Source organism: Rutidosis leptorrhynchoides, unplaced genomic scaffold (genome assembly GCF_046630445.1).
Source record: "Rutidosis leptorrhynchoides isolate AG116_Rl617_1_P2 unplaced genomic scaffold, CSIRO_AGI_Rlap_v1 contig584, whole genome shotgun sequence".
NCBI classification, from domain to species: Eukaryota; Viridiplantae; Streptophyta; class Magnoliopsida; order Asterales; family Asteraceae; genus Rutidosis; species Rutidosis leptorrhynchoides.
This window is the reverse complement of record NW_027266804.1, coordinates 1-54,425: the sequence shown is the minus strand read 5'-3', so window position 1 is coordinate 54,425 and position 54,425 is coordinate 1. Positions and strand designations below refer to the sequence as shown.

The following is a 54,425-nucleotide window of genomic DNA, read 5'->3' as shown; positions in this document are numbered from 1 at the left end:
TTAGCAGAAATTAAAAAGTGTGTAAAGTTACCTGAATTCTGACGTAATCATTACGGTTCCAACAAAAAGCGTTTTCCTAGCATTTGGTCAACCGTTTCAGAGACGCCGTCAAGGACAATGTCAACGACGGACGACGTGGAGCACTCGCCGTTATAACGGATTTTCTTGTTTCCGCTCAACAACGGGCCATTACCTAAAGACAGAACTAACAGATCCTCAACGCCGTTAACAGACGGGAAGTCTCGTTTGTTGTTCAGCACGTGAGTAACAGCCGCCGCCGCCGGATTGTTCATGACCAGACCACCGTCCACGGCCGTGCACTGCGTCTTTCCGTCAACCGACGTCAATGGAAACGGCTTGAACGAGCTCGGCGTCGCTGACGTGGCACGGCACACTTTCCAAAGCTCGAAGTCGAAACTCGGTGAGTCACACGCGTCGGGTTGGAAAATACGAACGGAGCAGAGGTTTTCAAGTCAAAGCAAGGGACAAGGAGAGGCTTACACGTGTCAGTCAAAGTCAAATCCTTTCCATCATCTTTTCTCTTAAACACTCCTTTCAACACCTTATCCATACTCCCACCGGAAAACTTCCGACGCCGGCGAAACACTCCGGCAGACTTCTCCTTAAAAATCTCACCATTCCGTTCATTAAGAAACCCCACCGCCTCTCTCGCGGTGAACAAAGGCCTGCCGGATGAATCAGCGGCGGAGATCATAGCGGCGAGGATTGCTCCGATTCCGGTACCGGCAATGATATCGAAGAAATCGACGATGTGAGAATGTGGGTCACCGGTTTGGATTCGGATCTGGTCTTCGAGTTGATTAGAGATGCGCCGGCGACAATGGCGGTGGTTCCACCACCGTCAATGGAGAGGACACGTGTCTTCTTAGAAGAAACCTCATCTTCACAATGGGAAAGCCAATTCTGTTCTAGCTTGGTGAAAATCTCTAGTGTTACTTTACTTAGCTCCATTTTTGATTATACTCTGTTTTGAGAAAGACGACTGTTAGTTTTCTCTGAGTTAAAACTTGTAGTGGAAGAGAGAGAGAGAGGGGAATATAGTATAGTGGTTAACAAAGCTTCTTTGTGCTTGGCTTTCATGGTGGAATTATATTTATATAGAGACGCACACAGTCACAAGACATTGTATTTTTTTCTTTTTATGATTTACTTCTCCGATCCACTCCCGTCGTTTTTAAATTATTTATACATATTTGAGATTTTTTTTGGATTTTATCTTTATATTAATTTTAATAAATATCCGATTTTAAATAAATAATTATAATTTTTATATATAAATTTTAATAAATATTTAATTTTAAATAAATAATTATAATTTTTATATAATAAATAATTGATAAATATGTAAGTTTTATTATGGTTAATTATTTTGTTCAGATTCGCGTTTGTAGTGTAGTGGATTGGATGGAGTATGAGAGAGAGGGTCTTACGTGTTTTTGGACTGTAGTTGCACGTGCAACTATGCGCGTGTAGATATCGGTCCCGGGAAGCGAGAACATTGGCTTATATGTCGGCTCGGCTCACGCTGAGCTTTGTTTTTCCTCAGTCGTCGACGTACTTGTAAGTCAGAATCAGTACTGTAGGAAAAAGAGTGGAAGCACACTGGACTCAAGTGATGAACTAAATTTATGTTGAAAGAATGTACTATTGAATGGTTTTAAAACATGGAAATGGTGATGTGATGATGGATGAGGTAAAAAACGATATTTTCTAGAACTTGAAATGGCATTCGAGGAGTTATGTATGGGTTTTATTGAATGATTTAAGGCCGTCAAAAAACATTTAACAATCTCGACAACTTTCTCTTTAAATATTTATTTTTGTCTAAGAGTATGAGGATAAGGTAGTAAAAAATGAATTCCTCTCAAATATAAATAAATGGTAATGTGGTGCTGAACACGACAGAAATGTGAAAGAACTGAACTGACGTTCTTTTTTAAGGACCGAAAAAAATATTGAAATATATAGAGATTAAAATAGAAACATCTACGAGAACCAACTCATAATTTATTTTTAATAAAGACCAACTTATCTTTTTTAAAAATATTGAAAGATGGTAGTGTCGCACCTACCGCACTCACCCCTATATTCCAACTAGTAGAAATTGATGTGCTCCATCCTGTTGACGCTTGCATCTGACTAGTGACTACCATGTATGAAGAGTTCCCTTCCAACTTTCAAGTATCATTCTAATATACAGTACTATAGTTAACAATATATACTAGCCTAATTGTTTTGAAAAAAGAAGTAATTGCCTTCTTTTTAATGAATTTTCCTCTTTTTTTTTGATGAATAATTTTCCCTTCTTCTTAAAGTCGGGCAGTCAAATGAATTGATCTTCTAAATTTTGTTTCCTAGAATTAGGTTGCACTGGTGTGAAATAATAGTAAGGGTAAGAATTCGACGACCATATAACATGAATGCCATTAATTAGCTTGAATCTTGAATGGTTACACCAATTCCACAATTATTACCAGTCAAAATGAAACATGAAATAAAATTTCTTAATATGGTTTACCTGATTTTCTGACTTTCAAGATTTCACATTTTTAGACTCTACCTATACAAATTGTGCCCTATACAATATGGTCCATGGTTTTATTAATGTAGGAACATCAGACCTAGCTAGCTTAATTATACTAAATAGTATTGATTATTTGAATCGAAAAAAAAAAAATAGTATTGATTATGTTGAGACCCGCACGATAGATCAAGGAAGCCAACAAATTTTTTCTATATTTCTTTCTTATGGAATAGGTTATAAAATTGCTTTTTAGCTTTGTTAGGTTCTATATTAGTCAATGTAAACAACAAATTATAAAACATTAAAATTTGGGATTAATTAAATTAAATACTGATCTCTACCCTCTGCCCTAAAACAACAAGAAGGCCGAACCACAGCCTGTCTCTTCACAGGGTATCTATGACTTTTGTCATTAATCTCCATATACCCTTATAAACTCTACCTTATCCTTTATACCAGCTCATACACAACTCAAACTCATGGTAAAATCTAAAAAAAATAAAAATACTCCTTCCGTTTATTAATACATGTTTTTTTAATTTTTTTAATATATTTAAAAAGAAATATATATATTTATTGATATTAACTAAATATATATTTTTTTAAATATATGAAAAAAAATTAAAAAATCTTATATTAACATACAAAAGAAATAACAATATAATTCTCGTTGAAAATCTAGATCAATCTTTCTTATATATTTTAGTTTTTTTTAGAGTACGTGATTTTTTCTCCCAATAAATATCTTCTCCTCATCTCGTTTTTTTTATAGTTTCCATCGTGCAATAATTTGTTATTTGCATTGAATTCTCATTACTTAAGGACTTTAATTTTTTTTTTAAATCTACTTAAGGACTGTTATAATTAAGAAGCAAAAATCCAGCCAATTAATATAAACATAGATACATATTTTAAAAGCAGACAAAACAAAATAAATTACTTAACTTAATATTATTAAAATAGACATACCCTTATAAATTCAATCTTATCCTTTATAACAGCTCACACACATCATGGTAAAAAAAATACAATTTCCATCTCAAAATAAATATAAATTTTTTAATACAAATTATATATAAAAATTTGCATTATTTTGAGACGGAAATAATAAAAATGTAATTTTCATTGAGAGTTTACGACCAATCTTTCCTATTATAGTTTAGTCAAGCGATTGTTTCTCTCAACAAATATCGTCCGTTCTTATCGTTTATATTGCGCAATAATTTGTTATTTGTATTGTATGCTCATGTACTTAAGGACTGTTATTATAAGAAGAAAAAATCCAGCCAATTAATATAAAAAATAGATATATATTTTAACAGCAGACAAAACAAAATAAATTACTTAAACTTAATTATGTAATATCTTTTAAAGGACATGCACGGATGTACCCCTCTTGAATAAGACACCTCCCTCTCCAATATTTAATGCTGGCAAATAATTAAATACCTCTTCTCTCGATTTTTCATTTTTATTCTTTATTCTTTATTTTTTTATGACAATGGAGCTCACCTAATATTTCTGCCAACATCGATCCATGGTAAGGACATTACATAATTTGACATTAAAACTTCCCGGGGCCACCCTCAATTTTTCAACTATCTGCCAGCTAAATTGATCATTAATTTCGATCTAACAGCTTCGTTGTTAGTATATACTCCATAATTCAACTTGATTTTGGACAATAACCATTTAAGATCAAGATTAATTGTTTTTTCTAAACCATTGATTTGGAAAATATCGTGATATGGAAATATATTTCAGAAATGACGTAGCCCGATCGACCTCAATCGGTTAAGCCAAGAGAGCCCGACTGAAAGGAAGTCCGATAGGACATTGATCGGAACTTGTCCAAACCGCCTTACTCGAAAGTAATTAGGTCATTTCGGCATAACCCTTGACTTTTATTATAAGTTCCTCATAAATGCATAAAAATCCTGTTATATTCATATTACATTGTTCTCAATACATCCAAATTAAAACCTTACTTCTCTAGTTAGTTAATCCGATCCGATGATACGTCCTTAATCTACGCATCTCGAGGCGAGCCTTTCTAGATCAGTCTCAGATTGTAGCCGCTCAAATTATCGCTGACCTTCCTTCCTTCTCAAATTCCGACAAGACTTTCAACAACCTCTCGTGCTCTCCACTCTCACTCGTTTTTTCGGACGAAACATATATGAAGTTCCTTAATTCAATTGAGCCGGAATGACCCAATAATTAAGTATTTTTCTCAATGACCTTCTCAAAGTAATTTTTCTCCATTCACAAAATAGAACTCGATTATTGATTGTAATTAAATTACTCCCCTTTTTTATTTATTTATTTATCATAAATCAGATATAAACAGCTTATTCAATTCCAGTTCGTACTTTTTTTTTCCCTAATGATTTCATAATAATTAGACAATAAATCATGTGAAATGCGTGTGTGAAATTGACTATCAAATTTTCCTTTGATATATAGCTATCAATCCTATTCTATTTTATTGGGAGGCAGATATTTGTGTCCAATGTGGATGTTACATAGCAAATCTGTTGGAAATGGGTCCACAAATCTCATCAACTTAGTTTGGGTCTTCTGATTGTAAATTGGGCCATTTATGGGCCCTCTAACCTTCTGCCGACTTCTAAACCTCAGGCCCACTTTCAATTGATCATCATAAAATCGTGTAGCGACCAAACCTAATTCAAGCTACCTTTTTGTTTATTTTATTTATAAATAAAATAAAAATTTAAGAATACGTAATTTTATTTTGAGATAAGAATCAGCGAATTTATACTTGGTAAAATATTAAAATCGTATTTCATAATTAATAAATTAATCGTATCAATAATTATTAATTTATATTAAAAATATTTAAGTTTATAGAGGTCATCGCATCAGAGAAGGCGAAGAAGAGTGGCTCAGATCGAATCAGACTATTAATTAAAAGAGAATAAAATAATTTTTTTGATAAATTTCTAATACAACCTACCCATAAAATCTGTTGAAAACATATAATAAATTAAATATGATTAATTTGAAATTATAAAAATATAATTTTATTAGAATATAATTTTTATTTTTTATTTAAAAATTAATAAATACATATTAAAGTTTAATTCGAGAATAAAATCTATAATTATAACAAATTAATTTTATTTTCTTACTCTCTATAATATATATTTGTTCCTAATTGATGTGTAAACTCTCTAAAACAACAAGGAACGCAATAATGAAAGTTGATGTGGAGGTTAATGGAAGTTGGAGGTTTACTGGGTTCTACGGACACCCTCAACCTGCTCAACGAGACCTTTCTTGGAACCTGATGAAGACACTGTTTCGATCGAGCTCTCTCCCTTAGGTTATTGGCGGTGACTTCAATGAAATACTTGCACAGTCAGAAAAGATTGGTGGGGAGGATAGACCAATTATGCAGATGTAGAACTGTAGAGAAGCGGTGGAGATGTGTGAACTGAGAGAGATTGACTTTCGAGGTCTGGAACATACTTGGTGTAATCGGCAGTACGATGGAGAATTGATCTTTGAAAAACTTGACAGAGTATTTGCATCTCAATCCTGGATAGATAGGTTTGTGGATTTCCAAGTGACCCATTTGATTTCATCTTTTTCTGATCATGTGCCGTTGTTGCTTAGTAATACGGATGAAGTTAGGCGTTACTTTGGTGAAAGGAGATTTCGTTACGAGAATTTCTGGTCCAAATCGGCAAACCGTGGATCGGTGGTGGCTTGTAATTGGACATGAAATGAATCGGTAGCAATTAAGCTTCATCATATGGGAGAGGCTTTGACAGAATTGAGTTCCCAAGAATTTGGGAGCATTCGGAAGAGGATAAGACAGCTGGAAACTCATTTGAATGGATGCGGGAACAAATAATTTCGTTCGTTTCAAAGTCCAGATTCGTGATACAGAAAGAGAAATCAATTATCTTTTGGATAATGAAGCTTTATTATGGAAACAAAGAAGCAAAGTGGCTTGACATATTGACGGAGAACGGAACACATCGTACTATCACGCTTATGCTACTCAGAGGAAGAGAAGAAACATGATTGTGAGGCTTCTTAATGATCGGGATGAATGGGTTTCTTCTCAAGATTACATAGCTGAGTCACTTAACTCTTACTTTGCTGAAATTTATGCAACATCTAATCCATTGGAGGAGGATATTCGACTGGTTACAGATAAATTGCTTCCAAAGGTTTCACCAGATATGTTTGTTGAGCTCTCCAAGCCTTTCAATAAGGAAGATGTTGAATTTGCGCTGAATCATATGAATCCATCAAAAGCTCTTGGGCCTGATGGATTTAATGCCGGTTTCTTTCAAGTTCATTGGCAGGTGATTGGTCCACAGATAACGTCGACAGTTTTGGATGTTCTCAACCATGGAGGATCTTTGTCGGACTTCAATCATACTCATCTTGTTCTTATACCAAAGGTACAAAACCCTAATACTCCTACAGATTTCAGACCAATTGGTCTTTGTAATGTTTTGTACAAATTGGTAGCAAAATGCCTTGTCAATCGCTTGCGTTTGTGTTTACCGTCATTGATTTCTGAAAATCAAAGCAGCTTCATCTCTGGTCGCTCTATCCTGGATAATATAGCGGTAGCTTTCGACCTGATTCATTCGATGCATATCAAGAAAGGAGGAAAGTTGGGTTCTATGGAGGTAAAACTGGACATTAAGAAAGCATACGACATACTAGAATGGCCTTTTATTCGGTTATGTCTTGTAAAGCTGGATTTGCCAGTTTCTCTAATCAATCTTTTCATGAGATGTATTACGATTGTAGCCTATTCTCTTTTGATAAATGGGTTGAGCAGTCGATGTTTGTACCAACTAGAGGCTTACGACAGGGGGATCCTCTATCACCTGTTATCTATGTGCTTTGTACTGAAGTTTTGACAAGGTTAATAGAAGATAGAGTGGAGAATAATGCCTTGCATCCAGTGGGAGTTTCTTGAACAGGGGTCAAAGTCTCACATTTGCTGTTCGCAGACGACAGCCTGGCTTTCTTTCGAGCTTCAGCAGAAGATTGTTTAGCTTTCTTGGAGATATTGGAGATGTACAAATGTGCGGTTGGCCAGGAAGTTAATTTCAGCAAATCGAGTATTTTCTTCAGTGGCAATATCAATTCTGAGTTACAGGAGGAGTTGAAATCAATTTTAGGCATTTCTCAATGTTTATCTAACAATAAATATTTAGGAATGCCTATAATAGTGGGGAGAAGTAAGAGAGCTTCATTTGAGTTCCTTCGAGATCGTATCAAAATTAAGTTGGAAGGATGGAAAGGGCGTTATTTATCAGCAGCTGGTAAGGAGGTGCTCATCAAGTCTGTGCTCCAGTCCATTCCAACTTATGTGATGAGTTTGTTCAAGATTCCTTCCGAATTTTGTGAGGAGCTAGAGATGTACTGTTCAAAATTTCTCTAGGGTTCTGAATTAGGCTCTCGGAAAATCCACTGGGTGGGTTGGAAAGGTTTGTGTGAAAATAAAAAGGATGGTGGCTTAAGCTTTGAGTTTCTTGAAGCCCATAACTTAGCTTTACTAGCTATGCAAGCATGGCGGTTGACTACTAAACCTACTTCTCTTCTGGCTCGGATGTTTAAGAACAAATACTACATGATATCTTCATTCAGGAAAGCTGGGTTGGGATCAAATCCTTCTGCAATATGGAGAGCAGTACTAGAAGCTAGAGAAATTTTAGAGCAGGGAGGTCGGTGGAGAATAGGCAATGGTGTTGAGATTGAGGTTTTCAAAGACCGTTGGGTTAAGAACATTCCAGGACCTCTTCTAATTCCAAGAAGAGATGACGTTAACCCCTTCATTTCAGTTTCAACCTTGATTAATTCCCTGGATTTTACCTGGAATCGAGAGCTCATATCATACATGTTTTCTCCTGATCAGGCTAGAGCAATATGTGCTACACCTTTATTCTCTCCATCTGATTCAGATAGGTTTATTTGGTACAATAGGTCTGATGGTATTTATTCTGTCAAAACTGGTTATCATTTAGCTAAAGACATTCTGTTTCGAAGGAAAGAATGGACATCAGTGGTTAGCTCTTTTCGTTACTGGCATTGTCTCTGGGATTTAAAATTACCGCCCCAACGTTCGTTCTTTCTACTAGCGTCTCTGTAAAGGTGTATTAGCTACAAAAGATAACTTGAGTAAGCATGGTATGCCTGTGCCTCAATTATGTTCTGTCTGTGAAGTGGAAGACGAATCTATGCTTCATCTTTTCCGAGATTGTACATGGTCTCAACATATATGGAAGTCACTGAAGCTTGACAATATGGCATCTGATCTCTCAAACAATCTATTTGATTGGTTGAACACAGTTTTCAATACACTGTCCAATGATTTTCTGTGCTTATTTATTTTATCTGCTTCCTGGATTTGGTCTAATCGTAACAAAGCTGTGTTTGAATATGTTTGTTCTCATCCTGGTATGAGTGTGTTTGGTATTTGTCAATGGCTTGCTAACTTGCGTTCAATGGATCAGCAAAATGCAAGGATGTCAAATCCAAGGGAAGAGCAGCATTGGAGTCCTCCATTCATGGATGCTATCAAGATCAATTTTGATGCTGCCTTTATATTTGGATCTGATATGAATCAGTTTGGATTGGTGGCTAGAGATCATTCTGGTAAGATAATAAAGGCTGTGGCAGGGATAATTGGTGAAGTGGAGGATGCTTTCCATGCTGAATGAATTGCTGCATATCGAGCTATGGAATTTATTTCAAGTTTGCCTGGAGACAAATTTGTGCTGGAAGGTGACTATCAGTTCTTGATGCATGATTTGCATAAGCCTGATTCAAGTAATACTAGTTGTGGTTTGTTGATTAATGATATTAAGGCAGAAGATAGATCTATCGGTAACATTCTTTAGTTTTGTTGCTCATGTTTGTAATAAAGTGGCCGACTGTTTGGCGCACCACCCTTTATTAGGTTCTATCGTTTCCTTTTCTTGTAATGATCCTCATGAGATCTGCACTTTAGTCCGTCAGGACTCTGCTTTTTAATCAATATATCGTAGTTACTATCAAAAAAAGAAACGCAATAACCACCGATCGATTGTAAATATCACCGACATGAAAGCTTTTGCTCGAAGCCTACTTTTCATAGTCAAAGCCCATTGCGAGTCGCCAACATTATGAACAATATAAAGTGTAGCTTCAAAACTGTTTTTTATTGGTCGTGGACTATATAATGGGGCAGTCCTCCCCGCATCCATGGAGAGGATCGATTTCATAATTTTCAAGATGAAACCACACTCGAATAAACACTTGGCCAATGGGGTATTGGTTAGCTTCGGAAGTGTTGACAACTACGATAGAAGGCAATGATACTTTCTTACCCAAACCCATGATCGATCGATGGCCGAAAAAAACATATGCGGAAAGGGTAAAGAATAGAAGAATGAGGAACTGTAAAAGCTAAAGTTACTACTGTAATTAATAATTAATGGGGTTTATTAACAAAAATGTGAGATTTATTTAGTGTAGCCTTGTATTTTAGAGTTGCAGCTGCTGTTTTTCCATTCTCGAGCATTGTTTTTTCTCCACAACGACAATTTAGATTAGATGCTTGTATCTGAAATTATAGATGTTTTTTTCATAATAGACTCGACTAGCGCTGAGTAGTTAATGTGAATGACGTTCACCTTATCATATACGATTCTTTTGAACTTAGAAGGCTAAAGATTTTACGTGGGAGATTGGAGTCGATCGATACATCTCAACTCAACCCCATTATAATAAAATTATCTTTAAAAAAATAAAAAAATAGAGCATAAGAGGATTCGGCAACCAGATATTTTCTTTTGATAATACAAATCCAAATTTTTAAGTACAAATAGCTATTTCATTAAGCTAAAACACACTCTAAATGGACGAAATTATCCACATGAAGTGGTATATTATTATGATCAAAATAAACTAACAAAACAAATTCTCCATAGTTTTTATAAAAACTACGAGCAACTTTATTTTTCATCCCTCCTTACGAAATCAATTCTGTTAAGAGTTCAGAGTTAAAGACTGTCACTCAATTATAGAAAAACTAGTTACTTGAACTACAAGAAATTAGTTCTTATGGTGAAAATTAAAGTTGGTCAATCCAATTTTGAAAGCCCATCTAGTGGCAACAATAGGACTTTTAACAACATATTTACCTCCATTACCAACCCACTTAAAATAACCATGAACCAAATCCTCTTTCATTAGTCTCCGATCTTCAATCAACAATTTGTAACTCTTCTTCTCATTCTTCTTTTCGAACTCCAACTTGTCCGGGACTACGGTTACTTTAAACCCTCTCATAGGCTTTACGTAGGATGTATAACCCGACAAGTCATCTCCTACATCCATCACAGTCCGATGAAACTCCTTCACCGTAGTCAAATTGCTTTCGAATCATTACCATTAAAAAAGGCGATAAATGAATGGTAATTTATTTGGCTTTTCGTGTAGTTCAAGCCACAAAGTAGATTGCTATAATCATGAGCCGAAGCATTGTAAATAAGACCAGGGTGTAAAGCCTTGTTTGGATCCATATGATCACCTCCAAATGCTAAAGGACTTGCAGGTTGTAAGTCGTCATCGATTGTTCCTAAATCTGTGAAAGGATTGTTTGTATTATCATTTGTATACGATGTGGTAATCATTGCCGACCGAATGGCAGCCGGACTCCAATCCGGATGTACAGATTTTAAAAGTGCCGCTGCTCCAGCCGCCTGGGGGCAAGACATAGATGTTCCGGATAACAAATTGAATTTGCTATAAATAGCTTTTCGAGGAAGGGCAGGGAGACTTGGAGGCCAAGCTGCTAAAATTAAGGAACCAGGAGCCATAATGTCGGGTTTTAAAACATAAGGGCATGCTACCGATGGACCTCTCGAGCTATAACTTGTAACCATCGGTGCCGGTTTGGTACCAAAAACGGTGACTTTAAATTTCATGCTTGCTTTCGGCGTTTTCGCAGCCTTGATGTAATTTTTGATTATTTTACCATCATATGGATTTATGAATATTGCTGGAAATGAGGTCTGTATGAAGAATTCTAATTCCGTATAATTCGTTACAAAAATACCTCCAACAACTGTTGCATTTCGGACATTCTTTACTTTACCATATAGGGTGTCGGTTGGATCACACACGACGATCTTCTTTCTCCCGATTTTGTTTAATTTTTCAAGATTATCGCATTCTCCCATATAAACAACTAGGGCAAGGCCCGCGACAGAGTCGCGGGCTTATAATGCTAAAAGCCCAATTTATTATCGATGGCCTAATTTTCGCTAAAAACCGTCGCGAGTGTGTGTAATATGTTGCGATTGGATTTGTCGAATATTGTTACGGGTTTACTAAAAAAATGATAGGTGCTCGAGCAATTTTGAATAAGAAATATAAATATACACAATTTTTATTGGAAGAGAACATAATATTTATGTGGGATTGAAAAATTTTCCTACAAATGTAGCTCTATATACACATGATATTCGCGACAAATGCCCGCGAGATGAACATCGTGTTGTCGTCGGATTTTTCAAATTTCGAACCGTTTGCCGTAGATCGAAGTGTAAAATAAACTTTGAGGATTGTTCGGTACTTAAGGAGAAAGTTGCGGCAATGGTAGTGCCGCCGTCGGTGGTCGCCGGATTCCTTTTTTTTTTTATATGGCCGAACTTGTTTCGACGAGATGAACGTCATGTCGTTGTTGGATTTTTCAAATTTGAAACCGTTCGGCTTGAGTCTAAGCTTAAAGGTGTGGTCTAATTAGAAGACAAACTTTGAGGACCGTTCGGAACTTGAGGAGAAATTTGTGGGAATGGTAGTGCCGTTGTCAGTGGTCCCGATATTTCGGGATTTTATTACATGGCCGGTGTCGTCTCGATGAGATGGACGTCCTAACGTTGTCAGATTTTTTAAATTTCAAACCGTTTGGCGTAGATCTAAGCTTAAAGTTGTCGCCTAATTAGAAGAAAACTTTGAGGGCCGTTCGGAACTTTAGAAGAAAGTTGTGGGAAAATCTGATTTTTATTCAAAATTCGCTCAGATTTTTCAAAAGTTCATAAAATATTCATACGAAGTCGAAAAAATATGAAACGACTCTCATTTGATTGTAAAAATACGTATCTTTATTATGTATTAGATATCGATAGCGTAAATCGTGTCCAATTTGGCTTATAATGCTAAAAGCCCAATTTATTATCGATGGCCTAATTTTCGCTAAAAAACCGTCGCGAGCGTGTGTAATATGTTGCGATTGGATTTGTCGAATATCATTACGGGTTTACGAAAAAAATGATAGGTGCTCGAGCAATTTTGAATAAGAAATATAAATGTACACAATTTTATTGGAAGAGAATATAATATTTATGCGAGATCGGAAATTTTTTTATTATATGGCCGGTGTGGTCTCGACGAGATGAACGTCATATCGTTGTTGGATTTTTCAAATTTCAAACCGTTTGGCTTAAATCTAAGCTTAAAGTTGTCGCCTAATTAGAAGATAAACTTTGAGGGTCGTTCGAAACTTTAGGAGAAAGTTGAGGGTAAATCTGATTTTAATTAAAAATTTGTTCAGTTTTTTCAAAAATTCATAAAATATTCATACGACGTCGGAAAAATATGAAACGATTCTCATTTGATTGTAAAAATGCGTGTCTATATTTTTGTATTAGATATCAATATCATAAATCGGCTCCAATTTGTAGATATGGGGCTTCAAAGTTTCGAATTTATTTTGGAGGAGAGAGGGAGTGATTACCACGTGGCAAGCTCTGATTCGTTCTGGCTGAAGGCAAAGCTGCGGCATAAGAGAGGGTAAAAAAGTAACTCCGCATTTATTTTACGTTTTTGACCCCAAGCCCATTCTCTCAGATTCGTAAAAGCGAGGGTAAAAAGGTAATTTCGCATTTCTTTTGGCTGTTTTCGGCCGAAAATTGACGGTTCGATTCGTTTTTGGGCCAATTTCGACCGAATCCAACGGACGAAATCGATGAACAGTATTTTAATAGTAAACTGAGTATGTTTGGGCCAAAAAATGTGTTTTTGGCCACCCTCTCCTATATTACTTCTTACTAAATAGGAAATCGAGTCGAAGCATGGAAATCTCCGGGATATAGAGCAGAGCCGGTTATTGTTTTCCTGTCCCCGAGTTTTAAATTTGCGCTAAATTGTCGGTCCATGGTCCCTGCTGCGACCGTTAAAACCCACGGGGTACCATTATGGACATAATTATCAAATGGGCCAGCATTCCCCGTTGACGTGGCAACAAATTTACCCTTTTCCATAGCGGTGAAAGTGGCTATCGCAACCGGGTCGTCGTACATGGCGCCAATGTCAATCCCAATCGAAAGCGACAGAACATCCACGTCGTCGATGATCGCTTGATCGATAGCCGCAATCATGTAGGAAGCTAAATAGCCTTCGTCCCAAAATGCCTTGTACATTGCCACACGCCCACGTGGTGCTATACCACTCGCCGTACCCGGAGCATAACCGAAGTAGGAAGCCTGGTCGACAAAATTCCCCGCCGCCGTGCTCGAAGTGTGGGTCCTGTGCCCTTCCGTGTCGCGAGGGGAGTTCATGGCTATCGTCACGTTCTTGGGCAAATGTGCAATTAGGCCTTTGTTGAAGGACCTAGCTTCGATCAACTTCTTATTACACAACTACAAATTGAACTGCGTTCCACTCTCACACGCTCCCTTCCATCTTGAGGGGATTTCGTCCATTCCTTCGTCGTTAAAGCTTTCACTCTCCGGCCACACCCCGGTATCAACGACTCCGATGATTACGTCATGCCGTAACCTGGATTCTTTCCAGGCATTGGTCGGCTGATTATGACTATTAACAAGTTTAAGAAATCTAGGAGAATGAGTTGTATCCTTTGTAACTTGCCTATCCTTAATGAAAATAAAGATATCCCGGATAGCTTTTCAGGGAATTAAGCTCGTCGGGCGAGAGATTAGCACAAAAACCAGTAATAGCATGAGTATAAGTATAGATAAGTCTCTAGGACGAGGAGGATGACGACATCGTAGCAGCATCAATATGAGAGGTGGTCGTTTCCGACAAAGAGGATAGAGCGGCTGAGTACCAAGTTTCATGGCCGGAGAAGGCTTTTGGTATTGCCGATAAGTCCATATGGACTATATAATTCTCAGCTATTACTACTGATAGAATAAACCTCAAAAGTAAGATGGAGATAAGAGAAAAGATTCGTGAAGCCATAGCCATTTGTGATAATTTAGGATAGAAGAGAGAAATGATTAATTTTCAATCTATTTTTACGAGATAATAATAATTACATAGAGATAATTTAAATGGAATTCTTCACTAGCTAGCATTATTTAAAAGAATAAAATATTTCTGTTACGTTTTTCATAGGGTATGATTAAATCATTTCATTTCATTTGTGTCTGTCATTCGGTGCGTTTGGTATGCTGAGTCAACAATTAAACATTGTTAATGGGACTCGTTGGGTTTTCTTTTTATTAAATCATATTACAAACTATCATCTAAAATCCGCACCTTTCTGTATATAGAACTCATATTATTTTGATGGAGAAAAATTTAATCCATCGGATCACATCTCATTTGGCGGACTCATTGCTTAATTAGTTGGAAAGTCGTCAAAATCGAATTCTTAAATAAGTATAGACCATATGTGAAACGAAAAATGATAAGAATGTTAAGTTTTGAAAGTTTTTGACATCTTTTTTTTATATTAAATATATATTGACAAATAGAGACTTAAAAAAATATTAAAAAAAATTAACAGATTAAATATAAAAATGCTAAAACTTAACAACCATAAGATGAAAACGATGGAAAGCGGTTCTTACCGATCCTATGTTTCATAACTAAGTTCCGCCACTTTTATTGATCCATTCCAAAAGGCGAGATAACTCGTACGCCGGCCTGTGTCAAAACGTAGGATCGATCGATATTACTTTGGGGATCACGTCTCGACTACCATGATTAGCTGTGCTTCTCTCGGTTAATTAATTAATTAATTATGTTGTCTTCTTCTGCCCCTCATATCTCTATAACGTGATCAATCTAGTACTTAAGTATTTTGTTTGGATCATATTATTCTATTAATATCTAAAATTCATTGTTTAACTTCAATTTTCCTATTTTTTATTTCCCATTATCTTTTGCATAGGATACGTATTTGAAATATCTGACCATGCTGTTGCTCGATCCGTAAGACGACACTTTTAAAATAGTTTATCTCTTCAGTCGTCCCCAATACAATTTCGATCATTCCTCTGGCTGTATGTGTATTTTGTTACATAAATTTTCTGTGTGAAAATAGTTGGCAGCTAGCTAGACAACAAATTGATTAAGATTAACAGCTATTACTCACTTAATATTACAAAATTAGTTATTATTATATTTGTTTAGCTATTTTAATTATAGAGAAATCAGTAATAAGTTAAAATGATATGAATATCAACCCATTTTTCTCGTGCAAAAGATCTTACCATTTCCGATAGAATGGAGTTATATCTTTTTTCCATTCATGAGTTCTTATGTTTTTCCACGCTCCTTTTGAGGCCAGATTGTAGGAAGTAGGCGATACGCTTTTGTATTTCTATGAGAAGCTCTATGGACTAGGCACCCACGATTCCCGGCCAGTGGTGAGTCATTGGCATGTCCCGCGTAACAAATCCATATTAAGTAATGAGATTTTAAGGGGGCAGTCTTACGGGCTACCCGTGCGTCTCTCCGACCTGATAAGACCTATAAAATAAGTGTATGTAACCAAACACCCCAACTTTCTGGAAGACATGTTGTGACCATGATGGTGTAAGTGATAGATCAGAGTGCATTTCCTAGGTCGAATACACATAAAGTATGATTTAAGACTTCAATAATCACTTTTTCATTGTAATGTTTAGCAAGAGTGGTCTGTTATCAGAACATTAATAATCAATATTATACCATTAATTAGGAAAGTTTTCTTTACATTTGTTTTTCCTTTACATTAACGTTTACCTAATTAACTTTAATATATAGTAGTAGGGTTCGGTTCTTGCATTATTTTTTGCAACAGTTAATCACGTTCTAATTTTATTTTTTTTGGGTTTTTGGATAGAAATTAGCTTTAATTTGTGTTTTGCAGAGTAAAAAAAGTAGAAACTTTCCCTTTCATAGTTTTGGCCTCTTTGACTTTTGTATGATGCATTATCATACCGCGCTACGATAGACAATAACACGGTCCAGTTTATCACTACAAACAAAGTGACATATGCCGACAATTCAAAAGCGTTGGCATAGTTATCAAATATTGTAAGTATATGTACAAAAGGGATATGGCTACGGTTTTTGATACTGTTAAGTCAATTTTTCAAGCGTGCTTAGTGAACTTATCGTAGATACTCTGAGACAACAGTTTCAGTGTCGGTATAAATGGGTCTCTGCTTACAGTTTTACGACTGGCACTACATATGCTCTATACCCACACTTTTAAAACGTCATAATATTTCTTTCATCAGACATAAGGAATGTTCTTTACCAACAACTTTTCTATTCAAATATTGTAGCTAAAGAACTAAACAACGAGTGCTAAAAAACTGTTGGTAATATATGTGTGACACCCCCCTCGCGATTTTCCTCTAAGGACGGGAGATCACTCGAGGGGCGTCAAGGGTTTCGTTTTTCATACTTATCAATTTAACAAATACATCTTTATTTGAGTTTTATATCCTCCATAATATATTAAAACATAATTAAGTATTTCAGTTTCATATAAGTTTATAATAATAATAACAACCAGGTTAAGTCTAAGACACACTTCGGCACAAGTGCTGCCCAAATAGGTTAATTAATGAAGATAAATACTATGCTCTGCTCGAGGCTGTGGAGTAATCTACCTCGGTCTCCGAATGAGATCTTATTCTACTAGTCCACGCTGAACTTTCCAACTATTCGTTACCTGTAAAAATTTAATTTAACGTTTATGAGATATAAAATCCCGTGAGTAGGCCGTTAATTATAGGAGGGTTTTTTCCTCCCTTATATATATTCTAGATTCTACCCACGGTAGTATTTGAAAATATTATCATGTAATGCATCACCAATATCTTACCTGGTCGACTAGGCGAGTCGATGATTTTAATATCAAAATAATTTTATGTATTTAAAATCAAGATCAACTTTCAACCAATTCAGACAATCATAAATAAGTTATTTATTTCTATATATGGTAACCACTTTATCCCACTTATCGAACCTCTATCGATTACCGATAAAGTCTAGTGTCCTTAGCTAGAACAACTACCTTACTACTCCTCAACCAGGCTCTAGTCAAGCTTCTGAACTACGGCCCGTAGACCCTCCATAGCCCAGCGCCGTGTCATGACAACCCTTCTAGGCATTCCGTAGAATCAGCGTGAATTCCTTTCGTGAGTTTCGTCGAACTCAGGAATCGATTTATGCATTTATCCGAGTTTCCCACATGTGGTTACATGTAATAATAATTTATTATAAATCTTTACGGACATTTATCCGCTTAATTTATTTAGAATTATTTCCAGATATTTTCTCCCAAATTATATATATATGATTATTTATCATATATGTAACGACCCAATAATTCGACTTTGATAATCATGCAATTGACAATGACGTGTAGTTAACTCACACGAAATTTTTCGTATTTTCAAAAAATTGACTTTAATTAATTTTACTTACATCCAATATCGGGTATTATACCCGAAACGTTTGGTATTAGGCATGTGATTTGAGACGGAATGATATTTAATTATAAAGAAACCGACATTTTATTTTTAATTTTTTTCCTAACTATACTTTTTTTCTGTAGAATTTTCGAGAGACATCAGAAGTTTTCCATTGAAAACTTTATATACTCTCTTCCGTTCAACAAAACACAGGGAGAAACAGCAAGCACACAACACAAACCCAGCAATTCCTTCATTCCATTCAATCAAGCACATCAAACAAATTTTTCAAATAAACAGAGTCCAGATTACAGTCCATAGATACAATTCCATTTCCTCCGTAATAAGCTACGGATATTATATCAGTCCAGTACACGAAATCGGAAATTCATTACACTGTCAAGAATGAAAAATTCTCAGAAAAATCTCTAATCCAACTATGTTATACAAGAGGTTATGTGGATCAATTTTTACAAAAAGAGCATACCGGTTTGATGGCCGGAAGTTACCGAGTCACGACCGAGTCAAGTGTCGGCCGTGACCGAGTTGATCCGAGTTTGGCCGAGTCATCCGTTCGGAGGCACCAGAAATCGCGTACGAACCTTTTTGAGACAACGTCGACGAAACGTGATGGCCGGAAACCATTGAGTCGCCACCGAGTCAGATTTGACTCGTCACTGTATCGGACGAATTCAGGCCGAGTTGAAGGTTCAGAGGACACTATAAGCTCCGTCGAGTCCCTGCGAACACACGCCGCCGCGGAAGTCGATGAGGATGCCGGTGGCCGGAATCCTTAGAGGTAAATTCGACCACCATTCACTGTTAAAATTCACAATTAACAGCCTAAGAACGCTCCCCACAACCCATAGATCAATATAGTATGAGATGAGAGTCTAATTCAACGAAGTAGAAATTTTTATCCGAAACTTTAAAATGAAATTAAAGGAAAACGGAGTAGAATTAGAAGAAAATAACCTCATAAACGTATTCCTTGAATCGAGATGAGTCTTTTGATATATGATACGAGGCTCGCCGTCGCCGGAAACGTTCGGGCCGACGACGAGCAGAGTGACGTCGGGATGAGAGAGAGAGACGGCGAGTGAAATGAAGAAGAAGAAGAGGAGAAACGGGATATATAATAAAAAGTGATTAAATTACTATAAAGTCCTTAGCTATTTAAACAATCTACGAAATAACCTAACTGATTACCCGGTCAAACAGAAAGTCTAAGGGTATATAGGTCTTTTCCACAACCGAACCTAGTCTAATGACAGATATACCCTTCCATTTTTAAAGTATTTACAATAAAACCAACGGGTCAGAGATAAAAGTCAAAGGCTGTTATGGTAATTTTACTAATCCGAACCTGATTTTATATATTAAAGTAATATATTTATTTTCCGAAGCTAATAAAATCATTTTTACTTATCCAAAAATTATGAAATTTTTACAGTAAGTCATAAATATTATTTTGAACGAAATATGCAAATTTCGGGATTTTTGGAAAACATAATTATTTTATTTGAAATTCTGAGTTAATAAGGCTAATATAAATGTAGTTAAGTATTTCCAAAATTATTTAAAGTGATACATTAATTTATAAAATTTTATAAAATGGCAGAATGTTATTTTAGACTATCTGGAATATTATGAAAAAATTAAAAGTAATTTTTATATTATACAAGTATTTAATTAAAATAAGGAAATAATTTTAAGGTAAATAATAAAGAAAATAAATGCTTTTATGAGAGAAATAAATAAAATCTTATTAAATTCAATTATGGAAAATTTATTAAATATTGAAATATTATATGTTAAACTGTCAAATATTTTAATAAAATATTTACTATTTAGAATACATAATTTATGTTAAGTCTCTAACTAATTTAATAAATCGCGTATAAGAATTCTAACCGAGCGATACGTATGAGTTCCATGTACCAAATTTTATTTCACGAGACGTATGATCTAACAGTGAAATAACATCGAATCTTTTAAGTATACGAATTATTTTTATCGTGTAGAATACGATAGTTATTAACGTAAGTATCGATTTCAGACAGAATCGCGCAAGTCACCTATGGAGGGCGTACACGAATTCACGACTTCAACGACAGTGAGTGTTACTTTCTTTTTCATTATGAAAAATATGTTAATGTTTTACGAAATATATATATACTACTATGCCGTAAATTACGATTATATCGAGGTTTATGAGTATTTAAAATATGCGGCGTAGTTACTATTATACTTTAGAAAACTGAAGAGAACTTTCAACGACGTAAAAGCGAGGTTTCCACTTATTCTTAACGACGAGGTTTAAAGCAAGTATACATAGCATAGAATACGAACCCAAATAAAAAAAAATGTTTTCATCACAGAGGATTGGGACAACTTGTGCGACCCAATCCGCATCACAGAGGGTTCGGTCGACTTTGTGGCGACCGAATCCGCCCACAGAGTACTTGGTCCTTGCGACCCCATGTTCGGTCTGATCAGAGGGTACGACAGTTTATTTACGCCCAATGGTTACGGGTGCCGAGTTTAAGGATACTACGGTGGGTCCCCCATAGTAGTTTTCCTAAAGTTTTTTTCACTGAAAGGGGTTCGATAAGTTCATATATTATCGAGGAATTATAAGTAAAGTATGAATTCACGTTTTACGAGAAAGATGTTTACGAGAAATTTTCCTTTATAAGTGTTTATGAAAAGTAAAGATGTGTTATGACGTGTTCTAATGACAAACCAATTTATGATGTTTGAGAATACGAATGTTTATTATTAAATGTTTCATTAAGTGTTTTCAATATAAAACCTCACTAAGCATTATAGCTTACAGTTTTCTACAAATAAAATGTTTTCTCCAGGTTAAACAGGTTCAGGTTACGAGGCATGACTAGGGCCCAGTTTCCGCAAAGTAATAGGAGTCGACGGATAGAAGGTACCAATGGTACCCACACTAGGCCCACTTGAGAGGGCCGAAATGCGGGCGTCTCAATATAGTTCATAATATTTTCCCCAAAATATATACATATATATAAATATCAATTTATTTCCCAATTCGTATATATATATTTGTATATATAATACAACCAATCCTAGATAGCTATTATATATATTATATACAAACAATATGCATGAAGTACATAATAAAAATATATACGCCTTCTATAATTAAAAGTCTACTCACAGTAATGAAGACCAATATTTGCTAATCGATATTAGCTACTTCTCCAATGTCGCCCGTAGTTTCGTTACCTACTAGACGATATATAAAAATCATTACTTTCAAATTTTAGGATAAATGAAATGTCTTATTATTCTTCTTTATTTGACTTGATCTTTAACTCATATTAGTGTTTACTACGAATTAAACCGTACACGTCACACTCGTCGTAATAACTCTAAGTTACTTTTAAAACATTTTATTTACTCCATTCTAAATAAATCTTTACTTTTAAGCTATTTCTTTATTTATATTCTATAATAAATTTTTCCTTAATCCAATTATTGAATCAAATACTTTTATAACAGAAAAATATTTAAGAAATTTGCACAATATTTCTAATCATTTAAATAATATACTTTCATTTTTTCATAATTTTTTAAACTGATTTACTACTCCAAATAATTTTTAAAACAATTAATTACATTAACAATATATCTTTTAACTCTAATTTAACAAAAAGTCGAAATAAATTAGATCTGTTATCTTTAAATTCCAATTTTCACATATTATGTTCAAAATAAGATTTTTAACCTGCAGTAAAAATTTGGTAGGTTCGAGTTGAGTAAAAATGATTTTATTAGGTTTGGAAGATAAAAATATTACTTTTAGGGTTTCAATTTAGGATTTCAATTTAGGTTCGGAATAACAATCAGGTTCGGGATCGTGAAATGACCAGTATAGCCTTTGACTTAAAACAGACGCGTTGGTAATTCTGTAGATTTTAAAAACACGGAGGGGTATAAAGGTCATTTAATATAAAAATTGGTTATAAGAATCAGACCGAACCGGTACGGATTGAAATGAATCGAAAGGAACCGATTTTAATACTGGGAAAAGACAGTTTAACCTTTGACTAATACTTTGACTGGATAAAACACGTTGGTAATTTTATAAATATTTAAAAATGTAAGAGTAATATATTCTTTTACTATATTGAACCGATTTTTAATCTCCTGCTATATAAATGATTGAACCAAATCGGTTCAATCATTACCTTCATCTTCAACCTTGCGACAACGATCTCTCTTTGCCTCTCTCTCAGTTGTTCGTCGACTTCGCCGGAGACGATAGTCTCCGGCGAAAATCTTGGCCGTTTCCGATAGTACTCGACATGGGGATCACGAATATGAGGTTAGTTTCTTCTAATTATACTCCGTTTTCCTTTAATTTGAAAATTATGTTTCGGGTCGAATTTTATAAACTGTCGAATTAATCTCTAATATACTACTATGTTATACTATGATCACCGAGGAGTATTTTTATGCTGAAAATGATTCAATTTGAGTGCAGGGAGTGGTCGGATTTTACCTTCAAAGATTCCGACCACCAGTTCTCACGACGGCTTCTGCTTAGATCGACTCGCCGACGTCCCACGATGTCTCCGGTCGTTCAATCACCGTAATTCCTCTTGTTCTGAGTTTGTTTATACTCTGTCTATGATATAATTAGATTTGAATTGATTCTGGGCTAGTTCGAAAATTGGCAGTGTAATTAGACGATTTTATAAATTTTGACAGTTATAATCTTCCGTAAACTTGTTACGGAAGAAATTTGGACTGAAATTTATTGTAATTGGACTGAGAAAATAAAATAAACTGAATTGAATGATTGTCTTGGCTGTGATTGTTTGAAAAATGAGAATGAGATTTGTTGAATGTTTCTTTGTTACGGAGGATATATAATCCGTGTATGTATATATGCAATGAGGTTCTTCGTTGCATTATTGATATGCAATTATGAAGCTTACAAGAGGACTCATCTTCCTTTATAATAGGTGTTGAAAATTGTGGCTAAATTAATAAGCCTAGTAGGAAAATTCCACACTTGTCTCCCTAGCTTAACAAATCCTACGGATTTGATTTTTCAATTCCCTACTTATAGTTGAAAATATAGAGAGCATTGGCTTCTGACAAGGTACAAAATTTGTAAAGTAATTAAATGGATTGGCAAAATAAAAACAAAACCGACAATTTGATTTGTATGTTTTATTCGTATATGTTAAAATTTATTATATTCTACTATTAGTTTATTAAATTAATAGCGTCTAAATCGTTACGCGAAAAAAAATATTAATTACAGCTAATCGCGATATCTAATTATAACTCGTGTCTAAATTAGAGTACGGGTGTTACAATATGGCTTTTACAATTGTAAAATCATTCCTATTCATTGAGCTTCTTCTTTCACTATTTCTTTCTCACTGATTCAGTAAACATTCATTGTTGAACAATTTAAATTTGCAAATTATATAGCAAGTCATTAAATTAATAAAATCATACGCAACTAACATGAAATTATATTTATTAATATTTACCAACAAAGTTACAAACATGATATACTAAATAAAAATACATAACAACAACTATAAGTTGACTTTGTCATAAAATCCAACCTACATATAGAACTTAAACAACCTTTTCTTTTCTTTTTATCAACAACAACTTCCAACTGCATCTGCAATCAATATCAAATAACAATGAAACCATCAAATAATAGTACAAATGTAAGAAATTTGATAGTTTAAAGTATGACTTGGTATCAACTATTTATATTTCCTGCAACATGCTTATTGTTTTAAGTCTATATATTCATCAATGTTAAAAGGCCAATAAGGAGGCTACAAAGCAAGAAAACCTAACAAAAATAAGAAGCGTACCTGAGAAACACCTTGAGCGAAGTTGTCTTCCACTTGTAATTTTTGGGTAGCTTTTGTATAAGTCTCGATAAATTTTGGGTAGATACCCGCTCACAATTGCAACAGGCTAATAAGTGCTTTGCTATGACAAGCTTAAATGAAAGCGAATCACTTGAGTCAACACTACTTTGTTGCACAAGTACCCTATTTGCGCAAACACATGTTTGTCCACTGTTACAAAACTTAGGTGCAACAATACATCATAGCATGATTCAGGAAAATATGTACATCAATTAAAAAATGCAAGACTATAGAAAAAGAGATCTTAAAATTATGACAAAGATTGGGATTTTTATATATAATATGAGAAATGTAACTTACAGATTTATTTTTGCTTGTCTAGTGTATTGCTTTGCTGGTGTTTTTTTCTTTTCGTTGGCTCTGCTCAATGATTCAGTACATAATTCCTAGGCAAATGTATTGTAATGTGAAAAATAAAAAACAGTAATGCAAAAGTCATGTAATAGTTTGCACCATTATAAGATGCTAAAGCGGATCTCTCAAGAGGAATCGGTCGACTTGGGCTCATCTTTAATCTTGGCAGGGACTGAAGGAGATGGAGAGCCCTCTACTCCCATCTTGACTTTCAAGTCGTTGATACTCTGTTCTAACTCATCAATCCTGCCTCCCATCTCATCAAGTGCACATTGGTCAGTCAAGGAAATCAAATATCCACTCCCTTCAAGTTATTAGAACAAAACATAATGCACTTATGCCGTTTAATTCAAAAACAACAAGCAAAGGAATACCCATCAGAACTGCCACCGAACAAAACTTAAATTAGTAAAAAGCAGACCCAAGGAATACGACATGTAGAATTTGTAGGCTCCTTTCTGATTTCTATCTAGCGGAAGCAAGATAAACTCAAACAAACAATAGAACAAAACAAAACAATAATGCTAAAAACAAAGTGCTGTCAAATGAAAAACACAAGAGAAGGATATTCCTTGTAATGATGGAGTCAGACATTGCCTGGAACCTGGATTGCTACAAAATTCCAACAACATGTCAAATCTTATTGATGTTTCTGATAAGTTTAATAATACAACACAAGTTGAACCAAAAGACCAGATAAATCCACAGATTGAAAACTGACCATTTGCACAAGAAGTTTTTGCACCTGCATTGAAACAAGATACAACATTTAGCAGAAAGTATTAGCAATCTTCATAGACAGAAGCTTATCCACTTGTTTCAAAGTGAATAATGTGATTTACAAAGAAACTGAACGAACATTCTCACCAAAAGTACCGTAAAATATCAGCAGCACTTTGTTTTGGGTCTTCGGAATCATGCCCATCCCGCTCCTCGAAAAAGAAGTAAAGAAAAAGAAAGGTTAAAGACAACATGTTCGATTGCATCAAAGTGCAAACAAACACATCCCAAAGAGTTTTAAAGTAAACAATGAACATAGATAGAAATAAAGCTCTTCCTGCAATTGCCCAATCTAATCACAAGCTATGAAATCAACCGACCTAGCAATATCATAACCCATTTACATTTGAGAATCAGACCCACCATTACTTACTTGTAGAGAAGACAACTCAATCCGTGGATTGAGCATAGACCCCTTCATATCACTCACGCCACCAGAGACATCAACAGGAACCTTCAGTTTCGAAATCCCCTCAGAGATAGAAACAGAACCACCATTCGGCACCGTCAGCTTCAGCCCCACCGCCACTGTCCCAGCTCACAATCCCACAGCATCACCACCCGATAAAGAAACGGTCGCCGCCATCGATTTCGACTCCACGGTCGCGAAATCCCGATGACGACCTAAGAATTTTCAACCTCCAATTTTGAACACCACACAACGGAATTGACAATAGAAAGACAATAGAGATTAGCACTCAACAAACCCTCCCCTCCAATGAGTAGAAACGGCAGAGTAGTTACACTACGACGACGTCGAGAGAGAATTCGAGAGAGCATCTGTGACGCCCGCATTTCGACCCCCTCATGTGGGCCTAGTGCGGGGCCCGTTGGTACCTTCTATCGTTTGCGGAAGATGGGCCCTAGCCATGCCTCGTAACCTGAACCTGCTTAACCTGGAGAAAACATTTTATTTATAGAAAACTGTAAGCTATACGCTTAGTGAGGTTTTATATTGAAAACACTTAATGAAACATTTAATAATAAACATTTATATTCTAAAACAACAAAAATTGTTCTGTCATTAGAACACGTCATAACACATCCTTACTTTTCATAAACACTTTATAAAGGAAAATTTCTCGTAAACATCTTTCTCGTAAAACGTGAATTCGTACTTTACTTATAATCCTCGATTACATATGAACTTATCGAACCCCTTTCAGTGAAAAAACACTAGGATAACTACTATGGGTGACCCACCGTAGTATCCTTAAACTCGGCACCCGTAACCATGGGCGCAATTAAAAACTTCCACTACGTGATCTAGGGAAGCCGTACCCTCTGATCAGACCGAATATGGGGCCACATAAGGACCAAGTACTCTCTTTGGATTGGTCGCCACAAAGTCGACCGAATCCCCTCGAATAAAACATTTACATTGGGGTTCGTAATTATATATATTATATATGATAAAGCAAAAACTTGCTTTTAAACCTCTTCGATATTAAAACGTCTAAACAAGTATTAAGTATAATAGCACAAACTTGCTTTTAGGGGATTTGAAAGTTTTCTCCAGTTTCAAAAATATAATACGTATATATGCCATATATTTAAATAAAACCTAAAGCAAGATAAACGAAAATTATGGCATAGTCATGTATATATTTCATAAAGCATCATCATATACTTTGTAATGAAAAAGAAAGTATCACTCACAGTTTTGGTACGTCTCGAATCGTTCCTCCTCGCGTAACCTTGACGTCGCAATTATTCACCTATCGAAATATCGTTAATTAACCTCGTAAATACTAACGCGTAAAAGAAATTACTCAAATTAGTCCTACACGTCATTTCGTCGCATACATTCCTATCTTTCAATTCAATTACTCCTCCATTATTTTTATTTATTAATTTACCTAAAACTTATCTCCTTAATTAAATTGCTTATTATAAATTACCTATATAAATATCATAAAATTATAGAATATTCCTATTGGTTGAAAATGATATTCCAAAATTTACAAAATAGTTTTTCTAGGTTAGAATATGACTCAAAAGAATTTTAAAGACCCTTGGTTATTTTAAAAATCATTTTTGACAACTAAATTAACTCAGAATTTTTATAAATTTATTCTGTCGTCAAAAATTCATAAATCTTTGATATTTTGTAGAAAATAATATTTTTGGCTTACTATAAAAATTTGGTAGGTTCGGGACCAGTAAAAGTGATTCTATTTGGTTCGGAATATAAAATAGGTTCGGTTTTGAATGAAATGACCAAAATAATCCTTTTAAAAACTGACGCGTTGGTATTTTTTGTAAATACTTTATAAACAGGAGGGTATAATGGACTTTACATATAGGTTCGGTTAAATCAAAATCAAACCGAATTGATCAAATATAGTCAAACCGAATCAAATCGAATTAACCCAACAGAACCGGTTAAATTACTGTAAAATGACTATAAAACCATTGACTAACTTAATGACCGGAAATCTGACGTTAATATTTTTGTGAATTCATTAAACTTTAAGGGACAAAATCGTAATCTAAGCATAAAATCGATTTTTATGGTTTTGCTATATAAACGGACTGGACCGATTGGTCCAATCATTTTCTTCTTCTTCCTCTCTTCTTCTCTTCCCCGACTCACGCCGTTCTCTGCCTCCGTCTCCATTCACGCAGTCCGACGGCCTATCCGGCCAAACCTTGGTCGGGTTTTGTTCCTTTCGATGCATAGATCACGTTTCTAAAGTCGGTTTCTCTCAATTTCTCTTATATTTCGTTTAATTTCGATTTAAAGTCTCGATTGATTATGAACAAAAATTGGGGTTTTTACTTGATTCTTATATATGTTGTTCGTGAGTGTCTTAGGAGTGTTTTGATATAATTTTCATGCTGAATTGACGAGAAAAAGGCGACGAAATCTCACCTCAAAATCCCGGTCAATCAAGGTCAACGACGAAATTGATGACATTTCCCGGTGATTCCGCGGTCGTGGTGGTCTCGGCTTGCTGTTGGGTGGTCAACTCGGTCAAGAGTAGAGCAGGCACGTCCGGTCAACGACGGTCAAAGGCTTCTCTCGGCTGGTCAACCGCGGTCCACGATGGAATTGATGACGTTTCTCAACGTAAATGGAGTCGTCGTCGCCTTGGCTCGCCTCTGGTGCACGAACTCGGTCAAGACTTGGTAAACTCAACTTCAACTCAGTTACAACTCGGCCTCGACTCAGCGGTTTCCGGCCAACAAAACGGTATACCCCTTTTATCAAAAATACTCCCCCCTGCCTCTAGTTAAACATATTTGAATTTGAGAATTTTCTGGAAATTTTCTTGTTAATGCTTCGTAATCTGTCTCGGCGATGTAATGGTTTGTGATGAATTTGGACTGTGATTCTGGACTGTGCTTGCTGAGTATTGGTGATTGTTTAGATCAGTCAGAATATGGAAATGGTCTGCTGGCAGTCTTTTTGTAGAATAGGAGAATTGCATGTATATATATGGGGCTTTAGGGGCTGCCAAATCACATAGATGTGGCTGGCATGCAGCAGCAGTAGTGGTGACTCAATGGATTGAGGTAGTTTGCTGCCTTACAGATGTAACTATACAGTGTTAATGGCTGGCTGTTGTGTTTTGTGCAGGGAAAAGGGTCAAAGACTGCATCTCTAGGTTGTGGCAGCTGAAATTGGCAGTTTTTATGGGCTGCCTTGTCTTGATTGACAGGCTGCCTGGGCTGGTTTATATTGCTGGCTGGCTGAGTTGTAGTGTAGACTTGTTTAGATTTTAGGACACTTTATTTTTATTTAAATCCTTTGCAATATGATGTAACTTGTAACATTAGGCTAATCTATGTAGTGTTTACTTGTTATACAACACTAGGAAGTGTACATAGGATTTAATTTTTATATCTTAGGGTTATATACATCAATTGTTATAGAGATCTCTTGTAAACACTACTTTATTTATAACTAGAATTTTATATTATAATTGTATCATTTACTTCTTGCACAATTTTCTTAGCATAGTAATATTCATTAGACGTATTTTTGTTAATTACTATCGCACGAATTAATCGAATCTAGTCGTCGATCTAGCGTCGATTCTCGTCGTAAGAATAACTTATATCTAGCGTAGATTGGACTTAAAGGAAACTAACTTGTCGCTCAAGCAATGTATGCGTAAAAAAGAAATTCAAATCCTCCATTTAGCGTAATCACCGTAAAAAAAATCACATGCGTCGAAATCGAATTTAATTTAGCGTAAACCTCGAAGTAAAACACATGCGTCGAAATTATTATTTTATTAAAAAGACTATCGCCACGTCGACACGATTACACGTTAATCTAAGCTTGATTTAATGAGTCGTTACAGCATCGGTGTTAAAGTTTTTATTAAATAAATCGGAAAAGAAAAATTAGCAATTTTTTGTATAGAATAATTTGTAATAGTTTGTTAAAACTGTAACAAAAGGTTTCGACTTATACCCACTGTTTTTTTTATAAATTATTGTTATTTTAAGAAGATGTTTTGACAGTTTGTAATTAACTCTATAAATATAATATTTGCTGACACTTGAAATTTAACTGTCAGAATATGTCATTTTATTTATAGTGTATGTTCAGAAACGACAGTTCATAGTTCTTAAATTTGATAAAACAGAACCGAGACTGTAAATCTACACAATTTGGTTACATATAAATTTTAAAAGATAAAAATCAAAATAAAACTGTAAAAATTTCGATCCCGAAACTAGAATCGCGTTGACCGGCTCGTGACCTGATTTGATTTTGGTTCCAAACCAAACTTTGGCCATGTCTACATTACGAAATTTCTAGAAGAGTACATGTTTTATTAGATTAAATTCCTTCATTTCTCTGTGGGTATGTGTACAATACTGGTTTGAGGGATAAAATGCCAATTTTAAACCACTGAATGGAAGCTTAAAAGGCTAGGCTAAACGAAAAAAAAAAAAAAAACTAACCGTGTCAATACATAATTAACAGCTTCTATTTAAGTATATATACTTAACAATATAATATCCCAATAAATACTAATACTATAGGTATCAAACGTTTTGAGAAGAAATACAACTCTCTATTAGCTAAAAATCACCTGAAGAACTCCTGAAATAACGTTCAGGAACTATTTTTATACGTAGCCGATAAAATTATCGAATCTCGCTTTAACAACATATAAATTAGACTAATCAGAACGTGACTTAATGGTTAAGGTGTTTCTTCTTTCGAGAGGTTATGTGTTTGATTCCTGAGAGAACGAACTTTGGATTGATGGATTATTATATTAGTTTATAAAAAAATATATAAATTAGAGCAACATAAAAGGACTGGTATATTTATCTTAAGATCAAGGACTTATATATAGTTAGCAACCTAGCTAGCTAGAAATGGGAATTGTATTGCGAAGAGATAAATTATTTTAAGTGGATATCGACATCGATCTAGTCATTGAGGAGCAGCTTATATAATTAAGACATTAATTAACTAAATTTGATCTCTAAAGTCCACTATCACTAATATATTAATCTAGAATCAAGACGATACCCAAATAAACTTAGAAATTTTAGTGTTTTTTTAGTTTCATAAAGTATATAATACCTTTTATAAAAAAAGTGTCTCGATAAAAAAAAAGTTTATACCTCTATATCAAAATATATTTTAGATTCATTCATCAATTCATCTATCCATATGCTACAAATAGATTAGATATATATATTGATGAATGAATTTAAAAATTAAAAATATTATGTATTTTGATACGGATGGAGTAGTATACTTCTAATCGATAGTGGGTTTATATAAAGCACTCATGAACAATAAAATATGAAATGATTAAATATACCACATGAAAAAACGTAGAGAACATCTTTTGCCTTTTCTTTTATTTAATAAAAAAATGTTAGTGATTCAGTGAAGAAAATCTTGACCAGATTCCCGTAATTTAAATTGATCATTTCTATATATAGACTCGAGGGTGGCTCTATTTGCCACTAACCAAAAATGGATAATGTCATGAAATAATTTAATTATTATTCTGACGAGACATATTTATCTTTTTGAAATCTCAATCGTTAAAATATGTTAACGCCGTGAAAACAATTTTCCTTCTCCTGTCTCTTTCTTCTCTTCCTTCATCGTCGATCACTCAACTCCCCTCCCTCCACAATCGCCCTCACTACGCCATAATTACGTCGGATCTCTGCTTGGTTGCCTCTACCGGTGTGGTTGAGGTCAGGCTTCGAATTTTAATTGGAACTAGGATTTCAATTGATTTAATCTTCTTTCCTTCTACAATTGATTAATTGTATGTCGCCTTTTCTTTTGGACAATTGATTAATCTTCTTGATCTCTTCACGGAATTCTACTTGGTCTCAATTCAGCTTCTTCTCTCCTCTTATTGGATTTGGGATTGTTTGAAAATAGTACTCGTTAAATTGATTGTTGATGTTAAAAAATGGTCGAAAGCTGTTCATCTTGGCTCACACGTGTAGTATAAACTTGGTTTAAATGGAAGTTTTGTTCAATAATTTCGGGATGGAGGATCGAATATTGTGGAACTGATGGGTAGGAAAATTCTTGTTCTACTCTAGTAATAATAATTTTAATATGTAAACAAAAAACAACTGTGAGTATTCTTAATCTTTTTTTTTCCCTCTAACATTGCTTCTTTTACATGGCACGACAGAACTGTTTTTGTAGTTATAGACAATGCGTGAACTTCAATGTGCGTTGGGAACAATTTTATCATAGCAGGAATGGATTTGCATTATGGTGGAATTGAAATGGGATTTGCACTATGTTACTCATGAATTATTGAATTTTGATCTCAGTTTGCACAAAGAGTTTACCAAGGCATTATTTTTTAACATCCATGGAGTTGGAAGATACTATCCTCGCCAAAGGTAAAGTTTTTATCTGCATGCAGCTTCTGTTCTTTTTTCAATTTGACTCGTTTTTTTCCTAATATCATTAGTTTGAGGTTTTTCACATTTTGTAATTAATATTGAAAACTGTTGGTGGTAAATGTTTCAGTTCTTCCTTCTAATTCCGTTGTTTGCAGTAAATACTTGGTCAAAGAAGGTAGAAACTTTTGATGTGTTTCTTATTATACAGTTTGTGATAGAAGCCACCCCAGAGAAAAGTGAAAATTGAATTGATGCTTCAAGAAGTCAACTTCTACAAGATTTTGCAAAACCTGGTAAGAAAAAGAAACTTCTTCAGCTCGTCTAAAGGAAAAATGATAGTCTTTAAAGGTAAGTAACAAGAGGGTGAAAAAAGAAACGAATGTGCTTGATAGCTACATCTGGGGAATTTGTGTTATTCCTTGTAGAGAGAACTGGAGATGTGAAGCAGTCAAGAAAGCTAAAGAACGTGTTGGATAGCCCCATCATGGGAATTTGCTAGTTTGGATTTTATATTTTGTTCGGAAAAACCTGCATACATAATATTTAAGAGAATTTTAGTCCCGGATTATTGGTGTGCATATGTTTTTTAATATAGAGTACAATTCAATATATAGTACAATTCAGTTGATAATGTATGCAAAGTTGAATTTTCCCATAACAGTGATCTTTTAGCTTATACAATACGTATGCTAGTGTTTAGCTTGGTTTGAATCTCTTTGTGCAAACTAGAATGTTGGTGTATGTTTCCTCGTTGAAAAGATAACGGAGGAAAGGAGACTAGGATAAATCAATCTATTATTCTAACACTATTATCGCAAAAATAAGCGTTGTAGGAGACAGAAAGACTAACGATAAATATAAAAGAGGGAGGGGAAAATATGTCACAACAATAAAATAATTAAATTGTTTTCATGGCATTAGCCATTTTGTTAGTGACAATAGAGCCACCCCATTATTAATTATCTCATAACATTATAACACCATGGGTATACATATAATTTCTCTTATCTCCGTCTTACTAAACTTTTCTTTCTCAACAGTACTGGCTGACAAATATATAGTCCACATGGACTTATCCGCAATGCCGAAAGCCTTTTCCGGCCATGAAACTTGGTACTTAGCCACTCTAGCCTCTTTATCGGAAACGACCAACTCTATTAATGATGTTGCGACGTCGTCGCCGTAACTTATCTATACTTATACTCGTGCTATAAATGGTTTTTGTGCCAATCTCTTGCCTGGCGAGCTTAATTCCTTGAAAAACTATCCAGGATATCTTTATTCTATTAAGGATAGGACTGTTACAAGAGATACAACTCATTCTCCAAAATTTCTTAAACTTACAAATAGTCATAATCAGCCGATCAGTGCCTGGAAAGAATCTAGGTTCGGCTCTGACGTCATCATCGGAGTTGTTGACACTGGAGTGTGGCCAGAGAGCGAAAGCTTTAACGACGAAGGAATGGACGAAATCCCAAAAAGATGGAGAGGACTTTGTGAAAATGGAATGCAATTCGATTCATCATTATGTAATAAGAAGTTGATTGGAGCCAGGTCCTTCAACAAAGGCCTAATTGCACATTTACCCTAGAACGTGACGATATACATGAACTCCCCACGCGACACATATGGGCATGTGACCTACACTTCGAGCACCACCGCAGGGAACTACGTCAACCATGCTTCCTTCTTAGGTTATGCCCCGAGGACTGCGAGTGGTATAGCTCCATGCGCCCATGTGGCAATGTATAAGGTGTCATGGGACGAGGGTTTCTTCTCTTCAGACATAATCGCGGCCATCGATCAAGCAATTGTAGACGGTGTGGATGTTTTATCGCTTTCGATTGGGATTGACGTCAGTGAAATGTACAATGACCCGATTGCGGTTGCCACTTTCGCTGCAATGGAAAAGGGAATATTCGTCGCGATGTCAGCAGGGAATGATGGCCGATTATTAATTCACTACATAATGGTAATAATTTGGTGCAGATTTAAAACTCGGGGGTGAAAAAACAATAACCGGCTCTACTCTCTACCCTGGAGATTTCCCAACTTCAACTCACTTTCCTATTGTTTTCATGGGAGAATGCAATAATACAGATGACTTAAACAAAATTGGACGAAAGAAGATCGTCGTGTGTCATCCCACAGGTCATCTATATGATACAATGGTGAAGGTCGACAATGCAACAGCTGTCGGGGGTATTTTCATGACAATTATAACGGATTTAGAAGACTACATGCAAACCTGGTTTCTAGTGATATTCATGAATCCAAACAATGGGGAAATCATCAAAAACTACATTAGGATAGCCGAAAGGCCGAAAGCAAGCATTGAATTTAAATTTACTGTTTTATGTACCAAACCGGCGCCAATGGCTACAAGTTATACCTCGAGAGGCCCATCACTAGTATGCCCTTATGTTTTAAAACCGACATCATGGCTCCTGGTTCCTTAATTTTGGCTGCTTGGCCTACAAACATCTCAATCCTTGATGCGGTTTACAATGGTTTCAATTTGGATTCCGGAACATCTATGGCGTGCCCTCAGGCTGCTGGAGTAGGGGCCCTTTTGAAATCTGTACATCCGGATTGGAGTCCAGCCGCCATTCGGTCCGCAATGATTACCACATCATATACAAATGATAACACAAATAACCCTATTAAAGATTTGGGTGATGACAACTTGCAGCCTGCTAGTCTTTTAGCTTTCGGAGGTGGTCATATGGATCCAAACAAGGCATTACACCCTGGCCTTATTTATGATGCTTCTGCCGATGATTATTTCAATCTCCTTTGTGGATTGAATTACACGAAAAGCCAAATAAAACTGATAGCAAGGTCGAATATTGTTGCTAAGGATTGTTTGAACGTCACTGGATCTAAATTACCCTTCATTCATCGCGTTTTTTAATGCTAATGATTTGAAAGCTAATTTTACGACAGCGAAGGAGTTTCATCGGACGGTGACGAATGTTGGAGATGACGTGTCGAGTTATACATCCTATGTAAAACATATGAGAGGGTTTAAGGTAACTATTGTCCCGGACAAGTTGGAGTACGAAAAGAAGAATGAGAAGAAGAGTTACAAGTTATTGATTGAAGGTAAGAGATTAATGAAAGAGGATTTGGTTCATGGTTATTTTAAGTGGGTTGGTAATGGAGGTAAATTTGTTGTTAAAAGTCCTATTGTTGCCAGTAACTGGTCTCCTCCAGCTTCAGTGACTGCTTTGTTGTAGACTATAATATTTACAGACAGACCTTTAATAAATATTCATCTACTATATCGAACTGAACTGGGAAAACAAAAGTCGAATCGAACCTGATATATATATATATATATATATATAGTACCCAAACAGAAAAGAAATCACAGCTTTAATTCTTTCTTAAATTGGGCTGTGTTTTATATGCTCTCGAACACCTAATCAGAACGTAATCTAATTACTTAGACATTTTGATATCCTATGCAAAAAGATAATATAAATAAGAATTCAACCGGGAAAATGAATCTGAGATAATAATAGACCCTGAATCTGATCCAAACATTTTCATAATTAAGAATACTGTATAAAATACTTGAATCTTGATAGATCTAGTTATGGAGAAGCAGAATAAGACGATATATATAATCGATTAATTAAACTGAAAAGCATAGCTAATCAAACAATGAGCCCAGTAACAATATTTAATTACAAACACATGAGTATACCAAACTCAATGAATGTAAATGGATAATAATATTTTTTGTATTTCGAAATAAATTTAGTCAAAGGTATGAGTTTGTTAAGCAAATTAATGAAAAAATATTATAATTAACGTGATAAAAAAAAGTGTGTGAGATACCAACTTGTTATCTAAATCTGGAGGTATCAAAAAATGTTATTATTTATCCCGAATGTAAAGCCACAATCTTTCAAATGATTCATACATTATACCATATGGAAAGAGTAACAGATTTATTATATTGTCCACATGGACTTATAGGCAATGCCCAAAGCCTTCTCCGGCCATGAAACTTGGTACATAGCCGCTCTATCCTCTTTATCGGAAACAACCACTTCTAATACATTCAAGTACATCCTGGAAGATTAAACGTGAAGAAACGAAAACTTGGAAGTGTCATACGGATGGTATAAATCTCAAGACTGAAAATGACACACTGCTGCAACTGGGAATTCCCGACTTGGACGAACTCAGGTGGACTCATCTCTCTTATGGTTTTATTCTATTTGTTGCATTGGTTACCTTGCCTTGAAGATCCTCTGCTGGTTTGCTACTCTTTATTTGAAAAGCAGATATGGCTGGTTTTTCTATTATGCTGAAGATGGCTACTATCACAATATTGATGTCGATAGTGAAGAAGGTTTTCGAGTCAAATGTTACTGGTACTGGCGAATGATCCTGATATTGAACAAAATGCTGCTGATTTTCTGTTGATTAGTCCTGCAATTGATCATTGTAATTGGTAGAATTTTATCTACCATTGTTTTTTCTTTTTATCTTTTGATTTTGTTACTGCTTTTCTTTGTATCTGTTACTCTTTTATTTCTCTATAAAAAAAAAAAAAAAACCACTTCTAATATTCCAACTCCGACGATTCCCCAGCTGTGAGTCGTCGGCATCTCGCGCATAACAAATCCTTATTAAATAATAGGGTTTTAAGGGGGGCGGCTTATGGGATAGGCGTCTCTCCGACATGATAAGATCTTACATAAAGAAAGTGCATGTAACCAAATACCCCCACTCTGGAAGACACATAAAGTATGATTAAGACTTCAATTGTCACTTTTTCATTCTAGTGTTTAGCATGACTGGTCTGTTATCTAAACAATATTAATCAATACTATACCATTAGGAAAGTTTTCATTACATTTCTTTCTCCTTTATGAACGTTTAGCCCAGTTAGCTTTAATAGTAGGGCTGTGTTCTTGCATTATTTTAGCAACAATTAATCACGTTCTAATTATTGTGTTTTTTAGATAGAAATTAACTTTAATTATTGTGTTGTAGAGATTAAAAGTAGCAACTTTCCTTTTATAGTTTTGGCTTCTTTACTGATATATTGGACGCTGATTTTTTTCTTTTTTTTACTTTTGTATGATGAATTCTCATACCGCATTACGAGAATTTCTAGAAGAAATTAAGTAGATTTTTAAATGCATTAAATTCTTACTTTCCTTCATTTTTCTGACGGCATGTACAATAGTACTTAGAAGACATATGAATCATGGCGAAATTCTACTTAAGATTTCCAGGCCTGTACTAGGAAATCTAGCTCCTAGAAAATTTTCCATGTCAAGTGTAGCTCCTAGAAAATTATTAAATCAAGGCTGGTTGTTGACTTGTTTTTTACTGTCCCCCACTGTCGTTGAAACTATTTCTCATTTTTGTTAATAGTGTGTTGTACGCGATGTGGTATGGAATATGCTCGAGTCGAGATCCTTCGGTACTTGTGACTAGAGGAATGGTTTTGATCGGAGCTTGTGACCTGAAATTAAAGAAGAAAAATGAGTCGGGCTGGCGGACGTTAGCACTTCGAAGCTCAAGTTAGTATGACACTAAAAAGTGAACGTGTTTAGAGTTAGTGAAAGTGAGAATGAGTTGGAATGACAAACCCGACGATGACGTTGGGTTTATATAGTGTTGCATGAGAACAGTTGGTTCATGACGTGAGGGTGTAGCCACAACCTCCGAAATAGTTGGAGAGAGCGGAGATTGTGGAGAGTTGGCGTGCACATATAGCGCACGCGTTTCGAGACTTACTGGGCTTTACTTGGGCTTTGGGCCTTCTTTGATATGGCTGACTCGAAGCTCGACTTCTTGTAGGTTTACTGTGCATGCCTTTATACATTTAGCCACCTCTTGGCTGAGTGAGGTGAACGCTGCCTTCTGAGGAATGGATGATTCGGGTAGATGTTTTAGGATGTATCAGTACGTATTAAGTTCATATGCATCTATATAACTTTGTTTTCCTATATATACTTAGACTTCCGTATATAATTCGCCTTTTAGATAGATTCGAAATGATTGTAGAACCTCTCACTAACTCATGATGCAAGTTTTTTCTTTATCGAAAATAAATTGATTTGAAGTGACTCAGCCATTTTAATTTAACAAAAATTCAGCTGCTCTTTTATAAAAAAAAAAGACAAATGATTAATCCCAAGATACAAATTCAAGAGAGAATAAAAATAAAAATATCGTTAAGTACTTATGCTCCTCTACACCACAAAATATCATTAAGAACAACGTATAGTATTTGATTGATGTCGATCCCGTCATTAAGGAGCAGCTTATATTAAGACAATAATTAATTAAATTGATCTCTGACGTCCGCTGCCAATATATTAATCTAGAATCACGACACTACCTAAATAAACTTTGAAAATTTGAAGAGATTTTTAGTTTCGTAAAGGGCAAAACCAAGCACTTGGTTCCTTATGTTTATTTATTTTGGCTATATTGTCCCTCACGTTTTAGTTCGGATCCATAATCTCAACGTTTGATATTCTGTTAGGGTATTTAGTCTCTCATGTCAAAAGTTCGTTAAATCTTGCTTACGTGTCCCGTATAACCGATTGTATCACACCACGTGTCACTTATTTGGACCAATTAATGTCCGTTTGTCATGACTTTTTTATTAAGTACTTTTTTATTTTATAGAAAAGTAGTTTTTAATAATAAGATAAATTGAATTTTGGTAAATATAATAAGAATTATTTTCAATTAAATTCATGTTTTATGAAATTACTTTTCAAATTCATTTATACAAATTCGCTTTTATGATATAAGTAGAAAAAAAGCTATAACAAATACAAATGTTATTTTAATACACAACAAAAGTAGAAAAAAAAAGTTATACCAAACACACCTGCCACGTCACACTTTCTTGTCACTAAACCAAAACGATTCGGATGCAGTTATCCATCTTCCCAAATAAACACGAACCACACCGAAACTATAAAACTGAAGCGAATCTGTCTAATAGTAATAGAAATAGAAATCCAATGCATAAAACATGATTCGAACCTAATGTTAAAAACTCCTCCTTCTCTGTGTTCGACAAAACTTCTTCTCTATCTCAAATTCTCACTCGACAAGACGACGGTTAACGGCGGCACTGCCGTCCTCCGTCGACGATTTTCACGATTTCTAGACTCTATCCAATGGTTTTCGACATGAAGAATACGATTTCAAGGTTAGTTTTCCCTAATTCGAAAGTTTGGCCTAGAACGAGGTTTAAAGTCTCAGTTTTAAATTTAAAAATCTTTTCTTTTCGTCTAATTTTTAGATATGTTATAATAGGCTTCCTAATGAGCATTTCTATGTGTTTTCCAGTGAAAAATGTCGAGTTTCGAGGCGTATAACTTGCGATCAAAAGTTTCGGTGGCGGCGCTCGAGGTGTTGACGGTGTCGGGTGTTAGAGGCAATCCGGTTTCCTTCCTCTCCTCGTCTATCCACATTGGGTTCGACTGCTGCGGCTCGTCGGAACTCCGCTCGGCTGCGACAGAGGCGACAACTCGCGGCGTTCCAGCCTCTTTCGGTGTCTTAAGTGCCTGCATCTGTCCCAATCCTCGTCTGCGTCAGTTTCCTTCAATTTCGGACTCGGATCGATCGGTTATAGGTAATGGTGGTTGATGTTGATTATGGTCAATCGGTGAATAAATATCCGATGATAATTTTGGCAAAGGCTTTCGGCGGTGGTGAGAAGAGGATGAATTTAGCTCAATTAGTATATGAATTTATTTATTTTATATTTCTACTTTCTGTACTTTAGAATATTTGTCGCTAAGTTTCTCCGATATGGAGTAGTATGTATATATATATATATTGGGTTTTTGCAGTTGAATTATTGTGGGTTTGCAATTGTTGAATTATTGGAATATGTTGTCGGAAAAAAAGAGAGTAAAAGATGAAGTTTTGTTCCACAAAGAGAAGAAGATGACGTTTTTAACATTAGATTCGAATCATGTTTTATGCATTGAATTTCTGTTAGATAGATTCAGTTCGGTTATAATAGTTTCGGTTCAATTTGTGTTTGTTTGGAAAAATGGATAACTGTATCCGAATCGTTTTGGTTTAGTGACAAGAAAGTGTGACGTGGTTAAATTGATCCAAGTAAGTGACACGTGGTGTGATACAATTGGTTATACATGACACATAAGCAATATTTAATGGACTTTTGACGTGAGAGACTAAATACTCTAACAGAATATCAAACGTTGGAACTAAAAATTCAAACTGAAATATGAGAGACAATGTAGCCAAAATAAATAAACACAAGATAACAAGGGCTTCGTTTTGCCTTTCGTAAAGTATATAATACCTTTACAAATAGAGACTCGATCGATACAAAAAAAAAGTATATTACTATAGATAGTGGGTTTATACAAGACACCCATGAACAATAAAATATGAAATGATTTATAGCATATGGAAAACGTAGAAACATCTTTTACTCTTTTAATATAAAAAATGCTAGTGATTCAGTGAAGAAAATCTTAATCAGGGTTCCCCCGTCCATTTAAATTGATGGCTATATATAGACTAGAACATTATTAATTATCTCATAACATAATAACATTATTATACTCTACAAATCATCTCTCTTTTCGTACAACATGGTTATACATATAATTTCACTTATCTCCATCTTACTAAACTTTTCTTTCTCAGCAGTACTAGCTGACAACTACATAGTCCATATGGACTTGTCGGCAATGCCGAAAGCCTTCTCCGGCCATGAAACTTGGTACTTAGCCACTCTAGCCTCTTTATCAGAAAAGACCACCTCTATTAATGATGTTGCGACGACGTCATCGCAACTTATCTATACTTATACTCATGCTATTAATGGTTTATGTGCTAATCTCTCGCCCGACGAGCTTAATGCCTTGAAAAACTATCCAGGATATCTTTATTCTGTTAAGGATAGGAGTGTTACAAAAGATACAACCCATTCTCCTAAATTTCTTAAACTTACAAATAGTCATAATCGACCGATCAATGCCTGGAAAGAATCGAGGTTTGGCCGCAACGTCATCATCGGAGTCGTCGACACTGGAGTGTGGCCGGAGAGCAAAAGCTTTAACGATGATGGAATGGACGAAATCCCATCAAGATGGAAGGGAGCATGTGAAAGTGGAACCAAATTCAATTCATCTTTGTGTAATAAGAAGTTGATTGGAGCCAGGTCCTTCAACAAAGGTTTAATATCTCAATTGCCCAACAACATTACAATATCCATGCAATCCCCACGTGACACCGATGGACATGGGACCCACACTTCGAGCACGGCCGCAGGGAACTACGTCGACCATGCTTCCTTCTTCGGTTATGCTTTGGGGACCGCGAGTGGTATAGCTCCATGTGCGCACGTGGCAATGTACAAGGCGTTATGGGACGAAGGCTACTTAGCTTCGGACGTAATCGCGGCTATCGATCAAGCGATTATCGATGGTGTGGACGTATTGTCGCTTTCGATTGGGATCGATGTCAGGGCCATGTATGACGACCCAGTTGCAATAGCCACTTTCGCTGCCATGGAAAAAGGAATATTCGTTGCCACATCAGCAGGAAATGAAGGCCCGTTCGTTAATTCCCTCCATAACGGTAACCCGTGGGTCTTGACGGTAGCAGCAGGGACCATGGACCGACAATTTAGCGCGAATTTAAAACTCGGGGATGGAAAAACAATAACCGGCTCAGCTCTCTATCCTAGAGATTTCCCGCATTCAACTCAATTTCCTATTGTTTTCATGGGAGAATGCAATAATACAGACGACTTAAACAAAATTGGGCGAAAGAAGATCGTGGTGTGTGATCCCACAGATACCCTATATGATAAAGTGGAGCATGTCCAAAATGCAACAGTTGTCGCAGGTATTTTCGTAACAAATATTACCGACTTAGAAGTCTACATTCAAACCTCATTTCCAGCGATATACATGAATCCAAACAATGGCAAAATAATCAAGAACTACATCAAGACAGCTAAAAGGCCGGAAGCAAGCATGGAATTTAAACTCACCCTTTTGGATGCGAAGCCGGCGCCAATGGTTACAAGTTATACCTCGAGAGGCCCGTCAGTAGCATGCCCTTATGTGTTAAAACCCGACATCATGGCTCCTGGTTCCTTAATTCTGGCTGCTTGGCCTACAAACATCTCCGTCCTTTTTCTACAAACCGTTTACAATAATTTCAATTTGGATTCTGGAACATCTATGGCTTGCCCCCAGGCGGCTAGAGTAGGGGCACTTTTGAAATCCGTTCATCCGGATTGGACCCCAGCCGCCATTCGCTCCGCAATGATTACGACGTCATATAAAAATGACAACACAAACAATCCTATTAAAGACTTGGGTGATGACAACTTGCAGCCTGCTAGTCCTTTAACTTTTGGAGGTGGGCATATGGATCCAAACAAGGCGCTACACCCTGGCCTTATATACAACGCTTCGGCTCATGATTATATCAATCTCCTTTGTGGCTTGAATTACACAAAAAGCCAAATTAAAGTCATAGCAAGGTCGAATAATGTTGTTACAGATTGTTCGAAGCCGTCGTTGGATCTAAACTACCCTTCATTTATCGCATTTTTTAATGGTAATGATTCGAAAGCCAATTTGACTACGGTGAAGGAGTTTCAGCGGACTGTGACGAACGTCGGAGATGACTTGTCGAGTTATACATCCTACGTAAAGCCTATGAGAGGGTTTAAGGTAACCGTCGTCCCGGACAAGTTGGAGTTTGAAAAGAAAAATGAGAAGAAGAGTTACAAGTTGTTGATTGAAGGTAAGAGATTAATGGAGAAGACTTGGTTCATGGTTATGTTAAGTGGGTTGGTAATGGAGGTAAATATGTTGTTAGAAGTCCTATTGTTGCCACTAGTTGGTCTCCTCTGGCTCCTGAGACTGATTTGTAGTAGAGTGAAAAATATTAATCATTCTAATAATATGCTCTGCTTGGTTGAGTAATATCACACAAAATTAATATATGCTCTTAAAAGGTTACACCCTATGCAAAAGATGTTTGAAATAAAAAATAAAAAAAATTCAACCTGAAAAATGACATTTAGTTAATAATAAACCCTCTATCTGATCCAAACATAATCATTAGAAATACCGTATAATACTTGACAGATCACTGTAAGACAATATATATAATAAATTAATTAAAATGAAAAGCACAGCTAATTAAACAATGAGCCACATTAACAATATTTAATCACAATCACAATATACCCAACGCACTGAATGTAAAGCCAAAAAAAATTATAAAATGATTTGTACCATATGGAAAACGTAACGGAATTATTTTTTAAAAATATAATTTTGATCTATATATAGAAAGACATTACTATCTCAAAAAATTAGGTTGCAAATCATTTATCTTCACCTCACAATTATCACACATATGGCTATAGATATAATTTCTCTTATCTCCATCTTACTCTTGAGCTTTATTCCATCAATAGTAGTAGCTGAGAATTATATTGTCCATATGGACTTATCGGAAATGCCTAAAGCCTTCTCCGGCCATGAAGCTTGGTACTTAGCCACTCTATCCTCTTTATCGGAAACAACCACCTCTAATATTGTAACTCCGACAACAACGTCATCCTGACGAGCTTGAAGTACTGGAAAACTATCCAGGATATCTTTATTCCGTTAAGGATAGGAGCGTTAAAAAGCATACAACTCATGCTCCTAAGTTTCTGGAACTGAATAGTCCTAATCTGTCTAGTCCCTGGAAAGAATCTCGGTTCGGACATGACATCATCATTGGACTCGTGGACACTAGAGTATGGCCTGAGAGCGAAAGCTTTAACGGCGACGGAATGGACGAAATCCCATCAAGATGGAAAGGAGCATGTGAGAGTGGAACCGAGTTCAATTCATCATTATGTAATAAGAAGTTGATTGGAGCAAGGTCCTTCAACAAAGGCCTAATTGCTAAATTGCCCAAAAATGTTACGATATTTATGAACTCTCCAAGGGATACGTATGGGCATGGGACCCATACTTTAAGCACTGCCACGAGGAATTTTATCGACCACACTTCCTTCTTTGACTATGCCCCGGGGACAGCGAGTGGTATAGCTCCACGCGTGCACGTGGCAATGTACAAGGTATTTTGGGACGAAGGGTGTTTAGCTTCTGATGTACTCGCGGCTATTGATCAAGCGATCATCGACGGTGTAGATGTTCTATCGCTTTCATTGGGGCTTGATGCTAGCGCCATGTATGACGACCCGATTGCGATAGGCACTTTTGCCGCTGTGGAAAAGGGTATATTGATAGACTGTGATGAACCGATCTCCGCAGCAAGAGAGACAACACAAACACAATCCAAGAAGAAACTAGCTAGTTCTAATGACTTGCAGATGAAGAAAACTCAATTTACAGAAACGAAATCGATGATCTTTGCTTCCATGACATAGATTTGATGATGAAATACAAAAACAAGACTATCTCACTTGTGTTTAAGGGTGGATGATCCTAATAAAGCTAAGGCTGGATCGATTTTAGTTGTTCCTAAGTACCAAATGCAGAAAAAAATAAGCTTTTAAAACTGTAAAAATGGTGATGAATTCGAATGTTTTTCTCTGATTTTCATTCACAGCTCATAAAGAGTAAAGTTTATAATTTAAGGACTTTATATAGCAGTCCAAATTAACCGAGACATCATAAACTTGCAATTACAAAATACTGAAATTGAAATGCTGACATGTAAAAACCAGAAGAAAAGCAAAACTTGCTTTTTGGACCACAAAGCTGATATTGAGCCACATAGCCATTTTACTCGGTTTCTTGGCCACCACTTTTTCACGATTGATTTTAATCCTTCTGGTGAAGTAAAAGAAGTAATTTGTTGCTGTGAGAACTTCTTCTTCTTAAAAAATGCAGATTAGACTTCAAAAGCTTCAAAAGGTTGACTTTGGAGCTGATTTCTGTCTCAGCCATGAACAATAATGTCTACCATTGCAGAAAGCTTCTAAATACTCTAACAAATGATTCTACATCTTCACTTCTTCAATAACTTAACTGGAAATTAAAATGACTATTGAACTTATTGAACTGTAAACTGAAATAGACTAAGCAATGATCATTCTCTTCTTCTCATGCTAAAAACTTGCAGAAACATCCTCTACAATTTCTAAATGCATAATGTAGCTTCACTGAATTGAAAGGAACAAGAAATCTATACATCATACAAAATCCCCAATTTCTAGCAGTAAACTCAAGAACACAGCTGACCGAGCTTGCAGATTATTCATTATTATGTAATTGATGAAATTGACTTAACCATTCGATTCGCAACATCTATTATAAAGAATCTAGAGCTTTGAATCGATTGTTTTGATTAACTACAGCAAAAGAACTACTAAACCCTAGTTTTATTCCGCGACAGACCAAAAAGGAAAGTTCTAAGTTACAGTAGCATTGCCATAAACGGAAATCCTAACCTTCAAATTGAGCGTTTTGATTCTGGGGAATTGTAGATGAATTGCTCGTAGAGGCATTGCAGCCGACGTCTTCCTGAACATTTTGGCATGTCGCCTGAGCTCCGACTAATCGCCGATCGCTCCGCAGATTGTCAATTGCATTCTCGGTCGACAAACTTTCAGAAAAGCTGGCAAGGTTCCTGGCTTTTAGTATAACTACACCAAGATCCTCAACTTCTTCACAATATGCATTTGAGTCCAAACCTGCAACGGTGTTCTTCTTCTTCTCTCCTTTCCCTGAATCGAACCTGAGCCCGTCTCCGGCGGTCAGTTTCAGACCGGACTGCCTGAACTTCATTTTAAACACTTCTAAGAATGTTTTTGGAGAAATTCTTCCTAAAACAACTCCTTGATTTTCATCCTTCTTCTTTCCAAGCTTCACTTTGACTACATTGTTTTTCTTCTTTCCCTTTTACTCAATCCTGGCATTCAATAGGCTTTCCACAACATCTTGGAATGCTAGCCTCACGAAACAAGACAACTCAACATATATTCATCGCCACATCAGCCGGGAACGAAGGCTCGATCAGTCCTATCCAAAATGGTAACTCGTGGGTTTTAACCGTCGCAGCAGGGACCATGGACCAGAAATTTAGCGCGAATTTAAAACTCGAAGATGGAAACATAACAACCGGCTCTGCTATCTATACCAGAGATTTCCCTGCATCAACTCAATTTCCTATTGTTTTGTCCGTGGGACAATGCAAGTACATAGATGAATTAAACAAAATTGGGCGAGGAAAGATCGTCATGTGTGATTCAAGTGCTAGGTTGTTTGATCAAATGGAAAATGTCTGTCGTGCAACTGTTGTTGGGGCTATTTTCCTAACAAATATTATGGAATTAGAAGACTACCTCCCTACCTCATTTCCGGCGATATTCATAAATCTAAACGATGGTAAGTTTATCAAAAACTACATCAAGACTACGGAAAGGCCAAAAGCAAGCTTGGAACTTAAACTCACCGTTTTGGGTACAAAACCGGCACCAAAGATTACGAGTTACAGCACGAGAGGTCCATCAATAGTATGCCCTTATGTTTTGAAACCCGACATTATGGCTCCTGGTACCTTGATTTTAGCTGCTTGGCCTCCAAATATATCAGTCCTTCCTCCACTAGTCGTTTACAATAAATTCAATCTAATGTCCGGAACGTCTATGGCTTGTCCCCAAGCGGCTGGAGTAGCGGCACTTTTAAAATCCGTACACCCGGATTGGAGTCCATCTGCAATTCAGTCCGCAATGATTACAACAACATATACAAATGATAACACAAAGAATCCTTTTAAAGGCTTGGGTGATGACAACTTGTTACAGCCTGAGAGTCCTTTAGCTTATGGAAGTGGTCATATGGATCCAAACAAGGCACTACACCCTGGCCTTATTTACAATGCTTCGGTTGATGACTATATCAATCTCCTTTGTGGTTTGAATTACACGAAAAGCCAAATAAAAGTCATAATAAGGTTGAATCATGTTATTAAGGATTGTTCCATGGCATCACTAAATTTGAATTACCCTTCATTTATCGCGTTTTTTAAGGCTAATGATTTGTAAGCCAATACGACTACGGTGAAGGCGTTTCATCGAACGGTAACAAATGTCGGAGAAGACATGTCGAGTTATACATCCCATGTAAAGCTTATGAGAGGTTTTAAGGTAACCGTCCTCCCAGACAAGTTAGAGTTGGAAAAGAAGAACGAGAAGAAGAGTTACAAGTTGTTGATTGAAGGTAGGAGACTAATGAAAGAGAATTTGGTCCATGGTTATGTTAAGTGGGTTGGTTATGGAGGTAAATATGTTGTTAAAAGTCCTATTGTTGCCACTAGATGGTCCCCTCCAAAGATTGATTCATAGTCGACAATGATTATTTTTTTTTTTAATTTCTTTTTGACATTCCTAGCTAATACAATTATACTCGTAGTTTTTCGATGTTTGCTTCCAAAAAATCGAATCCCCAACATCATCATGAAGGAGTAAATGATGAATCATTAGGTCGCTGTCCTAATTGTTGTAGTTAATAATTAGTTGAATACCGACAAACTCCAGAAAATATTCATCTAATTATAGTATATGCTCAATTTCAGGAAAAAATTTATAATATATGCTCTGGTTGGTGGAACTATAAATAATCAATAGTATTGTTTGTCACACAAATTTAATATCGATTCATTTAGACATTGTAATCTTGAACTTCTTTATCAAGAATATCACACAAATGAAACTAAAACATGGCCATTATTAAGTTCAAGTATCTCTAATAAGCAAAGAAAGCAATTAGAGCACTGAATCCCAACATAACCATGGAGCAACCCATAGATAAAGCACCGCTTTCAGGAGCACCATGCGGATCGACCGGAGTTGACGATGCCGGAGCTTCACCTTGAGCACTGTTTGCATTGAACGGTGTTGAAGAAGACGATGGAGCTTCACTTGGAGCTTGAGTATTATTAGTAGTAGTAGCAGTATTTGAAGCATCCTTATCACCACCAGCTCCAACCTTTACTGAAATTGCAACCTTTTGTCCACCCTGGCAATGTCCGGTAATACTGCAAAGAAAGTAGTAATTCCCTGCAGCTTTTAGGGGGACGGAATCCTCTCCGGTGGTATACTTGGTGATCGGAGAAGTTATGGCGCAAAATTTGAAATCTTCCTCTGATACTTGAAGAACATCATGGGCATTCTTGTTGTATTTAAACACTGCATGCACAATAAAATGTTAAATATTTTCTAATATTCAATGAATTATATACCATGAGATTTTCTTAGGCAGGAATGTACATGCAAATTCATATAAACATTTATTCAATCATTATTAAAAGATGATTCGTATGTTTATAATGGGAACTTCCTATCCAAGATAGTTAAAATCAAGTTCATACCTATGAAGGGACGATAGAACGTGGAATGTAGAACGCTAGTAAAAGGAATGAAAATTCCTATTATTAGACCGAAAATAATATTAGCTAAACTAAGGACTTAAATGAAAAAATGATAAGACTTTAAGAAGTGTATATAGCTCCACCAATAATTTTTTTAGTAGGACCAAATTATAAGTTTTCTCTTATCGAGATCAAAAGTGAAAACGGTAAGAGCTATAGATCCTACATGTCGGAACTAAATTCCTTCATCATCCATCCATCATTTTAAGAGATAGGAACGAAGCGTTCACCAATTTCAAAATGTAGGAGCGTTGAATCTTACATTTCGGAATGAAATCTTGATCACATTATTTTAACCTAAGTATTTTTCTAAAAATTAAAACTCGAGACAATGCCATAATTTAAAATCTCACCGAGTGTATCACCAACATGGAAGGTTTTGCTCGAAGCCCACTTCTCGTAATCAACGTCTGCTGCGGTCCATCCGGCAGTGTCTCCGACTTCGTGAACAACGGCAAGCGAGACTTGGAAAAGTATAGCAGCTACAATGGAACCCAATAGTACTCTCTTAGCCAAACCCATGATCGCTTGATCGGTCGCTCGACGAAAAGGATACTAAAGGGCGTAAAAGAAGGATCGATTGAGAGAAAAAAAAGAATTTATTGAATGGAAAATGAATTTATTTATTGTTGGTATGAGTAACAAAAGTTCATTGGGATTTTATAGTGTCTCCTTATGCTATAAAACAGCATAGAGGAGATGCCAACCAGACAAAAATTTGATTTTACTAGGTTAATTATAGAAAATTAGTTATGTTGTTTTTTTTAGGAGAAAAACATTTTGCCAAAAAAGAAAAAAATAAGAGAAGGAAAAGGAATTATGAGTCAAAGTCAAACTACAAGAACTGCTTACGTGTCTCGGTTTTGGCCAGTTTCGATTCAACAAACCGGGGTTCAGTTTTTAATGATCCTACCATGAACGGGTAGTAGATGGTTCGATGAATTGGATTTTAAGATTGTTCCATGTTCTTTCAGGTTCAAGTTATGTTTTTAATGATTCTCCCATGAACGGGTTCTTAGATGGTTCGACCAACTGGATTTTAAGATGGTTTCGTGCCAATTTTATTTTGTAAAAACTTTGAATCGTATATGAACCATTTACATACCGTTATTGTCCGATATAAGTAGGATTGGCAATGGAGCGGATCGGATTGGATATTCCCTTAATTTCTTCGATCCGATCCGAAAAAAAATCCGGACGCTATAATCCAATCCGATCCGATCCGCGGATATTCACAACTAGTATCCGAATCTGATCCGCAAAAAAAAAAAATCCGATCCGATCCGATCCGCTCCGATCCGAATTTCAAACATTTTAAATTTAATCAATTTCAAATGTCAAATTTACACAAATATTTTTTGTTTTTAAGAATTTTATTTTATTTTTTACTTTACGTTTAATTAAATTCTGTTTAATTAAATTCACTAAAAATAGACTTTATTTAATGAGTTATGTGTATTGTGCCTTAGATTTATCGTTAAAATAATAATATTAATGATATTTATATTTATATAATAATCTATCGAATCGGATCGGATTTTTCAGATAATAATTTTTTATATCCGAATCCGATCCAATCCACGGACTTTTCGATCCGATCCGATCCGCAACGGATCGCATTCGGATCTAAATTGCCAACCAACCCTAGATATGAGGTCGATTCAAGACCAACTCATATTTAATTTTTCTTTTAAATAAAGTTATTTTTTAAATATTTCCAATGTATTTAAACAAAATTTAAAGAATTATTTATGAGAAATATAAATAATTGATAAAATTAGTAGTGAAAGTTGTTTGTTTCTTACTTTTATGAACCGATGAAAATTCTCATTCATGAACCAGCCCGGTCCGTATGAATCGCCGATTTAAGGGTTGACTGGTCCAATCTCGGATTTGACCAGGATCGGTTTTGGCTCGGTTCAAAATCCTTACCGGCCTATTATAATGATGAAAATTTACGTTCGCTTATGGGCCTAAATTATTTTGAAAGCCTAATTAGAAAAAAACTGCTTTACAGAGTTAGATCATAGGGCCCAATTTGTCTGCCCCAGTATTGGTTACACTGTTCGTGAATAGATCACGCTAGTACATGTAACCAAACACCCCCACTCTGAAAGTCAATTTTTTCTCTTATCCATATATCCTTTTCGTATTACCTCCATTTCTGAAAATCAGTTTAAATAAAGCTTCAAAGTTGAAAAAATGGCGACTTCCTTATCATCAACTGCTATTCTTCAACCAAAGCTTAACCTTCCGAGATCGTTACTCTTGCTTCACGGTATTATGTTTGATTTTTACTTTTTTTTTTTGGTGATTTTGATTGTGGTTTAGCAATGTCATTGATGTGAATGTGTAAAAATACAGGTTCGTGCAATGGAGGAGCTCAGAAGCGTTCGAGAAGTGTTAACGTACATTCATGGAGCGCAGCTGCTAACTACGTGAGACTTCAGAGTGGCGCTGTGAAATTCTCTGTCAAGTCTTCTGTGAAACGATTTGTGCAGAAGAGGCAAGTTTTTATTACTGTTAATCGGTGTTTCGTTATGTTTTTTGAATGTTTAGCTCCTGTTCGATGAAATGCCTCTGTGGTGCTTTTTCGTAAGCCTGGTTGTATTTTTGTGTGTTTATTAAGTTGTCGATGCAGTATGGGAGGTGTGAGGTGTGCAACTATCGAAGAAATTGAAGCAGAGAAATCTGCTATAGAGAAAGATGTGGTGAGTGTTTGACGACATTGGTTGTTTGGTTGCAAATTTAGAGTGTGATTGAAAGATGCTGGGGAGTTATTTTAGTGATTGATGTAATTGGTGCATTTTAGCTCTATTGCTGGCTTTCTGTTTCTTCCTCAGAGAGCAAGGATGGATAAGACTGTTGAAACACTTCGAACCAATTTCAACTCGTTAAGAACTGGAAGAGCAAATCCTGCTATGCTTGACAAGATTGAGGTATACTAACACTCTTTATGTGTTCCTTCTGTTCCTGGATAAGTGTCGGTTTAGCAAAATTGGTACTTGCAATGGTATTAAGCAATGTGGATTGCTTTTTTCCTTTTTGATTTGTTTTTGTGGAGTTTTTATAGATTATACATTTCCAATATAGAAAATCCGAGAGTGATTGGAGTTTTTCTGTGTTTCAATATTTATCGTCTGCTGAATGACAGTTTGATAGTTTCAGGCTAGAAATCACTGTCATCTACATGGGTTTCCAGTTTCTTGTTAACTGTTATCGGTATATAATTTCATGCTCTCTCTTGGAAATGATGTAGTGCTTGTCTTCATAGGTGGAATATTATGGAAGCCCTGTAAACTTGAAGAGCTTAGCACAAATCAGTACTCCTGATGCATCTTCTCTGATGATCCAGCCATATGACAAATCCAGGTACCTAAAATAAAACGATGGACAGTTGGTCAAGGCTTCTGCTGAGTCTTGCATCTTAATTCTAGTTATTGGGTAGAGGAGATAGTGGTAGGAGGTTGCCTATTCGCGGACTTTGAAATCAATAGTTTTCTATTTTCCCAGTTGATATGCTTTGCATTCATGACTAAAGTTCTTGACGTTCGTTTTACATAATTTTTCCTGTCATGTCCATTCTTAAAACTATTGAACTTTGTCTTTCTTTCAGCTTAAAAGCAATAGAGAAGGCAATAGTTAGCTCCGATCTTGGTATGACACCAAACAATGATGGTGATGTGATACGGTTGTCCCTTCCTCAACTTACATCTGACAGAAGGAAGGTAGATTTGATTTTTTTCTAGTTCTCTTCTCATTCGAAATCATTTTAGTACCCAACAAGTTTCTAAAAACTTTGATTTCTACCCTTTTGAATTGAAATTCTGACATCCATATCCATCCTGCCATTATAGCTATCCCAATTGTTTACGGTCAAATTGTACAGTGATTTTTAATATATCAGATGCTAAACTCACATTTGAGATGAGAAATTTGCCGAACTATGGTTTCCTGACATAAACAAGGTTGCAACTTACTATAGTTCTTTATTTTTTTGTCCTGCCACTTTTGCTCAAACTCTCCCCAAGTCCGTCTCACTTATGGTTCAAATGTCTATGCATTGTGGACCAAATTGCTGTAGAATTTGTCGCTCTCATACATGCCTGTTATCTATTAGTAGGTTAGTTAATACCATCCATTTCATTTTAAGGGGAAGTTAGTCATATATGCTCAAACATTGTTAAAAGGAGAAGCCATTTGAAGGAAAGAAATCTAATGGCCTGCTGATGTTAATGCAGGAATTGACTAAAGTTGTGTCCAAACAAGCTGAAGAAGGGAAGGTATTTATGCTTCCATTGTCAATTGTTTAAGATAGCTCACCGCTTCATAAATAATTCACAGATCATTATTTTTCTAGACATTTCCGGCATTGGTAAGCTCTGCATGAAAATGGCACCGGCAGTTTGACATTATAAATTAATTTCTCTCTCCCTATAAAACTTCTAATGTTTTGTTATTTTCTTCTTGAATATCGACTACTTTTAGGTGGCTTTGAGGAATATAAGAAGGGATGCTTTAAAAGCCTATGAAAAGCTTGAGAAGGTAAATCTGCTCTCATCATCCCTCGACAAGCCCACGTCTCCCCTTGCCCTACCTTTTCTTTTTGTAGCTTTCCTATTTCTCTCATTTAACATGTTCTGTAAAATTTTTAATTTCTCAGGATAAGAAACTCTCAGAAGACAACGTGAAGGATCTTTCTGGTGATTTGCAGGTAATGTTGCTTTTTCGTGACGAAACTGTCTAGAATTTATTAACTAGATCAGAATCCATGAAATCTGTTTCTTTTTTATTGTAACTATGAACTCCATATACGAGAGAAAATAGGAGTAAATTGTACTCTCTTCCAAAAATAACCTTCAGCAAGTTTTGTGTTTTGAAAACATTCTCACTCGTCCATATCTTTTTCATTTGCAGAAGTTGACAGATGAATATATTAAAAAGATCGATAGCATCAGCAAACAGAAAGAGAAGGTAAGAGGCTTGTTGCAATTAAAAATTGAGCTTCTGGCTGTTTCTTTCATTTTGGAACTTCCCTCTCTGTCATTATTTAGTTTCGTCATTGTTCTAAGGACTAATGGATTTGGCTTTTGTTTCACAGGAGCTGCTGACAGTTTAGCAACTTGTTGTCGAACCACAAACTGAAAACGCCCTTCTCTTCCAGTGAACTCTGTAACTGGTCTTTATTGGTGAATTTGTCTATATAACCTCTTCTTTTAAGCACGATTGTTTTCTGTTTGTACATCAGACAGCACGTTTTTCTATAGTCGTTCTGTAATGAGGATGAAATCCTGAATTCACGAGCTTCTTCTTTTTCGGCTAAGAGTTGTTTTTTGTTGTATAGCCACAACAACAATCTAACCTTTTTCATCAGCAAAGTGAGGGAATTATGCATTTGAATCTTTTTCTGCTGTGTAATTCAAGGATGTATATATTGAATCACTGTATTTTTTTTTTGTTGGAAAACGAAAACCAGTGACTGGAAAATCAATCAGATGATAAATTAAGAAGAGAATAAAAGAACAGATGAACTCATTTGGGCCAATCTATAGAGTATGTTTATCCAAGTGGATAGGATTTGGGTATCCAAATCATAAATTTTGGGTTCGAGTCTAGGGCAGGTAAAAATTATCCGTTGACAGAGTTCGCGATACCACCTTTTTTTGAAGATCACCTACTTGACTATTTCTCGAACATGATTAACCAATAACAGTCAAAAGGTGGTAATTTGTGTTCATGTTCGTTTGATCGCTCATGTTCATTCGTAAAAAAATCGTTCATATG

General features: G+C 35.7%; 3 protein-coding genes and 3 pseudogenes across 3 annotated transcripts; 4 read left to right on the top strand and 2 right to left on the bottom strand.

Moving 5' to 3' along the window:
* Window positions 1–31: 31 nt before the first annotated feature.
* Window positions 32–972, bottom strand: LOC139884656 (probable inactive patatin-like protein 9; the record flags this gene model as incomplete). The annotated part of the gene is given in 4 exon segments (XM_071868659.1): window positions 32–73; window positions 75–439; window positions 442–819; window positions 822–972. Coding segments are annotated over 4 exon segments (936 nt in total), but the record flags the coding sequence as incomplete, so codon positions are not given.
* A 9,664-nt stretch (window positions 973–10,636) lies between these two features.
* On the bottom strand, window positions 10,637–14,794 carry LOC139884655 (subtilisin-like protease SBT1.9; annotated as a pseudogene).
* An 18,377-nt stretch (window positions 14,795–33,171) lies between these two features.
* LOC139884654 (subtilisin-like protease SBT3) lies at window positions 33,172–35,428 on the top strand (annotated as a pseudogene).
* A 5,385-nt stretch (window positions 35,429–40,813) lies between these two features.
* LOC139884652 (subtilisin-like protease SBT3) lies at window positions 40,814–43,116 on the top strand (annotated as a pseudogene).
* A 3,039-nt stretch (window positions 43,117–46,155) lies between these two features.
* LOC139884651 (subtilisin-like protease SBT3) lies at window positions 46,156–47,256 on the top strand. Its single transcript, XM_071868658.1, has one exon. It carries the CDS (start codon window positions 46,156–46,158, stop codon window positions 47,254–47,256), a length of 1,101 nt encoding a protein of 366 aa, XP_071724759.1.
* A 3,587-nt stretch (window positions 47,257–50,843) lies between these two features.
* Window positions 50,844–53,760, top strand: LOC139884657 (ribosome-recycling factor, chloroplastic-like). Its single transcript, XM_071868660.1, has 11 exons — window positions 50,844–50,919; window positions 51,006–51,147; window positions 51,283–51,352; window positions 51,485–51,580; window positions 51,916–52,013; window positions 52,258–52,369; window positions 52,883–52,924; window positions 53,130–53,186; window positions 53,305–53,355; window positions 53,559–53,615; window positions 53,743–53,760. Exons 1-11 carry the CDS (start codon window positions 50,844–50,846, stop codon window positions 53,758–53,760), a joined length of 819 nt encoding a protein of 272 aa, XP_071724761.1.
* Window positions 53,761–54,425: the final 665 nt, after the last annotated feature.

Coding starts and splice junctions, on each gene's coding strand:
- LOC139884651 (XM_071868658.1), top strand. CDS start 46,156: ATGCTAGCCTCACGAAACAAGACAACTCAACATATATTCATCGCCACA.
- LOC139884657 (XM_071868660.1), top strand. CDS start 50,844: ATGGCGACTTCCTTATCATCAACTGCTATTCTTCAACCAAAGCTTAAC. Junction 52,925..53,129: donor AACAAGCTGAAGAAGGGAAG/GTATTTATGCTT, acceptor GACTACTTTTAG/GTGGCTTTGAGGAATATAAG. Junction 53,356..53,558: donor ATCTTTCTGGTGATTTGCAG/GTAATGTTGCTT, acceptor TTTCATTTGCAG/AAGTTGACAGATGAATATAT.